Source organism: Pinus tabuliformis, chromosome 9, assembly GCF_031772625.1.
Source record: "Pinus tabuliformis cultivar Carrire ecotype Pingquan chromosome 9, CPIR1, whole genome shotgun sequence".
Lineage (NCBI taxonomy): Eukaryota > Viridiplantae > Streptophyta > Pinopsida > Pinales > Pinaceae > Pinus > Pinus tabuliformis.
The window spans coordinates 1,806,922,347-1,806,994,435 of NC_142307.1; the positions used below are offsets into that span (position 1 = coordinate 1,806,922,347).

At 33.6% G+C, this 72,089-nt stretch overlaps 2 pseudogenes; one reads left to right on the forward strand and one right to left on the reverse strand.

Moving 5' to 3' along the window:
• Positions 1-2,958: 2,958 nt before the first annotated feature.
• Positions 2,959-4,894, reverse strand: LOC149155993 (putative L-type lectin-domain containing receptor kinase S.5 pseudogene; annotated as a pseudogene).
• A 21,897-nt stretch (positions 4,895-26,791) lies between these two features.
• LOC149155994 (DNA damage-binding protein 1a-like) lies at positions 26,792-48,218 on the forward strand (annotated as a pseudogene).
• The last annotated feature ends 23,871 nt before the right edge of the window (positions 48,219-72,089 follow it).

Genomic DNA, 72,089 nt, shown 5'->3' on the forward strand with positions numbered 1-72,089 from the left:
GTAAACATGCCTGAAACGCTGAATGGAAATCACAGTAAACATGCTTGAAATGTCGAATGGAAATCACTTGAAATCTCTTTGTCTTCGCAACCCTTGGGATGTAGGGAGTCTATTATAAATTCCTTTGGTCTAAGATAGCTCATAATTTGAATTTCCTTTTATCAATTCCTTTGGTCTAAGATATCTTTATTATGATATAAGACGCATAATTTAAATTGTCGTTTATCTTATTGGAACTGAAAGCCTCTAAATTCCTGCCATCTAAGATGTTGTTTACTACGAATAATGTAAATTATTTATTAGTGTGGAGTGAAGAACATGAAGAAATTGATGCAATGCAAGGGGAAATTTATCGAACTTGGAAACATGGAAAATAACCAAGTGGAGCATTTGTTGAATAGCGAAAGAAATTAAGGGAAAGAAAAGTGTTTGAATTGGCATCGAATCCCAATTGGCATGGTGGCAACTCCAAAAGATAATCTAGTTCTTTGCATAACAAATACCATTTATATTAAAAGGAGTGTGATAGAATCATGGAATAATTGTAATATAATTAATAGCCGTGTAACATGGACACTTAAGGTGTGCACCACCTTATATGGTTGGAAAGTATGGTGGTTTCATTGAGGATATTGGGAGTATTTATTTCTAGGCCACATGTGGATTCAATGTGGATGTTACATGTGAAACTTATAAGTTAACTTGGGGTAAGGATGTAATTTTGGTTGTGACTCAAATTTTTTTGGTGAAAATGGTTATTTTTTGGTTCTCCTATAAAATTGATTATTGGGCTTTAAAAATTGTGATTGGTGTATTTGATGTCTTTCTGTCTTTTGGTTTTCGATGTCAGCTTTCTGTTCCAGTCACGGATGGAAGAATAAATGCTTGAGTGTCGGTTACCGATCGATACAGAACACAAGGGACAGCTACTCAATTGGGATACTCCATGGGACTACAGGTCACAGGGGACTAATCCACAGGGAGGAGCAGAGCTACGGGGTGTAATAGGATCAACTTGGTAGAGTTATTACCAAGATGTTTTAGTGTAGCTCATTTTCTATGTGGTGTCCCATTATTCTTCTTCTATTAATGGTTGAGAAAAGGTCAAATTATAAAAATGTATAGTATTGGTTAGGCTTTTGCAGCTCATTATATTTTCAATATGCTTGTTAGCATGAAGGTATTTTATAGAAATATTGGTGTTTAGCTTGAAGGTATTTCATCTAAATATTGAGCTTAACATGTTAGTCGACTAATTTCATTATATACACAATAGTAAAAAAAGACTTGATAAAGAATTTGAGAGATGATTTGTTTTAAGTATAAAAGTCATTGATGTATAAAAAAAGTCCCCTCCTTTATACATCTGTAATGCCCCACTCAAATCTTATCCTACAAATTTTGTTAATGTTTACATTATCTAAAAATATTGAGAAATATTGGTGTAATATAAAATTCATGATTTCCATTATTCAAATTCCCCACTTACCTTCTCAAATTGAATATTAGGTAGGATATGGTCTCCTTCCATTATTTCAAAATATATGTATTCATTTCACATTACCCAATGTACCTTCACATTTACTAAGGAGAAGACATGGTCCTCTCCATGTAATTACATCTCACATTCTCCAATGTACCCTCACATTTACTTGGGAGAAGACATAGTCTTCTCCATCTTATTATCAATATATATATTCATTTCACATTCCCCAATGTACCCTCACATTTACTAAGGAGAAGACATGGTCCTCTCCATGTAATTACATCTCACATTCCCCAATGTACCCTCACATTTACTTGGGAGAAGGCATAGTTCTCTCCATCTTATTATCAATATATATATTCATTTCACATTCTCCAATGTACCCTCACATTTACTAAGGAGAAGACATGGTCCTCTCCATGTAATTACATCTCACATTCCCCAATGTACCCTCACATTTACTTGGGAGAAGACATGATCCTTTCCCATTAAATTCTCAATTTTATATTCATGTCACATTTCCAAATGTACCCCTAGCTTACTTGGGAGAAGAGAAGTCAATTGTAAGGATGGAAGAGAAGTTAATGACATTAATGAGAGGTGGTTGAGATGGAGAAGGGAAGGAGGGTATAAAAAGGGAAGGGGGAAGGAAGAAAAGGGGGTTGGAGTCTTGCTTAGGATTGTGGGGGTTGGTTGTGATTGTTTGGCCTTGTCATGATTTTGGGAGACCTTGGAAACCTGTGGAGGTTTCTTGGGTTTGAGAGGAGGAAAGTATCATTATCTAGTTTTGCACATTCTTCTTGAGGACACACTATATCTGGTTGGACTTGGGCACGGAGGGCTAGGGAACCTGTGGAGGTTTCCTGGGCTAGGAATTTATTTCCTAGTTGGCTGGGAGGTAAATCCGGTTGGGTCGGTGAGAAGGAGCGTTCAGCGGGAACTATAAGACAAAGGTATCATCATCAACCGCCGGGACAGATATTTTCCATGGACCACTCTTGTTAAGTTGATATCAATGGAATGCTCACCTTAATTTATGTTGCTTATGATAAAGTGATAAGATGTTAAATGTTTAAATCTATGTAAGAAGGTCAACAAGTTCTTTTTTTTTACTTTTAAAACAGTAGGAAAATAGATCTGTTAGTGTATAATAGATTGAGACTCTAATAATAGGAATCAGGCCCCTACAACATCTTACTAAAAATAAAATCAAAATATCTATCAATTATTGCAACATGTATTATTTTTTTCTCTAAAAAAAATCCTTATATTTCATATAGAAATTTATGTTGTGTTGACTCTTAGGTCCTAAAAAAAAAGAAAACTACTTCATTGGACCATATAATTAGGAAATCAAAACATACTCCGCTACTATTAGAGTATGGTTGTATGCTATATCGAAACAAATAAACCTCATACTGTGTTATATCAAAAGTATGGTTGTATGTTATATCGAAACAAATAAACCTCATACTGTGTTATATCAAAAGTATGGTTGTATGCTATATCGAAACACATGCGAATTTAGGAAAAAATAAGGCACTCTTTTAGGGAGATTAATAAAACTTGAAATGCAAGAGTAGTTGACTTGTGGGTAGAACGGAAAATGAAGGGGATGAAAAATGCAAAAACATCATCAAATTTTCATTTAACGGAAATAGGGGATTTGAAATTCAGGCTGGGTGAAACTGCTTCCGAGACTGTTGTCGTGGGACCAGACGAACGACGGCCTGGAGAAAGGTACCAACGGTGGAGGCATAGTCCGAGCCAGTATCTGCGTAACCTCCCTCATGCTTGGACGGACCTCCGGATTCGGATGGGAGCACGCCAGTCCCAACACCAGCAAACGTTTGATGTCCTCCTCGTTAATGCTTCCGCTTCCAAGCGTAGCCGGACGACTGTCAGCCGCTTCCAAGAGTTTGTTCTCACGATACAGCTTCCACACCTGACCGACCAGATCTGGCTGGTCTGGGGTGCTAGATTTTGGAGGCCTTCCGCAGGAGACCTCAAGGGCGAGGGCGCCAAAACTAAACACATCGGATTCTGCCGTGGCGCGCCCTGTGTGAAAGCACTCTGGTGCGATGTAGCCTAGGGTTCCCGCTACAGCAGTGGTTGTGAAGGATCTCCGGTCGAGTTCAATCAGACGCGCGAGACCGAAGTCGCCGAGACGGGCCTTGTATACGGAATCGAGCATGATGTTGCTGGCTTTCACGTCCCGGTGGATTACCTGCTGCTCGCATTCCTCGTGGAGATACAGCAGAGCCGAGGCGACGCCGGAGACAATATTGTATCTCCGCTCCCAGTTCAGAAATCCGCCTGCAGCATCATCGTTAAAAATATGTTTATCCAGGCTACCGTTGGGCATGTATTCATAAACCATAATCAGCTCCCCATTCTTATGGCACCACCCAGCAGCGGCACCAGATTTTTATGGCGGAGGCGGTTGATGACGCTGATTTCTGAGATAAATTCCTCTTTCCCTCGCCTAGATTCCTTGGTCACGCGTTTTACTGCAACCGTGTTTTTCCCCTTTGGCAGAACTCCTTTGTAAACGGTTCCGAAGCCGCCTCTTCCAAGAAGAGCTGCGTGGCTGAAGTTATTGGTGGCGATCTTCAGGTCTTTGTATTTGAATTCCTTCAGCCTGCCTGGAATTTTATCTAACTCGTCGAGTAACTTGCTCTCCTCCTCTGCCTTAGCCTTACGGTACTTGAGGAGCACTATAATCCCTCCGGCGGCAACAATTGCTGCAACAGGAAGGCAGACTGAAAGAGCAATAGTTAATGCCTTGTCCGGCCAGCTCAGCCATTCAATTGTGAAATTCCATGATTTCACGCAGTTGAGGTCTGTTGCCACACCCGTTGACGCGGAAAAGCCGAAATAAGCCTTCTCGTCGAGGATGTCAGAGAGATGGACGATAGATGTCACATGGGGCTGCGATGGCATCGGATCAGACTTGTTTGCCACGTATACGTCCAGCTTCTTCGTATTGCCATCGTACTGAATCCACGCCTGGATGTCGTAATGGCCCTTCAAATTAATCTGCTTCTCGTCCAGAGACGTCAAATTTATAGAATTTATGCCATTAACATTGATCCCTACATGGTTGCCATCGGGATCGTTAGTCTCTGGGCTTTTGCTTGTATCGAACTCGACTGCTAACACCTTACTACTTCTACTGCCATTAGTGGAGGCGTTGAACAGTCCCAACCAATAGCCATAGCTATGATTATGGGAAGTTATTATAAAAGCCAGACCTTCGCCGCCGCTTCCATTCTCAGGTCGAATATTGAAAACAAATGACGTATTGAAAGATGCAGTCTCATTTCGTCCGTACACTCTGAACTTTGTACGAAATAACGCCCTTGCGGATTTATTTGATATGAAGAACTGCTGATTGATTGTCGGGTGTCAGCTCCAAGGCTTGGGCATTGGGCGCTACTGTGGCGTTAAGCATCAAGAATCTACTAGCATCTCTATCGATTTCAAAAGAAAAAAATCAATCTCTTCGCCAGCAACAGTTGCCCCCAGAAAAATCGACGTAATAACTGCAACGGTTATTGCTGCAAAGGCACCTATTTTATACCAGTAGGGTTTCTCAGATTCTACATAACACATAGTTGATTTGCAGTCAGAGGCTGGAAGAAGTAGCTCGTAAGTTCTACTTTCATAGAATCCGGGATGACTTAAACGCAAGACCCAATTGTAAGAAGTGAAGACGAAGACTAACCAGAGGAGACAGAAATGAACAGCTCCATGGAAACACAAATCCCTGCTTTGAGATTTACAGATAAGAGACGTAGGTGGGTTTTCTTCTTCCACGCAGCTTGATTTTTCCCCTTCTATGGCTGGTCAAGAAACACTCAGCACCGCATCTTAATTTTCTTTTAATAGAAAATTAAACTTCCAAGAAAAATCCTTACACTCCAATCAATTCCTATAGTTGGTGAAGCACTGAGCACCACATCTTAATTTTTTTTAAAGGAATATAAAGTAAAATTTAATTTGAGAAAAAATCTTTATCCTGAATCAATCCCTTGCAACTTGATTAAGGATTTCGAAATATATGAACTAAAACGAAGGGTTTCGGAATATATAAACCAGAACAAAGTCAATTAGATGGTTTCTTTTTTAACCACCAAATTTTAGCTATATTCCAAAATATCTCTCTAAAAAAATTGTCCAATTTTATATTTTTTACAAGATTATATATTCACGATATCCAATATATTAATTCAATCAAGGCAAGAAATTAAACCAATAATTTTATATAAAAAAAATCTTAACAAAACACCCATTCTATCCAAAATTCCATAAACATTTAATCCAATATTTTACCTAAATAATAATATTTCTTTTTAAAATATATTGTAATTTTAATATAAAAATAAATTCAATTCAACATTTTAAAACATTTAAATTATATACCTTTAATATTTTAATATTAGGAAATAATAATAAAATTAAAATAACGACTCAAATAAAATAAATTAAAAACTCATGGAATTTATGTTTGGGAAAATCTGGTACGACCAACCGCTCAAATAATGGCTGTTGATATATCTCCCTTAACCTTTTTTTTCAATCCATTCAATTAAGATCAACGTTATTTTCAGTATCACTTTTAACGTTATTTTCTATATTTTCAATTACTATCAATGTTATTTTCAATGTCTCGTTTAAATTTATTTTCTATCTTTTCAATTTATAACAACGTTATTTTTTAAAAATGAATAGCAGATATTATCCATTTTTCAATTAATTCTGACTTATCTTCCAGCGTTGAGTGAATGGCCAATATTTTTTCAATAATATAATGATATAAACAATATAATAATAATTAGTTGTAGTCTAATCATATTTCTTTTTCCAGAAAATTATGGGAATTTTTTTAAGATTTTGATTAAATTTGGTTGAGATTTTTGTAAATCTAAATTATAATTATCAAACTTCAAGATTTTAAATTTTTAATAGTGCTTAATCTATTGTTACTATGAAAAACATGATTCAAAAACTAACAAAAATATCTTAAATTTTTTTTATTACCATTATAAAAAACAATATTAACACACACCACAAGAAATAATGTACAATGCATCGGAATGAATCTACATTTCATAATTTATTTGCAATGGTCCAAAAAACTTGATTTTTATTTTTCACATCAATAAAATAGTGAATTACATTAACTAAAATTTGCTTAATCATAAAAATATAAAACCATAATGGAAGTAAATAACTAATAATAATATTAATCATTCACTCTTTAACATGTTAAAGAGACTAAATAGATTTAAACTCAGAGTTATGAAGAACGTTAATTAATTTAAATATATTTTATAAAATTTAGTATATATACATAATATATATACTAAATATATTTTAAATATATTTAGTATATATACATAATATATATATATATATAGTTACATATACTAAATATATTTAGTATATGTAACATCTTTTAAAAAAAAGCTCAATGTAAAATCATTTATGAAATAGTAATTTTAGAAGTTACCAAATAATTACAAAACTAATTATTGATATTCGTAAAAACTGAATGGGGATGAAATCAAGAAAGGCGGGCAATCTGAGGGCGCTCGGGGTTATCGACGAGTTTCTGACAGATATTTCGATTTTCTCCATGGCTATCAGCCATATACCGGAATATGGCAATGCAATAAGTATGTGGGTGTGTCACTGGTGGGGAAGACACTAAGGTTGGATCAGAAGTTGCTCGGCCTGCAAAGGGGCTGGGGATGCATGTTATTGCACATGACTCATATGATGTTACTGAACGAGCATGTGCTGTAGGTGTGGATCTAGTATCATTAGATGGCGCCATATCTGTTGCCAATTTTATTTCTCTCTATATGCTGCTGACTCCCAGGACAGATAAGGTTTTTAATGATGTGTTTGCTTATTGTGTCAGATTGATGATGTTGAATCTTTAATGATATTGATTCCTTATTTGATGTGATAATCATAATGTCAAGTATGTGATTAATTAATATGGTTAAGGGAATCATAAAATGGATGCAAGATTCATGAGACAATTTATGTTAATATACTACAACAGTTGGTTATGCAACTTACTGCCTTTTATTGCAATTTACTTTATGTACTAATGAACATTATATCTAATGATTAATGAGGAATGTGGAGTGGTGTTTTTGGATAACTACTTGTGGATAATCTGTGTAAAAAATTCTAACTCCCAGCTTTTACATGTGAGATTAACAAAGTATGTTACAATATATCAAATAAAATTAAATGATAAAAAATTTACACATTAAAAAGCTCAATTTTAATAAAAAAATTGACATATTAAAAAGTACAATTTTAATATTGAATAGATTTTACATCAATGAAAATTGATTCCGTAATTTCCCATTAATAAAGTGCTAGGATTTTCCAATATTTAATATATATATATATATATAGATATATCTATATATATATATATATATATATATATAATTGATATTATAAATTATTTATTTACTAAATATTATTTTAAATATATAATTTAAAATGATCCATAAATACCAATAACTCTAATGTCAAGAATTTATCCATTATTCACTTCCTACGAAACTACTTTTCAAAAACCACATTTTTCCATATCTTTTAACACCCCATTTTTCCATATCTTAAAAATCATTATCTAACATTTATGTTTATAGAGATAGGCCAAAACTAACAAAATAAACCATTACCAATAAAATGACATAATGAAATGACATTTGTACTATAAATTTGTTGAGGAGAAACTATAATTCTAATGCCACAGCCAGATCAATGACTCTCTCTTTTAAGTATTTTAAGTTTTATAAAAATATATATTTATTTTTTAGTAAAATTATAAATAAACCATTAAAATAAATTTATATTTATTTATAATATATTATTCTTTTAAAAAAGAGTAAGACATATAAATAGCTAACAACTAGTTTAGCTATATAAATTAAGTGATTAGTAAATGTTGATAGCAAAAAAAACCATAAAAATAAACATATCTATACCTTAAAAAAATATGTGACAAACATTTTAACTATAGAGATTGAGCCCCATTGTATCATGGAAATTATTAACATATAAATAGGCTTTGTTACAACACCATGGGTTGTTGATACCCCATGCTCAAAAAACCATAACAAATTTGAAAAGGTACAACTTTTTTGAAAAGAAAAAAGGGAATAACTATCTTTGAGATAAATCTCAAACTTCTATCCTAAGTACTATTTTTTTTTTTTTTTTTGTAGATATTCTATGTAGGTTAAATCCCTTGTAATTTTATTCAAAAATAAAATCACTTTGTGCATGTGTTTAACACACACATAGCGAACCTACTTTCACTCAAAACATGCACAAAAATCTCAAACACATTTAGCCAGATAAATTGAGCTTCTCTTTTTTACTTTTCTTCTTTTGAATTTTTTTCCAACCCCTAGAAAATAAAATTACTTTGTGCATGTGTTTAACACACATAGCGTACCTAATTGCACTCAAAACATGCAAAAAAATCTCAAACACATTTAGCTAGATAAATTAAGCTTCTCTTTTTTACTTTTCTTCTTTTGAATTTTTTTGCAACCCCTACAATTGAAGTTCACAATTACTATTTCCATTTCTTCTCCTTTAAATTTTAAGGACATCTCTTTGTCCAAATCTGAACTCTCAAAAATATGTGTTCATTTTGCTCAATTCACTCCTTGAGAGCTACATGTTTCCACATGTTGTTTTTATATAACCTAGATCATTGCTAAATTAGTAGCATCTCTCTGTGTGTCTTTCGATATCATTCTGCTTCTTTTCACCCTCCTCCATTTGGGAACCTTGTTGATTATTTTCTTCCATTGTTTGTTAAAACTCATTAATTTCTTAGTCTTCATCTTTTGAAAGTTAAGGATGAGGAAACTGACACCATTTTGACTTTTGAGATATTTTCTTTATCATTTTTTCCTTGTGGTAAAACTCATCAATTTCTTAGTCTTCATCATTTGAAAGTTAAGGATGAGGAAACTCAAACCCATTTGAGTTTCGAGATCTTTTCTTTATCACTTTTTCCTTGTTACCTATTTGAAGACAGATCTGACATCTAAATGTTGTATTGTCAAAATCTAACAATTGAGCCCACTTAAAATCTTTGTGAACGAGATGGATGTGATCTGGTATACCTTTACCAAGGTCCATTTCTATGCAAATCATAGCAAAGGTAAAAATACCTATTTCCATTCTTTCTTGGTCTATCTTCAGAAACCTCCCCAATGTGTTTCCAATGCCTTCTAAAACTTTGGTGTTTCTAGAAAGGGAGATGGAGGTTGTGAAGTCTCACCCATACTAACATCTTCGTAATCGTCATTGTTGTGGCATCAAAAAATGAAAACCATGGATTTATGAAGAGGCACACTCTTCTTAAAAACCATGGTCCCTCATTTAAAAAAATAAATCCAGATCTCCTCGAATATCAAACTGTTCCACAAAACCCCCTTGAAACATCAGTAAATATCACATTTATTACTCCAATTAGGGAATACCCATTGATGTAGATCTTCATACTTGGGCCAAAAGCCATTAAATTTGCAAATAACACGGGGTCTTCATTCAACGAATCTCTGACATATCACATGCGTTCATGACATACTAGACAATACCCTTAATTTGAGTACATATTCGAAAATACCTCTAAAATCACACTATTTAACCCCCTACGAATACGAACTCAATACAACTTCCCAACTTAAAAAACTCCGACTTTCACTAGATATTGTAGGCATTCATTTTTTCATTAACATTTTTTAAACCTTTTTATATTTTTTCATTAACTTTGAGCTCCATTTTGTGTCCCTACCAATATAAAAACTCTTTACCCCCTATTATATGCTCAATATATTATGTCATTTTTTCCTCAATATATATCCCCAAATATGAACCCACGTGGTATGATATTGGTCCCCAGTGATGTCCCCATGGCAAATAAGAGATCTAGCTTAAAGGAATATGAAAAAACCACTTACTTCTAAAAAATTTACTAATAGATCCGGTGCTTTTTCCATTTTTTCAATGAGGTAAGGATCTGGGATTGACATATTTTTGGATTGTCCGTCTATTGTAGAAACTTTCTCTTTTACAACATCCTTGAAATGAGTTGGACCCATTAGATTTCTGGATGGCGAGACTGATCTAGTTGTGTTGCTTATTCCTGGAGCTCCACCTTCCAATCTCAATTTTATGATAATTGTGGAATTTCATTCAATGCCATAGTGTCTCACCTAGATGACATATTGTAATGATTTTCCTTCATAAATCAGATTATGTAGGTTTTTCAGTATACCCAAATTATACAAGGGCTTATTCTTTATATATTTGACTAGATCCATGGGATGAACCCTTAAAATGAATGATTTCCCATTGAGAGTTTTCACAAAACCTTGAAAGGGCTCCTCCCCATCCAAAACTGTATTCTGAAGAAAATTCCTTTGAACATGGAAAGGAAGGTTCCATATCTCATATCTAGACCAAAACTAGATAAAAAATCTTCGTCCCAGTTCATCATCTGATTACAAATTATGATGAAATGGATCCAAATATTTAGAGGTGAAAATAAAAAAAAAATCATACCCTCCACATCTATGTGACACCAAAAAGGTAGTCATATATCCAAGGTGGCACGAAAGGTATTCTGCACATATTTTCTGGAGATCCATAAAAAACATTATATATATGTATATTTGTTGTATTTTCTTATCAGATTTGTGGGGAAAAAGAGCATATCTATGACCAGTGAACCTTCACTCACTACAGGATGTCATTTCTTTATGATCCGCAAAAATCTCGATGCCCTCTCTACATCCAAAATGAATGAAAAGGTTTTAGATATTAGTGGTCTTGAAAGAGGTCGAGACTGCTTAAAGAGATTACTAGCATGACCATTTCCATAACTAGCCTTACACCAATACAACACCTCTCCATAATCTTGGTTGTCGAGAGCCTCATGTATGGTCTGAAGTCAGATGACAACAACTTTGGATACTATACCTGTGAAAATCCTAGTGCTCGTCATCCTGTCTTCTCCAAACTTTATAAAAAAAAAACATCCACTTATTGTTGGGTTGTGTTATATTCTTTCCATGACTATCCACCCTAGTTAATCAAGGGGATAGAGGAGGGGGGGGGGAGGAGTCCCCTCTATACGGGGGTTTGACAACCCCCTCTATATGGTCGGGGGCAGTGCCCTGGGGAAATTTTTTTGGGACCCTATATTAGGTGGGTGAACCTACCTATGGTTTCGTGCATGGTTTTCGCACATAGTTTTGGGCACGATGGTTTTCGGTCCATGGTATTGGATGTTTTGGTATGTATATATATGTATTGTAACATTGAAAGGAACATAATGAAAAATCAATTTGGTAGTCCCAGTTTTGTGATCGAAGGGAAAATTTCTATGTATATGTGTTTTATGTGTTATGCTCTCACATTGTTTATTTTCTGTGTTTTAGTAGGTAATTTCTATGTGGGGTTAATTTCTACAATGTTATATAAATAATTAAAAAATAATAATGTTTGAAAACATGTGAGTAATAGAACATATGAAGTCTTATCACTTGCGTAATTTTCACGAAAATAAAATTAAGCCTTTAGAAAATATGAATAATGACAAGAAATTATGAAGCCTTTTCACTTGCATGAGAAGAAGGTGGAGTAGCTTTTGGCAACTACCAATTTACATTCCTTGTTGAAATTTCGTTGGAATAAAATTTGATTGATAAATTGTGTTAAATTTCCATAAGGAAATCTATATTGTCTTTAATCAAATAATGTTACAAATAAATATATGAAGTGTTGTTTCAAGATAGGGAAACTATCTTGGACACACAATCACTTGGTTGAGAGAATATCTCAACCACACACCAATCTAGGAAACAACTCCTAACTAATAGGAACAGACTCCTTTACATAACAAGAATCACAACTGAGACAAGTAGGAATAACATTTTCCAACACACCCCTTTAATGACTACTTGCCTCGATATCAATCTACAAAGTCTAGTTGTGGTCAAACATAAAAAGATAATATGTCAACGTCCATATAAAGGAACAACCATCCACCAGAATGCATGGGTGCTCAGCCGTTGCAGCGGCCAATTTAGTGGGATGTCCTTCACATACATGGTTATGTTAGCCATTATAACTGTACGCATGTACCTGTACCTGTAAATCCCCATCCAACATCATCATTATGGGTTTTATCGGATTACCCATAACCATGTTGTGGGTTTTATCGAATTAGCCTCAACCATGCCAATAAGAGCTCTCAACCACCAAGGCTCAACTCAGCCACTGAGGCTCAACTATGCCACCAAGGCACTCAATTTGGCCACGTAAACTCAACACATACACAAAGGCTCAACTCTTCCACCAAGGCACTCAATTCAACCACACATGCTCAAATATGTGACAAAGGCACTCAATTAAGCCACCCATGCTTACGACAAACCCAACTTAACCAGGCCCAGGGTTTTCTCGGCTCACCCTCAACCATGCCAAGGGTGTTGTCGACTGACCCTTAACCATGGCTACAGAATCCCTATCCACTTCACTCTTGCACGTGGTTACAAACCAACATTGCAATCACAAACTGGTTTTAATATTACCGCAAAGTTTATGGGGGTACACATGCCTCATCGGGCTTACATTTCACACTTAAATTGTTGGAGTTACCAGGTACATACTTTACAAGACCACTACAAAACACCCTAAACTTGCTTACTAATAAATGTATGTGACACGCTATCATCATGAGTCTATTCCAAAAACTCACACAAACTTGATTATCCATAATCCTCCCATCTCTGATGTAGCTCCAATTACTATCCTTTGATTCCATCTTCACTGTCATATCTTCATCATATCTGGTAGTTAATCATTTCTGCAAATAAATTTGTCTATTTTTGAAATGGCCAGTTCCAACAGAGACTCAAACATGTGACAATAGTTGGTCAAACTAAATGCCACTATATTTTTTCAACCATAATTATATCAATGACATAACATTTTCTAAAAAACTTTATCAATGTATTGAGAAATACCAGTCATACTACTGAGACATATGTCATCATTTGTTTATAGATCTTTCTCGTAGTAATTAAAAAACTTGATAGAATGATGCTTCTCACAATTCTATAAGAGGACCTTTTAGATCTTTCACATCAACGTTGGGAATTTGACCACTCCATGTCCACGAAATAAGGCAATAGATAGGATATTCGTTTCCAAGGATAATTCCCACATTGATTCTCCCGACCCTTCAGAAGAAGGCCATTTCCATTGCGATCTCAATAACGATGGTGCCATGAGATCGGGATCATGAGACCATCGTTGGCTTTGGCATCTTCCATCACTATGCTCACTCCCATCATTAGTGATGCAGCGGAGATGAGACCATCTTTGGCTCTGCAAACTTGATATTTTCTACTACATTCCCACATATTTCACGTATAATTGATCTTTCGTTAGGCCATTATTCCTATGATTTATGGTGGTTTATTGGCCATAGATCAGTCATTGAGTAAGATTGATTAGGGCGATCTTGGTGTCAAAGGATCTCTTCCAATGAAGCCAATGTCTACCAGTTGTGTCAATGATCCTTGAAACAGATCGATCAAGCAATTTTTTTTCTGTTGCTTCCTCGATATTTGTTGAGTCCTCAATGAAGGATCTTGGCGTCCTCGAAAAATATGCTATCACTATTATCTGCTACGCTAGGAACACGACTAAGACCATGCTACCAATGTGGCCTCGCTACCATTGTAGCCTCGCTTCTATGCTTACTCTGCCTCCTACGTGAAGGCACCAATTGATCCACCAATCGACCTGGATCTGCAAATCGATCCACCAATCAGCCACTGTTTACCGCTGTAACCACAAGTAATCTACGAGCTCCATGATCGAGTTCACTTTGGGTTCATAACGCATAGAAAAATTGCGTATGAACAAAAAACAGGCTGGCTCGTATCTTCATGGATCACCATTTTATAATTATACAACAGAGCCGATGGAGCTGATCACACAGCTTATACTGCGGGGTGCACCTATATGGTGGTGCTCGTACTCACCAACTGCAGGTCTGGGTCTGGGTCTGGGTCTGAAGGTTCTGTGGCTGACTGAGGGCGATGATGTCTCAACTCAAATGACCAATAGCTCCTCATCTCCCACGAAGCAACACTAAATTAATCAACCTTCCCACTAGATATAGAAAGGGTCTAGTTGACAGCAAGGCCCCGAGCTGTGAATATCCTCGATGACTTCCTTGCAAATTGAATGTTGCAGATCTATCTCAATTCGATCGGCACACACAAAGATCAGAACTCTCCTAATGTCATCCACAATTCGCCAAACTCTCTACCCGAATGAATGGACAAACCTAAAAAAAGTGAACTGATAAAAAACATTCACTAAACTCTTTTATTTCCCTCAACCCATAAGGGGCCAAGGCCTAGGCCTATATGGGCTCTGATATTATGTTAAATTTCCATAAGGAAATCTATATTGTCTTTAATCAAATAATGTTACAAATAAATATATGAAGTGTTGTCTCAAGATAGAGAAACTATCTTGGAAACTCAATCACTTGGTTGAAAGAATATCTGAACCACACACCAATCTAGAAAACAACTCCTAACTAATAAGAACAAACTCCTTTTCATAGCAAGAATCACAAACTAATAAGAACAAACTCTTTTACATAGCAAGAATCACACAATGAAACTAATAAAAATTACATTTTCCAATCAATTTCTAATCATAAGGTAATTTGTTTACACATTAAAATATTTTCAATTAAAAAATAAAAACAAATTATAAAATTGTTAAAATAATTATATCCCACCAATTTTATTATTTTAAAATTCTTATTTTAATTTCATCGATATTACATTTATAAATAAAATTTAAAATTATATGAATAATTGATATTTTTCTTCTTTGTCACTCCTACAAAATAGAGTCAATTTTATTTTTATCTTTTCAATTAATTTTCCTTCAAATTATATCCTAATTAGAGTCGATTTGATTATTATATATTCAACCAGAATGATATCGTAAAATGATTTTGATGTCCCTCAATACTTACCCAATTAGAAAATGAATCGGTGGTCGTGTTGGTCATATCGTGTCCGAGTTTTTGTTACGTAAATATTATTTTCGTTTAATTCGACGTTGCTAATATCAATGCATTTGATTATAATGTATTTAATTAAATCTGATTTTAACTTTAAAAAATTTAGCTACAAAATCGATAGTTTATCTATGGGATTTTTCTTATTATTTTTAACCTTTTACTTTTGGCTGACTGAGAGCATTATCTTCCTGACCCTGGCTACACCAGAGGGCGGATGTCCCTTTATAAACAATCTCTGCATGTATATTGGGGTCTGAAGCGTTTGCTTGCCAAGTCCATGGAACAAGTAGCAGCGGAAATGGTGGAGATCGCCCAAGAGAACCTGAAAAAAGAACTGAAGAATCTACAAATTACTCTCATGATGCAGGACAGGAGGATGGACAAGCTGGTCCAACTGATCAAAGATGGTGGCATCGTTAAGGTGGAACCTGATATCCAGCCAGACGCCATGAAGCAGTAGCGTGTCACGGTTTTTATCTCACTCGTTTTTGTAGTTTCGCTATCATAGAGGGCTTTCATTTAAGTTAAGTCTTTGCAGCTTTGCATAGTATGTTAAGGTCGAATAGTAGGTCTTTCTATCGTGTTTAGACAACTTGAACATATACTTCCTTTTGGCTGGACATGAGTTATTTTTGAAGCCCACCTGGTTTCCCTTCGGGGCGGGTGGCGGCATTTATATGTACATAGTTTTCTTATTTTTATATTAATAGAATCATACCTCAGCTTACAAAAAAAACCTTTTACTTTTGGAATGTCAAATGTATAACTTATATTAAAGTGCTCATACACTTTTTGATCTCCAAACCCTGAATTGTCTCTAATACTTGCAGACAATCCACTCTTTTACAGAATAGATCAATACACTAATTCATCATTACTCTAAAATTTTACAAAAGTAATGATATATATATATTTTTTTTTAATTTTGGATTTTCCACCTGCTAAATTATTTTATTATAAATGTTGAAATTTTTCTAATTTTGGATTTTCCACATGCTAGAATTATTTTATTACAAATGTTGAAACTCTTTTAATTTTAGATTTTCCATATACTAAACTTAGTTATTCTCTAAAATTTTTCATGTTTTAGTAAAAAGATTTTCTTTTAATATATCAACAAAATTTTACCTATAAACAAAATTTTACCTATAGAGACAATTTCTAAACACATAATTCGTTCACTTAAATTTCTTAAAATAAATCAATTCAATATAATATTTACATAGAAGAATATGAATTCTTCTCAAAATGTTATAAAACTTTGTCTTCCAAAAACTTGATAGTTTAGAAACTCCAATACTTCTACACCTCCTAAATTTACAATTAAAAAACTTAGTTATACAATTTAATAAAAACATAATTTGATACCAAATAAAGTTTTTATTCGTGAAGATACCTCTTTATCATTTCTACATCAATTTCACTTTACATTTATTATTTTTATTGTAATATAGTTACATAGAAGAATATAAATTCTTCGTTACTTGATAGTTTAAAAACTCTAATACTTCTATACCATTTAAATTTACAATTAGAAAACTTAGTTATATAATTTAATAAAAACATAATTTGATTCCATATAAAGTTCTTATTTACAGAAATACCTCTTTATCAGTTCTGCATCAATTTGACTTTGTATTTATTATTTTTATTGTAATTTTATAACTAAATCTCACTGGAATTTCATAAGTTTATTTCACTAGAATGTTGTTGTTATTACATTGTTGTTTATTTTATTTTATTGTAATATAAGTTTTATTTATTTATTTATTTATGGAATTGTAATTTTTGTTATTTAAAATTAATAAAAATAAATTAAAATTACAATTTGTTATATTATTTATTATTTTTTTTTGTTGTAAAGTTTGGTAGGGCTTTCTGTTTTCTATTTTTAAAAGACAAGTTTACACCACATACATGAGATAGGTGGCCTCAACTTGCCCAGTGGAAAACAAAGTTTGTTGGCAACCTATCCTCGTTATACGCCATCCAAAAATAATATAATTTAAGGCGATCTACCCAAGTTATATATACATCTATATCATGATAAGAGTATGAGTTTCTGTCTATCATAACCATACATTAATAAAAGTAAATGCCATCCGCTAAAAACCAAAAAATATTGAGGAACCTGACTATACCTTTTGATCCTCTGAGGCTGAGTCAACCGGGGCCAAGTCTTCAGCTAAGTCTCCTAGTGCTACTGCCAGCTCGATAATACAAGGGATATGCATTTGAATACGATCTAGGTGAATGTCCTGCTTGCACAATTGGAACTAGATGGCCTGCAGGTCTTTCTTGTAGTTTGGCATGTCCTGGAGGGTCATTGCCATCCCCATTGATAGCTACTTCATTGCCTTCCCCATGAGGCTCTTCATGAGCCAATACAAGTATAGAGTCTGCTTGAATTGTGTGAATCTCCCCCTAGTGTTCCTTGGGTCCGAGATTACCTCACGCCTGGCCTCCATTTCCTCTTCTGAATCTGCCTCCTCTTTTATCTGTGCCTTTCAATCTTCTAAGATCTTCTTGATGCATGCATTCATCCCTACCCTGTACGTTATTTCCGCTTCATTGATAAGCCTTTCTACTGGCTTTCTTCCATGTCTGGGATCCGAGGTGCCTGGGTTGGCTACACGAGGTAGCTCCCTTCCCCTTCTACCTCATCCTCTTCCATGGGCTGGTCTTGCCATTTCTCCTGTTGTGCGAACCTGTTCACATACATTTCAGATTAGAGCACATGCATTAAGTTACGAACTTTCCACAATGTTGTCACTTCCCCTCTCCTTGCCTTTCCTGCCACACTCGTCTCTGCCCCAGTGACCCTCTGCCCATGGCTGCAATGCCTCTCCTCTGCCAGGATTATCAGCACCTCTCCCTTGCCAAGCAATAGCCTCTCCGCATCTTTGGTGTTTTCCTCTTTCTTCTCTGCACCCAGGGGTAGTGGCCTGATGCCCAATTTGAGTGAAACTTTCGGCACTGACTGCCCTCGCTCGAACTAGATAGCCACTACAACCATCCGCTCCTCTCTGCCACTCCCAATTACCCTCCCTCGCACCTGCTTATCTACCTGCTCTCCTTCCTCACTGGTTATTGAGCATGCCAACTTAATTGCGGGTGATTCCTCATGGTCCCGCCCTTGATGGTCTCTCTCCTTAGCACTTACAGGTTCGACCCCAATCCCCTTCCTTCCCAGCATGCCCAGGTCTCTCCCACCTATTTCTTGACACCCCTCTCTGGTCATATCCCTCATTCCCCCTCCATGGAAACTCACAGAAAACATTGCAAAAGACGAGTAGAGACAGATAACATAACCGATGTCGCTTCGAAGGTGTCATTGCAGGTCTCTGGGTTGATATTCCTTGTCGTTTCTCCGTCTCTCCTCCACAGCTATCCTCTCCACATCACCCTTCATTCCTTCATAATCCCCTTCCTTCCCTCTCCGTCCCATCCATCCTCCTATCCTATCCTTCCCACCTTTGTCATTACCTTGGCAGTGGCTGCCACTTCTCCATGCCCCTCTGTACATTATCATGTGGGAGGCCACCGCACCAATCGTCATGAGCGTGTGGGCTGCAGTGGGTTGTACCCAACATTCAATTATCCTCACAACCATATCTATCCTGCATCCTCGGGCACTCACCCCGATCGTGGGTAATTTTATTTTAATTAATATTACGTGTAATTTAATTTAATAATTTAAATGTATAATATATCCAAATTCGCTAACAAATTTGACTATATTCAAAAGGGAAAATTAAACATTTATAATAAGTTTTCTATACACAAAGTAATGATGAATTTGTGATATACAAGAAAGGAGTACTCTTACCATGAAATTTTTTATCTTTTAAATTTTTGGGTCAAATTTTGGTGATGATTTGTTTGACATATGTTTTTTTGAGAGATCGTAGATTTCACGAGGCTTTTCTCAATGAGCCTCTAACATATCACATGCGTTCATGGCATACTAAACAATATTTCTAATTTGACTATATATTGGAAAATACCTCTAAAAGTCATATTATTTAACCCTCTACCAATACGAACCCAATACACCTTCCCAATTTAAAAAACCCTAATTTCACTAGATATTGTAGGTATCCATTTTTTCATTAACATTTTTTACACCCCTTTTTTTCATTAATTTTGAGCTCCATTTTTTATACCTGGCAATATAAAAACCTTCTATCCCCTATATATCTTCCAATATATTATGTCATTTTTTCCTCAATATATATCCCCTAATATGAACCCATGTGGTATGGTATTTCTCCCCAGTGAAACCCCTGCGGTGGTTAAGCTTATTATATGCTTATAATTACTATTTTAAATCATATCTTTACTGTTCAAATTGTGGCTTGTGCATATTATAGGCTTATAATTACTATTTTAAATCATATCTTTACTATTGTGGTTTGTGCATATTATAGTTTTATAATTGCTATTTTAAAATATATCTCTTTCAGATTTCAAAAAAAATTGACCAAAAATATTAATAATAAAAGTAAAAAACTATATCCATGAGAAAACCATATATTATTTGTTTTAGAGCATTTTTTAGAATATTTTCAGATTGAATTTGTCCAAAATATTATAGGGATTTGTTGGAATCACAAGTTTGAGTTCTGAACTCTCCATAATTGGAGTGCCTCCTCAGTGTTTTAGGGTGTGAAATTCATAATCGTGGTCAGAAACCCTTTTTAAACAACAAAAAATCACTATTTAATAAAAAATGATTTCACTAAACTCCGACCAGAAAAATTCTAAAATCTAAAATAGTTAAACGATACAGAGAAAAAGGTTACAAAGTCAAAGTCATCATTGGCACAAAGGTTACAAAGTCAAAGTCATCGTTCAAGTAATCGTGACAAATTCAAAGTCGTCATTGAAGTAGCGGTGACCGAGAAAAGTCATAATTGAAGTGGGATGGCCCGTGCCTCGACATCTCGTCCAAAGCTACCACAACAGATCCAACGACTTTTAGTGTTAAATGCATTTTTCCTAGTTAATGAGAAAGGTTACAAAGTCAAAGTCATTGTTGAAGTAGTTGTCACAAATTCAAAATCGTCATTGAAGTAGTGGTGACAGAGAAAAGTCATAATTGAACTGGGATTGGCCGTGCCTCAACATCTCGTCCAAAACCACCGCAACAGATCGAACGAGTTTTAAGTGTTAAATGGATTTTTCCTTGTTAATTGGTTGTTTATATCCATAAAATTATTAATAATTTTAAATTAAATTAAATTTTATGGTTAATCTATGTTATATATCAAATTAGTGTATGCTATTTATTAGGTAGGATAATGTTTTGTTTAACTATTTAATTAATTAAGTATACGAAGGTGTAGTTTAGGGTTTAGTTGGGAATTGTGGGTTGTTGTTTTTCTACTGAATTGTAATGAGATTAGAAGTGTATACAACCTTTATAAAAATACATTTACATTCCAGTATACCTCATGATACCTTAGCTCTATTAAATCATATATAGTTTTGCTACATGTTGGTTTGTAAATTATTAACATTAAAAGTTACTGATTGCTCTAAATCCTGATTGCTCTAAATCTTATAAGAAAAGTTTATATATATTCTATACCATTAAATTGGAATCTATAATTTTTTCAAAAGAAACATATAAAATCAATTTTAATAATTAAATAATTTAAATCTTTTCAAAATCATTTTTAATAATCAAAATAATTTAAGATTTATTTTATTTAATATTTGAAATGGAGAACGATTGTTTCTTTAAATGACATTGAAGAGGCTAAAATATTATTTACTTGTTGTCTCTTAGTGGGAGATATAATTTCCTCCTTTTGGTATTTATGGCACATGTAGTATTTAGGTTTGATTTTTAGTTTTGGCTATGTTTCAACCATCAAAGGAGTTTTTAACATTTATCTTCTTTACATGGAAATTGGTTTTTTATTTTATTTTTTAATTGATGTTGGATAAGTATAAGTTAAAAATGGTATCTCATGGTACATTAATAATAATATAAATTTAAAAAGACATCAATATTACTCAAAATAAATCAATCTCTTTTAAAATTTTTATCATATTTTTAATATAAAAATAAATTCAATTTAAAATTTTAAAATATTTAAATTATATATATTTAATAGCTTAATATTTTAATTTTAAAAATTAAAATTAAATATAAAAATAACGACTCAAATAAAATAAATTAAAACTCAACCGAGTTGATATATCACTCTTAACCCATTTTTTCCATCCATTCAATTAAGATCAACGTTATTTTCCGTGTCACTTTTAACGTTATTTTCTTTCTTTTCAATTACTATCAATGTTATTTTACTTTTCTCGTTTAACTTTATTTTCTATCTTTTCGATTAATAGCAACGTTATTTTCTAAAAATGCCTAACAGATATTATCCGTTTTTCAATTAATATTGACTTATTTTTCTAGCGTTAGAGTGAATGGGCAATACTTTTTTAATAATATAATAATGTGAACCATTCAATAATTATTATTACCATTATAAAAAACAATATTACCACCAATCACAGGAAATATTGGACCATGCATCGGAATGAATCTACATTTCATAGTTTGTTTGCAATTGTCGAAAGAATTTATACATCACCTTTTATGTATTTAGAAATTTCTAATTTTCAATTCAACAAGATAGTGAATTACTTAATCATAAAATTATAAAACCATAATTGAAATAAATAATTAATAATAGCATTAATCTTTCTCTCCTTTTGCAATTGTCGAAAGAACTTGTATGCATCAAGTTCTATGTATTTAGAAATTTTTATGTTTAGTTCAATGAGATAGTGAATTACTTAATCATAAAATTAGCAATTGTCTTTAAAGGTGCAAAGATACACCGAAGGTATACAAGATTTGGGAAGATTTGTTTTTGATTGATGTGCTTGAAATAACAAGTTTGTCTTGTGGTTATGTATACAACATCTTGAATGAATTATCACCAAAATATGTGAATTGTGAGTGGAGTTGTAGCAATTGTCTCAAATTTAAGGATTGGGAGTTTAGTATGCAAAAAATATGCTACCACAATTTAAGGATTGGGAGTGTGGTATGCAAAAAATATGCTACTGCACATTTTAACCACGACCATGTAAGGCCTGCAGATAATCCTACTAATGCAATATCAACACCGGATCATAAGTTTGAAAGCCATGCTAATCATGTAACTATTGGAAATCAACTGCTAATGCAATATCAACACCAGATCATAAGGCTGAAATAGGTATGTTTATTGTGACTTGGCTCAATGTGGTGATTCCCCTTAAATGGTCCCAGTAGAGAGTGTTGTTTGTTTGTCATAATCTGAGTCAATTTATCTTAGCTATGCCATGAATTTGAAAATATCTAAGTAAATATTTCCAAGCTAAGAAAAATCCAAAAGTTGATACTTACAATTTTCTTAAGATAAACATAATAGCGAGCCTTTACAAGTTGTACTTGAACTCGTTGATTGAAGGCTTTCACTTTGTGGAGTTTATTTCTACTTCTTGTTTGGCTTTCAGTTGTGAGGTTTATTTCTACTTATTTTATGGCTTACAGTTTTTGGGGAAATGGTGTAATTACTGGTGTTGTTTCTTGCGCCATATGACAATTCCATGTTACTGGTTTGGATCGGAAATGGTTTTTCCACCCTAGTGTGGTGAATCTAGTAACAGAGTTGATCACATCTATGGTTGTGCAAGTGATTATTAAATCTCTCACAATTTTTGTCTGTGTTTCTTTTGATTTTTAGGGACTCCATCAGAACAATTATTGCATAGACTAAGAAGAGGCAAATGGTAATCAAATACAATATCTATTGTGTATGCTTTCTCATGTATGTTTGAACATCAAAGAAACCCATTACAAAACAGGAAGGTTGTTGTCTTTATATTCATATGGTTTTATTGGCTTTAATGTCCAATTGAAATTGTATTCAGTTTGTGCATGTAGAACATCTTAAAACCATATATAAGGATGAAGTTAATATCATTGTGCATTGTTATTTTGCGTCGTATAACTTTACATTGATGGTAATTTGGTCACCATATGTAGTAAAAACCATAGAGGGCGTATTTTGAGGGCATCCCTCAAGGAGTATTCAAGCTTTCGATGTTTTAGAACCAGAATGGGTGACTGTGCTACCAAATATTGATGCCATCATTCTATCCTTTGGCCAATGGTTTCTTATATCAAGTGTCTACACTATGAAATATGAGGTAGTGGGTTGTCACAAGTGTCAAGAAATTGAAGAGGCTAAGAAAAAAAAGGTATAATATATTATTTCCTCATCTATTTTTTAAGGAATTTGACAGGATCCCTTGGCACTTATTAACTCATAGGATTAAGGTATCTTTGGGTCTTGCACCCTTGGTGGTATTGCATGTAATGACACTTCACAAGCCCATAGTATGCAAAGTACATCATGAACATTAGTGAGATAAATGAGATCCATTGTACTATAAGAGCTAAACAAGGCTATCGACCCCCCCTACACTTCTTGGACCTTAAATTGATGAGTTATATGCAATCACATTAGATTCATTGAGTACCTCAAATAGTTTCTTACTATTTCATTAGTCTTTTCCTATTTGTAGTTATCCTCATGTCCCACTTGATGAAGGATCTTTAGAGACACGCTAACATCCTAGCTCATGTTGTGACACTCATTAGCTTCAAGTTGATTTTTTGAAAACAAAACTCATGGTCATTAAGACCCCTAAAAAAAAACATACATCGTTATTATTATTTACATAGGTGGCCTTGTCATATGTATATTTGAGGGCCCTCTTCTCCATATTTTTTTTATCATGACTCTAGTGATAGATGTTAAATGAAGAAAGGGATAAGTTACTCTCACCACTCTTGCAAAACAATGTTTTGATCTTCCATTTCATGACATTCAATTGAAGATCCACTTATTTCACTCATTGGTCACACTTACCCTCTTGTACGGGTGTGAGTTATGGAGATTATAAGTGTGGATCAAAACATGATAGAGAGAGACTTTTTATTACAATGTTACCCAAATATCATGCCATGAGATTAGTGATCCACGATATCATTCTTGCATAGTTTGGCACAACCCCACTCATTGTTTCAATGATATTTCATGTGTTGAAAATGATATACAAGTTTAGATGGATGGGAAACACATAGACTGGTCACACTTAGATATTTGTATCGTGCTCCCAAATCCTTTATAGAGTAAGAAAAATATGAGCTTGATTCAATTTGGTGAGAGCCTTTTCATTGCTTCAACTCATTAACCTTGAAATTAACAAACCATCATAACTTAGATTTTTAATTGATGATTATGATATCTCTAAGGGTGATTTGACTTCTTAAAGCCTAAAATTGAGTGTCACTTTATATTTCCATATTTTCCCTATTATGAGATTAGAAGATGATTTTTTTAACTCTTCAAAGATTAACTTGGTTATCTCTTGACATTCCTAACTTTTAAATGTCGAAGATGCTTAGCCTTCTTCCTCCAAGAGATGTGTGGCTTTCACTAATGACTGACTTGAGGCTATCTCCTCAAATCAACATCTACCAAATTGATTTCCACTTACTTCCAACCCCTTAGCACTAGTAGGAAGAGAGCCCATGACCAATTTACAAGCTCACAGGAGAGACTTGTGAGGTGTCATACACATAATTATTACCATGGCCTCATGCCCATTGCGTTTCTTTGTGCCCATGAATAATAAAAGTGTTTCTCTAAAAAAACATATCTTCACTATAAAAATGTCCTTCACAAACTTCTTTATTGGATCATGATTTCTTAATTATTTATTTATTAATTTTTTCTTTTTCTTCCCTTTAAAAAGCATTTCTATCCTTTTTTTTATGATTTTCACATACTATTTTCTTCATAAACCAACTTTAATATTAAATAGAAAAAATAAAATAATATTATTAAAAAATAAATCTTCTCAATTGTATACCTTATATTTTATCCAACTTTCTTAGCCAAGTTTAGTTTATATTTTTCTTTCCACTTTTACAATTAAATTGTATGCAACAAAGATTCTCATATTCTATGCTTAATGAAAAGTACCTTTGTTTTTCCAATATTTTCTTTATAATTAAGTTTTATGCACTAAATTTACAAAAAAAAAAAATAATATATATATATATATATAAAATAAAAAATGGAAACAAATATGTGTGTTTTTTCACTTTCCCTCCATCAACCAAAAACGAACATATTTTTTTAAATTAATTATGTAACAAAAATAATATTATATTAAAAAAACAAATTTCAGCTAATAATTATCTCACAACTATTGCAAATATATATTATTTTTTAATATAAAAATTTAAATTATATATTAATAAAATAGTTTCTTATATATATAAATATAAAATACTTTCTCTTATATATATATGAGAGAAAGTATTTTATAAATATATATATATATATATATATATATAGTTTCTCAAATATTTTCAATAAAAAATGAAGTATTTTAATTAAATTTAGATCATAAAATATTTATTAAGATTATAATGTTAAATTATTTAAAAATTTATTTTTAATATAATATCGATTTTCATTAAACAATTTTATTTTAATCTCTAGTTCCGAATGGCACAAAAATCCCGAGATGAAGCTTTGGAAGTTTGGCAGGGAAATCCCCCAACTGCCCCTCATCTCCTTGAGCTCAAAATTGTAAGATTAGCATCCCAGCTCAAATTCTTCCAAACCACATTATAATCAAATCAACCACAATTTTATATTCAATGTGAGTGGATATTTTATGTGAAAAAATATAAAAATGGTTTCAAGACCCTAGTGGTGTTAATTCCAATTCGAGATCAGAATTGGGATTGGCTTGATATTGTAGCACTACTGTAATTTTTGCTGAAAAATGCATAGTAATCTAAATAGGTTTGGATTATTGATTGCATGCAATTAGGAATGATACTGAACGAATCACTAAGACTGTACATGCCAGCATCGTTGCTGCCAAGACAGGCATTCAAGAACGTGATGGTGGGTGATATGAATTTTCGGAAGGGCATGCCTGTGTGGATTCTGGTACTCGCCATTCATCACAACAATGAACTATGGGGGAGAAGATTCCAACGACTTCAATCCAAAATGGCGTGAAAGCATAAGATGGGATTCCCATCGTTCTCCTCTGGACACTATGTGAACTACATAACCCCTCTGAGCGTCGTGTGGATCGACCAGAAGTGTAGCCATCATGTTCTTGAACTGATTCACACGTCTCGTTGCCAGCACATTTTGCTGCAATTGTAAGATGACAGGACATGACAAGACGTTGTGGAGTGGAGATGATCCCCTGTAACTTGTGGAACCATGTGCCCCCATTTTCTTCACAAGCTCAACAAGTTACTATTGGTGGCAAGTAACAGATGCTTGTTTCTTGAATTCTGCATCCCTGATGACCAGGAGCTCATCAAGAGCTGCATATTATGGACGGAAAACTTTAACAAGTCTTACACCGAGCACACAACCCAAGAGCGAAATTTATGAAGATGAAGTATGGTCAACATGGTGCGGTAACCTGCCTTAACCAATTGAATGGTGGAAAATATTACAGATGTTTTTTGGAATCAACAGTGGAAAACAAAAAAGTAGACAATGGTTGGTGGTGAACCAATTCAAAAAGAAACACCTTCGATGTAATTATAAAACCATAATTGAAATAAATAATTAATAATAGAATTAGTCTTTCACTCCTTAACATATTAAAGAGACTAAATATATTTAAACTCGAGTTATGAATGTAAATTTTTTAAAATATCAAATAGAATTAAATAATTAAAAATTTACATATTAAATATTTGATTCTAATAATTGATAGATTTTTTTTGAGAAAATATTTAGGCAGATCCATATAAAAGGATTACATGGTGTTGACTTATTAGTAGGGGTTCATCTCAAATTCCACTTGATAGGATCACATGGTGTTGACTTATTACTAGGGGTGCATTTCAAATTCCACTTGATAGGATCACATGGCGTTGACTTATTAGTAGGGGTTGATTCCAATACGGATCACATGGTGTTCACTTATTAATAGGGGTTCATTTCAAATTCCACTTGATAGGATCACATGATGTTGACTTATTAGTAGGGGTTGATTCCAATACGGATCACATGGTGTTCACTTATTAGTAGGGGTTGATTCCAATACTTATTAGTAGCAGTTGATTCCAATATTTGATAGATTTTTTTGAGAGGTAAATTGATCACATGGTGTTGGCTTATTAGTAGAGCCTAATACCAAGGGAGACGTCAAAGAGCATCGATTCTGTGACCTCCTATTAGGGAAAGGTGCTTTAGCTATGGGAACTCGACCAATTTAGCTAATGTTAAAGACTTTCCCAATATTTAATACATGTATATGTGAATGCATTTCTATTTAAATACACATACTGAATATAAATATTATCCTAACTTATTAATTTATTAAATACTATTCTAGGTATATAATTCTCAATATTTGATAGATGTATATGTGAATGTATATCTATTTAAATACACATACTCAATATAAATATTATCATAACTTAGTAATTTATTAAATACTATTGTAGGTATATAATTTCCAATATTTGATAGATGTATATGTGAATGTATATCTATTTAAACACGCATACTCAATATAAATATTATCATAACTTATTTATTTATTAAATACTATTCTAGACATATAATTTAAATGGTCAATAAATACCAATAGGTCTAAAGTCAAGCAAATACCAACATTCACTTCCAAAATAACCACTTTTCAAAAAACACATTTTGAGTGGAAACTAGAATTCTAATGCCACCACAAGATCAATGACCCTCTTTTGAGTATTTTAAATTTTGTAAAAATAAATATCTATTTTTTTTAGCAAAATTACAAATAAATAATTAAAATAAATTTATATTTAACTATAAGATATTATTTTTTTAGAAAAGAGTAAGACATACAAATATCTAACAACTAGCCTAATCATATAAATTAAATGGTTGGTAAATATTGATGGGCATCAATCCATAATAAATATCACTTACATACATCTTACATTTCCAATATTAAAAAAACTATAAAAATAAACATATATATACCTTAAAAAACATGTGACAAAATTCTTAACCATGGAGATTCATCCCCATTATGGTGGAAATTATTAACATATAAATAGGCTTTGTTACAATACCATGAGTTCTATGCTCAAAAAACCATAATTTATTTTAAAAGATATAACTATTTTTGAAAAGCAAAAAGGCTATAATTATTTTTGAGATAAACCTCAACCTTTTATCCTAAATAATACTAAAAACGTTTTGTAGATAATATATATAAACATTTTAAATTTTGAAACGGGAACTGATACAATTACCAGTTTCGTAGAGGTAACAAAAAAGTGACCGGATTTTGAAAAGTGGTGATGCAGAATAAACATTTTTTTTTTTTGCATAGATTTTTATACTTTAAATTTTTTTATGTACATTAGCTTTTAAAATGTTAGTGATTTGCATGTTGATTTTAAAAAATGTTGATTCTGCATCAGGTCCTTTTTTTAAAAGACTTATTTTTTTACTTTAAAATTTCTTATGTATTAAATGTGAATAATTATTTTCTAAATTTAACAATTTCTGAAGTGGTCTTCTTATTCATATTTTCATGTTTTTATTTCATTTATTTATTTTTAGTTTTTTGTAGTGAAGTTTTTATTTTTTTGCATAGTTAAAGAAGAAGGTCGATATTTTAAAGTTTTGATATTCTACATATTTATATATCGTTAATTATTTTATCAATGCACATCAAATAATTGTCTCTATAAAAAAAAAAAATTTTAACAATTGACATAAAAATAACCATTTTTAACATAAATATAACTAAAAAATTACACATTTTGATAATTTTTTGCTAGAAATGACATGTCAAAATTACGATTTTTTATAGGAAAAATTTAAAAAAAATGGTTAAATAATAGTTTTTTTTAATAAATTTCATGTCAAAACATAATAATAATCACTTTTTTTTTTCAAAAAATAATGATTCATATAAAAATTAAAGTGAAAATCACATAATACAAATATTGAACACATAACAACATTAATTGAATGTTTATTGTTCTCATAAAATGTCAAACTAAAAAACATTACAAGTATAACTAATTAATTGTTACAAAAAATGAGTTCGATTTCCAAGCATAACTTAAATTTAATCAACAATATCACGTAATCCAAACTCTTCATCCTCTAGAGTTTCATCATCGCCTTCTCCCACAATATTTCCAGTTTCATTTTTCTCGTTTTCCTCTTTTAATGGATCTATAGTGTCTGCAAATATCCCAATATGTTCCTTTCCAATCATTCCATGTAATGGTGGTTGAGGTTCCTTTACCTTTTTTGACACACGTTTTTCACTAAAATCCCCTTTCTTCAACCCAACTTCTTGCATTGCATCTGGAAGAAATTGAAGAGCATTAATTATTTGCAGAATAAATTTGCACTATAGTGGATCTTTTTCAATGACAATGTATTCATTTTTGTAGGCAACATGGTAGTTTTGTACCTAATTATTGAGCACAAAACAAATAATGAATTAAATTAGTATAATGACATATAAATTAAGAAATAAGATATTGAAATTCAATTCTATATAACAAAACTTACTTGAGCCATAAAATAAATCCAGAACCCAATCTCCTTCATTTGAACATATGTCTATAAGATAGTTAATCAATGACTGTGGTTTTTGATAAATGTTAACTATCTCTCCTTTTGCTTCTTTGTATTCATATGTTAGTTTTTTCACAACACCATCATAAACCAATACTTGGCTATGCATCTTTCCATCTACCCAATTAAAAAGCATAGACATATAGCTATCATCTTTTGCCCAACTATCAATATGGATGAACTCACAATCATTTATAAATAGTTGATCTTCATGGTTAAGAAGATTTGACTTTTCCCTGTAACATGAAATATTAAAAGTTCAATTAACTTGTATATAAATGAATTTTTTAAAATTAATCAAACATAAATTTTCAACATCTTACCATGTAAGCTGCATCCTTGAATTTTTTCCCCCTTGAAGGTTGACAATAACATTGCCAATTGTGTGTCTGAATGAAATGTCACAAATCTCCATAATGGTGATGATGTGACTTCTACAAATCCCGCAACCACTTTATGAAGAGCTTGATAAGTATAAGGTTCACTATCATAGTCAATGTTTGAGATATTAAAACCATGGGGAATATCTACAATAACTAGGGAATAATCCCTTTTAGGTATGAGTTTAGCAATGTATTCATAGTCGCCTTGTATTACTTGATATTGAATAGTTTCAAGCCCATTCCAAATGAAATGAGTAAGAGTTGGATCAAGTTCAACATTCTTAAGATGGTGCTTCTTCAGTCTTTTGATCTTAATTTTTCAATAAAGGTTCTGAAACTATTTGGTGCTCCATTTGCATCCCTAATCATCTTTAATAAAATAAAAAAATATATGTATAAGTTATAAAATAAAAATAGTATACAGATGAATAAAAATAAATGTATAAATCAACATACCTTTTTAAATGCAAGATACAAATCTTTTAGTGTTAATATAGAACTTGAATCTGGATAGTTGCATACAACATCATTCCAACTATCTTCATTCAACAATTTAACCATTTCTTCTTATATTTTCATGTAAAATTTGTGACTGAATAGATAAAGTAAAAAAAAGTTAATATAATGATATGTATAGAAAATACTACCAAGAACAACATGTTATATTTAAAAGAAAATTATAATCTAGATATAAGTAAAAATAATTCAACAAATTTACTTTTGAAATTCCTCAGACATTTCCTCCAATGATAATTCCACTAACCTCACACGACATAATATTGCTTTGAAAGGTTTTTCATCCTTCACTCCTTACATTTCTCTCCAAGGCGTGATAGTCATATCTTCTAGAAGCTGCTTCATTTCAGGACCTCATGTACTGTTGCTACATATCAATGGTTTAGTCCTTTTGACCTTTTGGTTTTTAATGCCAATGTTCTCCCACATACTAAAAATCTCACTAATCAATTCCCATATCTCTCCAGTTCTAAGTGCCAACTGGAAAATGTTATTAATACCTCTGAATATATGAGTATTTATTATGCTTCCTTTTGAATTTATTTTCTCCTCAATTTGATAGCCTATTTCCATACAACATTCCTTTCGGAAATCTACAGTAACATTTATCTTATCCCCACCACATTTTTCTACAAATTCACTATGAATTAGTCTAACCCTTTGGATGAAAGTCATATACATCCTATATTCATTATCTGAATTATGATCCCATGTCAATAACTTTGCTTCTGTATCTCATAAACCATCATATATAATACATTTCATTGTTTCAAAACATGGGTTATTGTGACATTCCTCCATCAACTTCCTTTGAGATTCTACAAAATGGTTCCCTCTAAGCACATAATAATTGTATTCAAAACATTTTGACTTATCAAATGCTTTTTTGTTGGGAACTTGAACTGGATCAACAAGACGAACATAATTAACCACATGAGCATATGGATTGTACCTCATCAATGTCTTCAAGTTGTGAACATGCAGGTGGTGTGGCTTTCTGATTTGAAATTTACATTGTCCTTCCCTTGTCTTATAGATTTGTCTCACATTAAGCTAAAATGTATGACCACCCTAAACTAAGTTTTTATTTGTCAAGTTCTGTTGAATGGAGTTTTGTTTTATAATTTCGTCCTCTAAATCATCTCCTACTGTAGTGATTTCCCTGCTTTGTTTTGAAGTTTCACTAGGATATTCACTGTTGGTAATGACTACTTGAGAATGTTCAACTTTACTTTTCTTCCTCCTAACATTCTCATCATTAACTAGAACATAGACATTCCTAGGCATTGTTACTTTTGGTCTTTTATGGCTCTTTTCCCTTCTAACATCATTTCCAATGTCATCCTCTGTAATGACAACATATTCTTCAGTGTCAGTTTCAACTTCCTCATCTTCAAAAGTAACTTGTCTACCTTTTCTAGATTTATCCACTAGAGGGATTTTTTTCTGATCCCTTGGATGTAGTTTTGTAGCATCATGAATTACTACTTTTTGCTTGTTTTCCATATCTTCTTCTGACCCTGAGTAAAAACTGCTGACAACATTCATAATATCTTTCTCTATGAAATGAATGCCTCCCAACATAATTGAAAGACTTTGAACAAAAGAATTTCAAACAAAATATCATATGCCAATAAAAACTAAGTTATAAAACTATAATAAGATAGTTACAATAACACAAAACACAAATATAAATAACAATACTTATGATATCTTGTGCAATCTCATTTACGATTTGTTTAGACAACTTTGTAGATACCTCTCTCATGTCATACAATGAATATGATAACTGATATTTAATCTTGTCATGTGACTTGGGTGGTTTTGTAAGTATATAAACAACTTTAGTGTCCGGTATCAAACACATGTCTATGACCTTTCCCAACACCTTATAAATTCCACTCTCTTTAGGTATATCAACATATAGATATATCTGGACATCTTCACCTTCTCTTTCTTTCACATACCATACATTCGCTGGAAGTTTCACATATTTTAATTTGTTCCAGTATGAAATTTTCTTCTTATCGTTTGAGGCACTTGATAGATTTGTAGCTATCAGCTCAAGTTTGGCTCATTCAATAGTGTTTTTTGAGGATCCACCTTTAGTTTTAGTAGTCTTTGGTCCAGAATGCTTCATAGAAATCTTCCTTGATGCCATTTTCCTACAAAAAAATACACATATATATAATCAGTAAATTAAAAAAAACAATAGCTTAAATTAACAAACAAAACGATAAACGATAAATAATTTTGTAGAACATAACCATTTAAATTTTTAATTTTTTTTTAAATAAGAACCTAAAAAAATGCAGCCCCCTGCCGCCCCACCCCGACAACCCCAATCGTGCAGCCCCATCCTGCCCCACCCCCGCAGCTCAATGACTTTCTAGAGTTGGTGGGTTGATTGTGCCCAGATGCCCATCCCCGCCACCCCGGCCAACCTTTGGGCCACTAGGGTGGGGCGGGGAAGCTAGCACCCAGCCCCCTGTCCCACCCCAATGGCTCAACGGCAAGCCGGGGTGGCGGGCTGATTCACAGAATCAAGTCGCTGGGGTGGGGCGTCCCCACAGGCCCGTTGGGCTTCCAGTGAGCACGATCAGGCCCACCATGCCCACTGCAGACGTAATGGGTAAATCAGTCTCATCTAAATTTTTTATTTCAAAAAAAAATAAAATTTGTTAAACCTATTGAATTTTAAAACTTGCACACAACAAAACGGAAACTAACCTTTCAAATGCGATAATCTTCCATTGAATATGTTGTTGATAGCAATGTAGCTGGTCCACATATTCGCTCCAAGTCTTTTAACGAACCTCGAATTGACGTGATGTGAGGAATAGTGATAATGAAATTTATTTTATAGCGGAAATTACGGAATATTTTTACCGTACGGTTAATATGGGACTAATTTGTTTTTTATAAAAACTTTAACATGTAAATTTTGTTATGGAAATATAGGAAACTATGATAAAATGAACATTATGGAATTGTTTTACCGCATGCTGAATGTGGGATTAATTTGTTTTTATAAAGACTTTAACATATAATTCTTGTTATGGCAATATAGTAAATTATGATAAAGTGAATATTACAGAATTGTTTTACTACACGGTGAATGTGGGATTGATTTTTTTTATAAGATATAAAAAAAAAAAAAAAAAAAAAAACATTCAATTGTCTAGTTAATATTATATAGTTTAACTAAAAAATTAATTTAGGTAAAAGATTTTGTTTACAATTTTAAGTTAAAGATTTAGTTTAAAATATTTATTTCATAAGAAAATTTTAGTTAGAATTTTTCAATAAATTGTAGAAGAAAATTATGGAGTAAAATACATGAAACAAAATTTTTGGAGGTAAAAATTTCAGCAAAAATCTTTGGAGGGAAATTTTCATTATTTAAGTTATATATTATTATTAGGAGAGAGTGCATTTGTATCATTCAACCTCTTCTGTTTGAAAGGCATAGATTCTTCTGATAGTGAAGTTTCACTTTGTGAAGCATCAACATCTTCATCATGTAACAACTCTATTCATATTGATGAATATAACGTAAATTATTCCACTATGAATAGAGAGTCAAATCTTCCACTTAGTCATAATCCTAAGGACTATGAGAGCAACAGTGATGAAAGACATGATGAAGAATTTCAAATAAATAAAGAGTCACAGTTTCCACTTAGTCCTAATCCTATGCACTATGAGAGCAGCAGTGATGAAGAGCATGATGAATATTTTCAAATAAATAAAGAGTCGCAGTTTCCACTTAGTCTTAATCCTATGGACTATCAGAGTAGTAGTGATGAAGAGCATGATGAAGAATTTCAAATGAATAGAGTGTCACGATGTCCACTTAGTCCATTCCTATGGACTATGAGAGAAGCAGTGATGAAGAGCATGATGAAGAATTTCAAATGAATAGAGTGTCACAGTGTCCACTTAATCCTAATCTTATGGGATATGAGAGCAGTAGTGATGAAGAACATGATGAAGAATTTCAAATGAATAGAGTGTCACAATGTCCACTTAGTCCTAATCCTATGGACTATGAGAGCATCAGTGATGAAGAACATGGTGAATCATTTCAAATGAATAGAGTGTCACGGTGTCCACCTAGTCCTAATCCCATGGACTACGAGAGCATTAGTGATGAAGATCATGATGAATATTTTCAAATAAATAAAGAGTCGCGGTTTCCACTTAGTCCTAATCCCATGGAATATGAGAGCAGCAGTGATGAGGGCTAGGATGAAGAATTTCCAATAAATTGAGTCGCATTTTCCACGTAGTCGTAATGATAAGGACTATGAGAGAAATAGTGATGAAGGACAGGATGAAGCACTTAGTCCTAATCCTAAGGACTATGAGAGCAACAGTAATGAAGGGTAGGATGAAGAATTTTTAGTAAGTACGGAGTCACATTTTTGATGTAGTCCTAATCCTATGGACTATGAGAGTAGCAATGGCAACGCACATGATGAATAATATCCAATAAACTTTGAGTCAAATTTTCCATTTAGTCCTAATTCTAAGGACTATGAGAGTAGCACTAAAGAAGGGAAAGATGAAGAATGTCCTCGAAGTCAATATTTCAAAAGCACATATGATCATAGTGAGGATAAGATTCCTCATAATGATGATGAAAATGCTTATACAAATGATGATACAATGATGGAGATGTTGCCAGGAAGTATTATATCGAGGTGTAGGAGCAGACCTTTTCGTATCAATCCAAGATGTTCTAGTTATACAAGGGGTAGAGCAGAATATCTGATGAGAAGAAGTTCTATCAACGCTCTCATTTCAAGTGAATGTTGTCAAAAAGAATTTTGGAAACATATGGATTTTAAGTTTGCATTAGAGAAAAGGAAGGGATATTTGTCAATGAATAAAAACATGCAAAATTCATATTTAGTGGGGTGCATGCAATCTACATTGTTAGGTTATGATTATCATATTGGGTCTTTATTTATCTGTAGAAAGGCTTTCAAAATGTTTCATTCAATGGGTAATTTTCGTCTGTCAAGAATCTAAGAAAAATTGGAAAAGGATCCCACATTTTATTCATAAGTACGTCATAAATGACAATTTGGGCCATTATCAAATACTGCAATGTCATGGATGAAAGATTTATTTTCAAATCATGGAGAGTGTATGCCAAATAGAGAGACAATACATATTCCAGATAATTTCTCAAGACGTGAAATATACAACTTACACAAAGAATATGCAGAAGGTGCTCAGGGATATGGTCAATTTATTACATACCAACATTTTGTGAAGATATGGAAGAAATAATTCAACAATGTTTATATTCCTAAGAAGACAAGGATGGGGATTTGCAGTACATGTGCTTCTCTTAAATCAATAAGGGATAAATGTGAAGGGTTAGAAAGAGGTAAGCATTCATAACTTTAAATTTTAAAATTGTATAGTAATCAACTATGAAAATGTAATTCTTAATGACTTTCTTTAATGTTGTGTAGACTCCATTGTTAAAGCACTTTAAGAGCATCACAAACAACAAAAAAGTGAAAGGAAAAAGTTGTATAAGCATCGAAAGAAGTGTTATGATAATCCAAATAAATATTTGGGTTTGATAATTGATGGTATGGACCAGAAGAAAACACTTCTACCACATTTTGTTCAAACACCCAAAAATTTACAGGAGGAAAATTTTATTCAGTATCACTTGGTTGGTTGTATGGTATTCAATGCGAAAATGTTGCGAAGGGTATACTTCACTTCTCCAAATATTCATAATGATGCAAATATGAAAATAACCATAATTCATGATGTGCTTTCTCATTGGTCTAGTAATCTTCCGGAAGTTTTGTATCTACAATTGGACAACACTTGTCGTGAAAACATAAATCAGATTGTTTTTGGATATTTAAACGTGCTTGTTGAATTGAGAACTTTTTAGAAGGTAAAGGATGGTTTCCTTCTTGTTGGGCACACTTATGACCATATTGATTAGATGTTCAGTCGTTTTTCAGTCACAATGAGGAGGAAGGATGTTGGGAGCTTGCCATCATTAATTGAATGTATTAATAAATCATACATTACAGAGCCTAATTTTGATGTGTTGGAAGAAACTGTTGACATGCAAAGGTTTATTCTGGGATCACATGGTGAGGAGAAATACATTGAACAACTTAATGACATTAGCTTCCAATATCAATTTCGTATCAAAAAAATTGATGGGAAAACACTAATATAGGGCAAGAAGTATTCAACTACTGCAGAATGGGCACTGTCATCAGGTTTGCATTTTTTAAGTTCATTCGAGATCATCCAATATTTGCATCAAATACATTGTTATTACAATCAATTGTTGAAATTCATAATGCATGTAGACATAATAGAGATATAAATTATTCTGATTGCCTAGGAGAAATAAAAAAATGTATTAGATATACATATGAATATTTTGATATTGTTGATTCAGATTGGTGGCATTACTTTTTCAATAATCAAAGTGATATCATTTCAAGAACCACAAATGAAGGTATACCTTTGAAAAATCCATTTATTGGGCCACAAAATGTTTCAAATGAACATGAGGAAAGCAACATTTTTGAACAACAACAATCTCAAGGTATTATTAATTCTTCACAGGATTCTCTTTTCCTTTCAATAGAAAAATATAAATTCTGCATTCTTCAATGGGACACGCAGGCTGGTGAAATTATTAGCAGGGCATTGGGAGATGTCTCAAATCGTATTGAGCGTCCCACAGAATATGGGCAGATGCGTAGCATTGATCCAGACTGTAGGCTCATAGCACTCCACCTATATGTTGCCGCATTAAACGTTATGCCATTGGACAACAAGGGACAACTTGAAGAGTCTTTCAACATCAGTCCAGAGGAACTTCAAGTTTTAGATGTCAAGTTCTTATATGGTTGTCCAGACCCTACAATTGTTGTGTTATATGAAGATTATATAGGGAGAAGGCACCTCAAGACATATGTGGTGGATCTAAGAAACAGGGATTTGAAATTGGGGCCTTGGTTAAAGGTAAATTTGGATAGTAGTGCCGGTATGTTGATACCAGTTCCAATGCCTTTAGGTGGTGTTCTTGTCATTGGTGAGGAGACAATTTGTTATTGCAGTCCCTCTGTATACACACAAATCCCTGCCAGACTCAACTCTATGACTATCACTAATGCTTATGGTAGAGTTGATCCGGATGGTTCTCGATACCTTCTAGGTGATCTCTCAGGGTTTCTTCATTTGCTTGTCATCATACGTGAAGGGAGAAGGGTTACTAGTCTCAGGCTAGAACTTTTAGGAGAGACATCTGTTGCTTCAACAATTTCTTGTTTAGATAGTGGACATGTGTATATAGGGTCGAGATATGGAGATTCACAAATTATTAAATTGCATCAGCATCCAGATGTTTGAGGCTCACATCTAGATGTTTTGGAAAGATTTGTAAACATTGGTCCTATAACAAACTTCTGTGTTGTAGATGTGGGTCAAGCACACGGCCAAATTTTTACCTGTTCTAGAGCATTTAAGGATGGTTCCCTTCATATAATCTGTAGTGGGATTGGAATCAACAACCACGCATCAGTAAAGCTTCAGGGCATAAAGGGATTTTGGTCATACTTTTCTGGTTGTCAGCTTCGTTACTGAGACTCGTATACTTGAAATGAATTGATCGGAGTATGAGCTGGAAGAAACATATATTGAAGGATTGATCTCTAATGCTCACTCCTTATTTTGCCAATATTCTATTCATGACCAACTTGTTCAGGTGACGGACAGTTCTGTGAGGTTAGTGGGAGCACTGTCTCGAAAGCTATTGACTGAATGGAGAGTACCCCTGGATTTTCTACAATTGTAGCCACAGCTAATGCTACTCAGGTTATTTTGGCCACTAGAACGGGTGATCTTGTCTACCTGGAAACTGGAGAGGGCTCCCTTACAGAGGTGAAACATTTGGCCATTGAGTTTGATGTATCATGCCTCAATATAAGTCCTATTGGTGATGATCCTTTGCATACTGAATGGGCAGTTGTTGGTCTTTGGAAAGACTCTAGCATTAGGGTTTACTCTCTACCCCATCTGAAATTGATTACAAGATTGAAGGTTGGATAAAATGTGCACCCTCGGTCTAGTCTTCTCTGTAGATTGGAAGGGATTTGTTACTTGCTATGTGGTCTTGGGGATGGGCACTTATTTAACTTTATATTAGATATGAGCATTGGGGAATTATCTGATAAAAAGAAGATTTAGTTGGGTACTAAAGCTATCAATCTTCACACTTTTTGTTCTAAGAATTCAACGCATGTTTTTGCAGCATCAGATAGGGCCACAGTGATTTACAATAACAAGAGGAAATTGCTCTACACAAATGTGAATCAGAATGAAGTTAATCACATGTGTTCATTCAGTTCAGAGGCATTTCCTAGTGGCCTTGCCGTTGCAAATGAAGAGATGATTACTATTGGGTCAATAGATGAGATTTAGAAACTTCACATTCATACAATTTGTTTGAAGTTTGACAATTAATTATGTAAATTTGGGTAAAATGTAATAGTTATTAACAAGTTAGTTTTATACCGAAACATCGGTTATGTAACTGAGGAGGCTCATATAAAACTGATGAATGCCCTAACTATTGGATGGAGAATCATTTTATTGATTGAATAAAGATATTCCAATCCCTTGCCCTGTGGATGTTTCTTTGACACTCTGTTAGGGTTTAACCATGTAAATTATGAGTTATTTCTTGTGAAGTTGTATTCATTTTCTTATTAGTTACATTTCTTTCTTGGTTAAATTAACCTATTTAAGCTACAAATGGTATCGGAGCGAGATTAGTTGAGTTGAATGTCTTGGAGAAGTCGGAGCTGTGAGTGTTGTGTGTTAAAAGACTAGAACCTCTTCCAGATCACATTGCTTTATATTGCCAAAGGCTGAGGAAGAGGAGCGTGGAACGATGAGGAGTCTGGAACGGTATGAAAGGAATCTACATGTGATGACCAAAGCCGTCTTCTCTCTGCATGGACCAGAGCAATTTGCGTTGGACTAGAGGTGAAGTCCACAGCTATTTGCGTGAATACCACACCCTCTACCCTCTGTCTGTATTCTCCACATGAGGAGGAAGCCGTGGAGCTTTTGTTGGCTTGGAGGGTTGCGTGCTTGAGAATACCTCTGCGTGCAAGAGCTGTTGAAATCTTTGCGTGCTAGAGCAAAGAGGAAGAACCGTTGAAGTGCGCGCTGCCATGAAGTGTGCGGGTTGTCTCTGTGTGGACTGTGCCAGAGCCTACAAGGAAGTGTGTTGCCTTTGTATGCTGTCAGAGTAGTCAAGGAGGCGCTCCAGAGCCTGGCTTGCTTGTTTCCAGAGGATTTTGATCAACAGATATGGATCCGGGTATTTTTTTTAAATAATTTGAGAGAAATTTTTTTCCAGGAATTTTTTTCGAGAAATTTGTTCAAATTTGGAGGAAGAAAAACAAAGGGATTTGTTCAAATTTGGAGGAAATAAAATCATAGGGTTTTTCATTAAAATTTGAAGGAAAGAAACACAAAGGATTTTTATTAATTTGAAGGAAATAATTAAAAAAAAATAGTTGAAGAGTTTCTTTGTTTGAGAAAACAGGGATTTCTTTTTCCAAATTTTTTTTTGAAGAAAGGGAAACAAAAAAAATAAACCCTAGTTTAAATACTGAAACCCTAGGAGGAAAAAAATGGCCAAGATGTCAAATGAAAAATTCGAGGTGGATAAATTCACCGGCAAGAGAAATTTTGCTCTTTGGAAACTGAAATTTAGGGATTTACTGGTGCAACAAGGGTTGCACAAGGCATTGGACGGGGTAAGTAAGAAACCTCCAAGAATGACTGATTTGGACTAGGAGGACTTGGATGCCCGAGCTCTCAGTACGATTAGGTTATGCCTGGCGGATGAATTTCTCTTCAACATTGTTGAAGAGAGTACAACTTCAGGTTTATGGGAAAAACTGGAAAAACTATATATGACAAAGTCGTTAACCAATAGAATTTATCTGAAGTTGTTGAATGAAGGAGGGTTCAAAGTTGCAGAAAATTTGAATGTTTTTAGTACACTTATATGCCAATTAATAGATATAGAAGTTAAAATTCAGGAAGAAGACAAAGCTATAACCTTGTTGTGTTCTCTACCCGAATCATGGGATCACTTTGTAACTTCAATCAGCGTGAGTACCATTGATTATTTGAAATTTTATTCAGTTGTGGGAGCTCTCTTGTCTAAAGAAGTACGAAGAAAATCCAGTAATTCAATAGCTGCATCATAAGACATGATAGCTAGAGGATGGTCAAAGGAAAGAGGAGAAAAAACAAGTGGGTCTTCCAGGTCTAAATCAAAGGGAAATAAGTCTAAGGCAAAATGTTGGCACTACAATAAAATTGGACACCTGAAGAAAGACTGTTGGAAATGACAAGAGTTTGATAACTCGAAGAAGGAAGAGAATCAGGTTGATTCGAGTATGATAGACGAAGTTTTATCTGCTGAAGAATTATGTATCATAGATGAAACTTCATGTAATGTCTCTGAGGGTGTTGAAAGCTAGCTGTTAGACTTTGGTGCTTCTCATCACATGTGTCCACAAAAAAATTGGTTTACTTCATATGAAAATGTAAATGGTAGTTCTGTGTTTATGGGTAATAATGTATCATGTCAGATTGTTGGGATGGGAAATATCAGGAGTGAAATGTATGATAACGTAGTTAGAACATTAACTAGTGTTAGACATGTACCTTATTTGAAGAAAAAATTGATTTCTTTGGGAGTGTTGGATTCGGATGGTTATAAGTTTACAGGTCAGAATGGCGTGCTGAAAGTATTTAAAGGTGCCCTAATTGTTATGAAAGCATGAAAGGTTGGAAATCTTTACAGACTCAAAGCAAGTACTCAGATTAGTGAAGCAATGATTGTGTCAGAAAAAGAAGAAGTAGGTACTCACCTATGGCATCAATGATTGGGTCACATGAGCGAGATAGGTCTTCAGATATTGATGAAGCATAAATCCCTTCCTAATCTGAAATCTTTGAGGTTGGATTTCTATAAACATTGTGTGTATGGAAAACAGTGTAAATAGAGATTTAAAACTGGAAATCGTAATAGTAAAGATATTTTAGACTATATTCACTCTGATCTATGGGGACCATCTCTTGTTGTATCATATGGAGGTGCTCTATATTTTTTAATGTTTATTGATGATTTCTCCCATAAAGTTTGGGTCTTTATGCTAAAAAAGAAAGCTGATGTATTCAATGTCTTTAAACAATTTAAAGCAATGGTAGAGAAAAGAATGGGAAAATCAATTAAATGTTTAAGAACTGACAATGGTGGTGAATTTACTTCAATAGAATTTGAACAATACTATAAGGTTGAAAGAATTGTTAGACACAAAACTGCTGTTTATACTCACCAAAATGGTGTTGTTGAACGTATGAATCCGACTCTTATGGAAAGAGCCAGAAGTATGATTAGCAATGCTAACTTGCAAAAGGAGTTGTGGGCAGATGCAATATCCACTGCTTGTTATTTAGTTAATAGATCACCTTTAGTAGCCATTAATTGTAAAATTCCTGAAGAGGTTTGGATAGTTCAGTCTTGTGGTTATTCACATATAAGGATATTTTGGATCCAAAATTGAAATGTTATGTCTTTGTTGGGTATGACTATGCAGTGAAAGGATACAGGTTGTGGGATCCTAAAGTGCGGAAGATAGTCATTAGTAGAGATGTAACATTTGATGAATCTTCTTTTTTAAAATCAAATGTTGAAAGAATTGAACAGGAACAGGTATCGCCAAATCAACAAGTTCAGTTGGAGGCTAGATTTTTTGGTGACAGTCAAAAGGAAGAAGGAGCTTTTGGAGAAAAGGGTGTTGAAGATATAAAGAAAACTGTTGAAGTTTCTGAACCAGTTCAGCAACTAGTAACTGTAAGAAGGTCTACAAGGGAAGAAAAACTCCCAAAAGGTATGACTATTCTGCTTCATGTTTTGCTTTGATTACTGAAGATGGGGAACCTTCTCGTTATCAGGAAGCAGTTGATGATACAAATAGCAAAAAATGGAAAACGACTATGGAAGAAGAAATGGATTCCTTAGCCAAGAACAATACCTGGGATCTTGTAGAACTTCTTGAAGGGAGAAGATTTGTTGGATGCAAATGGGTCTTCAAACTGAAATGGAAAGTTGATGGAAGTATCGAAAGGTATAAGGCGAGACTGGTAGCAAAAGGGTATTCTCAGGTTGAAAGTATCGACTTTCATGAGATTTTTTCACCAGTTGTAAAACTTATTTTTTATTTGCACTGTGTTGGCACTAACTGCATTACTTAACCTTGAGTTAGAATAGTTAGATGTTAAAACAACTTTTCTACATCGTGATTTAAATGAAGAGTTATATATGGAACAACCAGAAGGTTTTGTACAAGGTCGCAACAGAAGATTAGTTTGCAAGCTTCAGGAATCATTGTATGGTCTGAGGCAGTCTCCCAGACAATGGTACAAGAAGTTTGATTCCTTCATGGTGAGCCATAACTTTATAAGAAGTGAGTATGGTCATTGTGTATAGTTCAAGAGTTTCAAGGGCATATTCATTATCTTATCTTTGTATGTTGACGATATGCTTATTGCAAGAAAAAGCATGGAAGATATCAACAGGTTAAAGGCTCATCTTTCTAGGACATTTGATATGAAGGATCTTGGAGCAGCAAAACATATCTTAGGCATGGAAATACACAGAGACAAAGAAAAATTGTAAGCTTTGGTTATCATAGCAGAAGTATGTGGAGAAAGTACTTGAAAAGTTTTGTATGAATAATGTGAAACCTGATAATGTTCCATTAGCTTCCCATTTTAAGCTTTCTTCAGTTTTGAGTCCTAGAACTGATGAAGAAAAGCAGTATATGTCTCATGTACCATATGCAAATGTTGTAGGCAACTTAATGTATGCAATGTTATCTACAAGACCTGACATTTCACACGCAGTTGGAGTTGTCAGCAAGTTCATGGCAAATCCAGGTGAAGAACATTGACGAGCAGTGAAATGGGTGCTTCGATATTTTAGAGGCACATGTGATCATTGCATCATCTTTAATGGTAGTGAAGGATCAGTCTGCGGATATGTAGATGCTGATTATGCAGGTGATTTGGACAAAAGAAGATCTACTACAGGTTATATCTTTACTCTTGCAGGTGGAGCAGTTAGTTGGATGTCAAAGCTTCAAGAAATAGTTGTGTTGTCCACTACCGAAGCAGAATATATAACTGCTTCAGATGCTAGTAAAGAAGAAATATGGTTAAAGGGTCTACTTGATGAGATTGGAAGGACGCAGGAGAAAGTGAATATAATTTATGACAGTCAAAGTGCTATTCACTTGGCTACAAATCCTGCTTATCACAGTAGAACCAAGCACATTGATGTAAGGTATCATTTTTTGAGACATGTGATCGATGGCAGAAAAGTAGCTCTTAAAAAGGTCCACACGTGAGAGAATTTTGCAGACATATTCACAAAGCCAGTTACAGTAGAGAAGCTACGATGGTGTTTAGCTTCTCTTGGCTTGCAGAAAAGATGATGAATGGGCATGGGAAAAGGATTAGGAAATTGTTGTCAAGGTGGAGTTTGTTGGAAGTTTAATTATGTAAATTTGGGTAAAATGTATTAGTTATTAACAAGTTATTTTTATACCGAAACATCGTTTAGGTAACTGAGGAGGCTCATATAAAACTGATGAATGCCCTAACTATTGGATGGAGAATCACTTATTGATTGAATAGAGAGATTCCAATCCCTTGCCTCATGGATGTTTCCTTGACACTCTGTCAGGGTTTTACCACGTAAATCCTGAGTTATTTCTTGTGAGGTTGTATTCAGTTTCCTGTTAGCTACATTTCTTTCTTGGTTAAATTAACCTATTTAAACTACACAATTTCACATGGAGAACATCCTCGTCGAATTTGGCATCAGGAGTAGTCTCGCACATTTGCAGTGTGAAATATTCTGTTGATTCAGATATGCATTTTGTGCGACTATAAGATGATCAAACATTTGATATTATTTCATCATTCCCACTTGAAGTTTATGAACATGTGACTGAGGAAAACCCTTCTATTACCCACAGTATGCATATTGAAATGCATAAACCATTTTTCCCTAGGAATTAATATGACCTACCGGGTCAAATCTTCATTAGATAATGGTTAAGGTCCCTTTTATTAATTCTCGATGGAATGATTTATCAACCACTGGAAACAATTCCATAAACTAACTACATTTCATGCCCTTCATCAATCCTTTCAATTGGGACTTTGTTTAACCCTCATAACCTTCGCAAATAACTTTAATGAACGCATTGTTAAACCTTAATTCCTGCACATATAAATAAACCCCATAAACCTTTATTAACTTTGGGTCATACACAGGCTTAACCCACAAATCAACTATTAGTGCTTTAATACTATTATAAACCTTTTATAATAGAATCCACATAAAACATATATAAACCATACATTTTCTTGATTCCTCTTCCTTAGCACGTTTCTCAGGACTTAGCTTTATCGCAATCACAATCTCGTAGATCCACTAACATTCCTTCCTCCTTTATACCCGATATGCGATAACACAACCCGGATTCCAAATATCGTAAATTGCATCCATACTTTCTTGGGTCCTCTCACATTGCATATCGCAATACCACTCATAGCAGTTGCTAAGGGCCCAATACATTACCATGGGATATTTGCGATGTGATCAAATCTTCAATCACATCGGATATCGCATATCGCACATCCTTGTGGCCCAAGGTTCATTCCTCATAATCAAAACATTGCGATGCGATATTTAACAAAAGTCCTCCACCATTGATTTGAGCACCCAATCCAATGATTAACAATAAGATCACATTTCACAATCGCAACTCGCTTGCGGCCGGGTTTTGCCCACTAGTATAATATGTTGTGATGTGACACAACTTCCTCCCTTTGCTGCGACTTAATTCTGGGCATTGATCTTCCAAATCTGATGACTCCTGTACACTAACACTTCATTTCTTTGTTCATCTCTTTATTTGGGTTATATGCCATTCTTCAATCGTTCACTGTGGTTTCGGTTATTTCAATGGTTCCTGTCCTTCCACTGTTTCACTGCGCAACTCCTCCTGAGCTTAACTCTATGTGTTTCTTTGATCAAGATTGCTCCAAACCATTACTTGGGTTCTTCGAATGGATTCAACGATCCATTACGTTCCACTTTATTATTCTTCTCCTTTGTGTATTCGCCTGGACTTTGCCTACACACATATGTTATACAGAATACTCTGATTCATACATAACTTTAACATTTCATATTCAAATCACACATTTACACACTTTGGAATTAAACCTCTGTATATGTACATACAACCAATAATTACATAATAGTACTCTCTGTCCCTCTTTGGCCTCATCTTCTAATTACATTGCCTCTAATTTACAAGCTTCCTGTAGGCTTACAGTCACACTCTAGTTATCTAACTTGTTATCTATCTAACCTATCTAACCAACCTCTGTGTATGCCTTTTTGGCTTACATTTATACAAAAGGATTCTAAAACCATTTCCTGGTTTAGATCTATAAGCTTCTCAACAAAATCCTAAAATCTCTTCCTTATCCCTAAGGATTCTCTCCAATCCAAAAAATCATGAACTAACTCCTAATCTAAGTTTTACAATTAATTCTCAAATCCTTCAATCTCTCAACTATCCTAAATCTCTCATATTCTCCTATATTTGAGAATATTTACAAATATGCCTCACTATTTTCAATTAAATCCTATTCTAGCTTCTCTCATTAAAATCACTCAAAATTCTTAATAATTACGTTAACTCAATAATTAGGAAACCAACTTCCGTGAAACACAAGACCCCATATGTCTACTAAAATACAATGATAATGTTGAGCTGAATGCTCCTGCATCAAAATGGATGCTCAATAGTAAGTTGTTCATTTACAAATGACAAAAATGTCTACTATTGTGTGGGGACAACTTATGTGTTGCTTGAGGAGTCTGAATCTAGCAAAGGCCGAATTCTGGTCCTTTTGGTTGAAGATGGGAAATTGAAACTTGTGACTAGGAGGGAAACAAAGGGAGTTGTATATAATTTGAATGCATTTAATGGAAAGTTGCTTGCTAGTGTCAACTAGAAGATTCAGTTGTATAAATGGATGCCCATTGATGATTCTTCACAAGGGTTGCAGTGTGAATGTGAATATCTTGTTCATATAGTTGCACTCTATGTTCAGACTCGTGGAGATTTTATCATTGTCAGGGATTTGATAAAATCCATTTCTTTGTTGTTATACATGCCGAGGAACGAGCTATCGAAGAGAGGGTTCGTGATTTCAATCCAAATTGGATGACCTCTGTTACAATTCTAGATAACGATATATAACTAGGAGCAGAGCATAATTTCAATCTTTTTACAGTGATGAGAAAGAGTGATGCTACAAGTGAAATAGAGGGGGAAAAATTGGAAGTTGTCGGGGAATACCACCTCGGGGATATTGTTAACCGATTTAGGCGTGGATCTCTTGTCATGTGTGTACCAGATTATAAATCCAACAAGATCCCTACAGTTATATTTGCAACAGTAAATGGGGCTATTGGTGTGATCACATCTCTACCTGAGGAGCAATACCAATTTCTTGAGAAGTTGCAAATGAATCTTGTGAAGGTGATCAAAGGAGTAGGGGGCTTCAACCACGAGGAATGGCGGTCATTTACCAACAAAATGAGGAATACTAATGCAAGAAGGTTCTTGTATGGTGATCTGATTGATTCATTCCTTGATATCAAATGAAATAGGATGGAGGAAATTGGAGCTGCAATGGGTGTTACAGTAGAGGAGCTATGTGATAGGGTGGAAGAGCTGAACAAGTTACATTGATACAAAGATAATTTACGAACATCGTGGCATCTAGTTTTGTTTGGGTATATTGTATAGTGCTCACAGGTGAAAATTTAAAAGTATATATTGCATTATAATTTATTGAAACATTAAACAAGGTCACATAACTAGCTTTTCTTGTCGCTTAGTTTAATTATTGAACTTTGAAATGTATGAACCAAATACCACATTTGAACAAGGGCTACATTGCTCGTAATAATTGAAAAGGCTTATTATATATGTCTAGCATTCAATTTTTTTAGTTGTCTATTATAGTTTAACAATAGTAGTTAAATTTTATTATTTTTTATTATATATAAATATATTTATTAAAAGTCTAATTGGTTAAGTTCAACAAACTATATGAGCTAGTATACAAATCTCTTTTATTGGACTTGAATTTGAGAAAAAAATACTAAAATTCACCATATCACAACCTGAAGCCCTAAAAATGCATTGTGTACTATGGTTGCCTGGTCAAAACTACATTGGACATGGGAGAAGTCGCCATGAAGATATGAAAGGATATCAAAGACCTAGTTTTTAGGAAAAGGAAAAGTATTAAAAAAGAGCATTTATTGTATGGTTTGATTAGGCAAAATCTAAATCTCTCGTCAATTTTATAGAAACACATAACAACAATTTCTGATAAAAGTTTTCGGATTTGCATTACTCAAACCTGGCCATTAATGGAAATGGGGAAAACTAGTGTCACAGCCACTTATTATTATTTAATTTGGTTAAATGAGAACGTAATCATTTATTATAAACAATAAGAGTTTTTTAACTAAAAACCGAAAGTGCTACTGCAAGACGAAGACTTGTCTGAAAATTCTACATTTGTATTAGCGAGGTGGATCGACTTTAATTTTTCATATAAACAAATTTGCACATTCATTTTTATTATAAAGAAAAATGACTCATAATTAAAGAAATATTCAAAAAAAACCTATGCCTAATTTTTAAAGCACAATGTCTCACAAATAATAGTGTTTCAAGAATATGAAATTTACCATTTTGGAAGCGAGCCCGCGCCAATCACTCTAAGAGACATATATCTACAATCACATGTACGATTCTTGTATGTCATTTCTAAGAGGGGAGCCTCTCAAAAAAATATATATATATATATGCTGCTAAAAGTTAATAGAGAAGACGCTCTGACCACTGAATCAACCTAAGCCGAACATATTTACACCTGGCAATCCGGCCATTATATGTTGTTTCAGAAGGGAAAATACATGTATGGTTTATGGCTGTCATTTTCAAAAGGGGAACTCATGCCGAATATGAGAAGCTTAAAAAAAGGCATATACTGATAAAAGTATTTTTTATATCGATAAAATTTAACCGAGAAGGAGATTTGACCAGTAAATCAATCTGAACGGAACATATTTACAGCTGGTACTCTCCGTTTGGAAATAATAAAGGAATATGAATAGTTGACATGTTAATGAATTTCACGAGCTCAGATGCTCGGATGACATAAGAAACTGTTCACACTGAATCTCACATCGACTGAAGAAGGGGCTATAAATTAGCCCAGCACTCAAAGAATTCAGAGTAGTACGCCAGCTTGACGCGCTGCGCGTTGGGGAGGCGATTAGGTCACTGTAGCTCCAGTCAACCGTACGCCTACAAAGTACAATGTAATCATGATTTAATAAGAGGAGGCTTGACACAACCAATCATCGTTTAAAAAAAATGAATTTAAAATAATTCAATAAAATAAATTATTTTTAAATATAAAGTTAACATTATACCTACTATTGAAATTTTTTGGTCAAAGTATAAAAATTAACAGTCAATGCATTTGTGAATGCGTTATATCCTGCCACGACAAGAATGATAAGTGAACTGAGTTACACTGAGAGGAACCACAAATAGCTGACACTTCTAAAATTTTCTGTAATGTAAAGTCATTTTGATAGAAATGTGACATTTCTATCTATGAGTGTATATCAACCACATTAAATTATATGGTTGTGTTAGTTGATAATTGATGTGTGTGGTCGATTTGTTGACTATGGTTGAAGAAGGTTGACTATTTGTTTTTTATGGTTGACAAGGTTGATTGAAGCTAAAAAGGGCTAGGAAAAGTTGACCATGGTCAACCATCAATGTAAGAATGTATTAATGTTGATGCTACATTAATGTTAATGTCAATATTACATTAGTTGATAATTGTTTACCATTGTTTACCATGGTTGATATTACATTAATCTTAGTGCTAACATTGATATTACATGAATGGTTAAAGTGGGTTGACGATGTTGACCATGGTTGGCCCTAGTTGACCATGATTACTAATAATTATGATGGTTGACCTTAGTTGATCATGAATAAAATTATTACCATGGTTAACCAAATATTAAGGGGAAGATTATGGTTGATCTTGATTCACCATGGTTGACTAATGGTAGAAATTGTTGATTGTGGATGAAAATGGTTGACTGAGTTTGACCATCGTCAACCATAAATATAACAATGTATTTATGATACATTAGTCTAACAATGTAACATTAATGTATTCAATTGCTATGTTATTACATTACTTTTGACCATGGTTGGTGTTACATTAATTTTACAAAACAGGTTTCACTAATGGTTGAAGAGGGTTGATGAGGTTGACCATTGTTGAAGAGGGTTGACCAACTACATTGTTGTTGACTTTGTTGTTTTTCATTTACTATGGTTAACCATGGATGGATATGTTAAACAATTTTGGAGAATATGATTGACCTACTTAAATATGGTTGACCAAGATAACTATAGTTCACAAGCACTATCATTGGTTTTGATTGTCATATTGCAACATGGATGTTCAATGCATTGTAATGTCACTATTTTGGTTTATTAAAATAGTGACATCAACATTTGTTTGTCACATTATGATGTCAATGTTTTTATCGCCATATTGTAATAAATACATTTCCTTGATGCAGTGTAATATAATTTTTTTGGTTTCTCAAAATAAAATATTAATTTTTGTTCATCAAATTGCAACATCGATTTACATTCAACACATAGTGACAACAACATTTGTTTGTCACTTATAACGTCAATGTCTTTATTGTTACATTGTAGCATATCATTTTATTTGTGACATTGTGATGTCAAATTTTAGTTTTTGTCATTAGTGTTAAAGTATCTATCTATCTATCTATCTATCTATCTATCTATATATATATATATATATATATATATATATTACTTTATTTCAACATTGAACTTTATTAATTACTTAATGTTATTTGGGCAATTATTTAACTAAGATTGCTATGTTTAACCATGTTTATTGTGGTTAATGTTTTTTTACCATAGCTAAACAAGTTTGAAGATGGGAGAACATGACTGGTTTACTAGATTATGTTTGACTAGGGTTGACCAAAAATGACTACTCAATTTGTGTTTGTTATATTGTGATATTGATTTATATTTGGCACACAATGACATCATGATCCTTTGTCACTAAATTAAAGTTTCTATTTTCCATTTTATTAATGTATATTCCTTTCTATTTTATTTAGTTTTGAATTGTAATATCAACGTTGGTTTCTCACATAAATAATTAAAAAACACATAAATAATTAAAAAAACACATTTATATTTATTTCAATTTTTATTCTTTAAACACCAAATTTGTATATCTAAATATTTAACTTTATAACATGACTGAACTTAGATAATGATTATTTTATTTATATATATATATATATATATATATATATATATATATATAAAACATTTTTAGACTCTATTAAAATTTAATTATACAAAACTTACTATTATTAAATTTATTATCAACATAAACTTATAAAATATTATAAATACAACAAAAACACATTTATATTTTGTAGTTATTTAATAATTATTCAAAATTTATAAATAAAAGGAACACATTTAAATTGTGTAGTTATTCCATAATTATTTAAAGTTCACAATGAAAATATATGAATTATTTTAATTTTAAATTATTACATATTTTGTTAATATTATTACTTTGCAATCTAAACCGTCAATCTCAATCATAATGATATATCATTAATTAAATTAATTAATTAATTAAAAAAAATTATACAATTATTTTATTAAAAAAATTGTAATATAAAATTGATTTACTATGAAATACATGCATAACAACTTCAATGTAAAGTTATGCAATAATAATCTTAATGCAATATTAACTCATATAAATGCATCCCTGTTTATAAAAACATTTAAATATGGTCTTTTCGCATATTTAAATTCATAATAGAAATATAACATAATCATATATAAAATTAACTCATCAATTTAATATAACTGAAACACATTTCCTCTCATCATAGGTTTTTTAATCACCTATTCATTGACTCGGTATGGTTACCTGAAATTTTAGTAATCATAGTGGAATTCTCGTTTGGAATATGAAGTATAGAGCATAACAAGTTTGGTTCTTCTCATGTGATGAGTTTCTTATGGAAAAAGTGAGCATAGTAGATGCATAGAGGCATCTTTGCATATAGAAATATATTACAATTATAAGATGTGAATACAAATGCGTCCTATAATTACCATTATAGCTTTATTTGTATGCTTTAAATCCATTATATCCTTCTGGGTGTTGTTGGTTTGTTTCTAAATTTAATGCTGTCATCCTTTTTATTGTGATCTTTGTGAAAAACAAGTATGCGAATATCATTGTTTAAAACTTAAGCAAACTAAATTTTTGTATGATTACTTTTATTGGTGTCACCTTCCAAAAATATAGAAGAATAATCCCTTCAGTATTTTCTGAGTTAGAGTTCAAAGGAATATGCTAATTGCTTTTCAATATGTTCTCCACCCAGCATTAACCAAATCCTTCTTTGTCATTATTTTACCTACAGCCTTGATAGTTTATAAAACTCCGTTAGCAAATTAATCATATATATGTATGTGTTTGAGATTCGAAATTCAGATGGTGTATAATTCGTTTTTTTTCATTTTTTTTTTTTTTACAATCTTGATAGTAGAAAATTTTCTTAGTTACTTTATTTTTTAATTTAAAATTAAGGTTTTTTAGGTTGATATTAGAAATTACAAAGTATTTTGATTTTATAATTTATTTATAGATAATATTAAATTTTTTATTAAATAGTAATTGAAAGGAATTCATTTTAATTCTCGTTAATTCTATCGTTAAACTTTTACTATTAACTTTAATTATAAATACAATTTAAATTCACTTGAATCTAATAACTAAATATCAAATTTTCTTATCAATATTTCAAAAAAAAATTAAAATAATTAATTTTAATATTTTTATTATAATAAACAATTTCCTATCCATAACCAAACCACAATATCAAACCATACCACGATATCAAACCATAAAATGACTATAAATACAAACACAATAATCAAAATCAATTCACTTCCACAAACATAAAAACTAAAAACATTATATTGAAATATATAAAAACCAAAACCAAATTATAAATGCAAACAGAAATCTTAAACTATACAATAACTGCAAATACAAACACAATCAAATACTTAAATCAATAAAAAATTCCAAAACAAAAAATAAATATACTTAAAAAATAGGTTTGCGAAAATCAATTCAGTTCCACAGACATAAAAATAAAAAACATTACATTGAAATATGTAAAAGTCAAAACTATAAATACAAACATATTAAATAAATGTGCTAAAAAATTCTCACTATGTGAATTCACTAAGGAGAGGTATTCCACCAGGAAAACCAGAGGGCCTTAATGTATTCTATAAAGGGCCAACTCATAGGTCGAGGGTTTTTCATCTCCTAGTGATCCATTGGTTTTGATGGAAACCTCCAGGTGACTTAGGGGAAGAATAGCCAAGAAACCTTACAAGAAAGTAGTTGGATTAGATGGGTGGATTGCTTCATAAGTAATTTAGCTAGAGTTCATTTGGTTATAAAATATAATGAGAAATTTATAATATTAATTAATATTTTATTTTTTTTAATGGTTAATATTATTTAATTTATTGTTTTAAATTTTCAACATTAAAATTTATTTTAATTTAGTTGTCAAACTTATAATGGGATAGTTATTGTTGGTTTCTATTTGTGAATGTATGTTGACTCTTCAATATTATTTAAGAAAAACTATATTAGGTGTAATTACCTACTAGTAATTTGTAAGGGTATAATTTCGCTCTTGCTACATACCTCTATGTCTTAGGTTGTTAACACATTTTCTTATCTTCGAAAAACATGAAATCTTAATCAAACAGGAGCAGTTTTAAGACATATTCTAAACCCATTTCAACCTTATTTCAACTCTAACAATTAAGTCATAAACCTTATCAAAACAATTAAATTTAATTAATTATTTCATTTTAAAATTTGAGCTTGAACAATTACATCATAAACCTTCATAGATACTTGTACGTGATATCTATTTCCAATTAGTGATACCATCATTTACTCTAGTAGCATCCTCTAAAATCACCATGTGATATGAATAAGCCCATCGTGATCGACCAAAACAATAAAAAAATCCTGATAATAAAATCTAATGTGGTTCTATACAAAATTCAAGGAAAATACCTACTATAACATACAATTCAATAATGATAAGGAGGATGAAATGATTAAAAATATTAAGAGCATCAGTTTCATCTTTTCAATCTTTTGGTGTTTTTTTCTAATAATTTTTCAAATGAAATTGCAATATTTTGTTATTTAAAATGTTTTCTTAAATGTATAAATGGATTGTAGCGTTAAAATTATGCATATTTTATAAATTAAATTTGTGATTCTAATTAATCTTACTAAAATTTGAAAGAAATTAACTAAAACATCTACCCATGAAAAAAATCAAATCATAAATAATTTAACATATAAAAATCTTAAATTCAATTTAATAATAATAATAAAAACAATTATTTTATTGTTGAAATAAAATGTTAAAATTAATTCTTTTCCTTTTTAATGTAATTTAATCCTCATATTATTATGAAAATTATCAACAATAATTCTTTTCTCCTCTACAAATTCTATGGTTTCTTCTACGCAACTTTCTATGCTTGGCTTTACAAGAGGGGGCTTTACCCATTCCTTTAGCTATATTAATTGAGGAGTTCATCATGCGTGTGGATCTACTGGTATTCCCATCAACCTCCTTATCTTCGACATCCTTTTCATAGAGTAACTAGAGGAAGTCTGGTTTTTGGTTTCATAGCAAACTCTCTATTGGTTCATCGTGGCAAGCTACAAATCCAAGGTGTTTCCTACCAAAATTAGTGAAAGATCCAAAACATGAGGTTAAATCTAGTAATATCATAAAATATATCCAATATATGCATGATCACACTTTGATCTACAAATTTATTGGGTTATGACCGTCTGAAAAGCCTTTGCTTGGGTGGATCGAGATAAATGGAATCCCCAACTTCAAATAAAAATGGAGTTAGGGGCTAGGGGTTTTATTATAGTCATTTTCTCCAACTTGGTGGATAGATCGAGGGTTTTTGAATGAGGGCCATATTTTTTCAACAATGCATAGTTCTTTGGGTAATTCTAGGAGCAATATAATCCATAGAAGGAGTATTTCCTTGCAACCCTAGTGTGGATTCATCTTTTTTCTCTTCCTAAGGAATATTATTAGGAGGAAGTCATTGAAGGAATCAACAAGTCCATAAGATACTTTTTCAAAGTATTAAAGGTTACCAAGAGAGAGAGGTACACTTCATAATGCATGTATTTGTGTTTACATGAATATCTCACAACCTCTTCTAGCCTCCATCAATATTCACTATCAAAATAAAGTTGCGAAGTAGTCTCTAGATTATGAAAAAGTCTCCTTTAGATGTTGATGTCGTCACGAAATTGAGCATATTATTAGGGACTCTACAATGAATACTACGAAATTGTTTAAATTAAATCCTTCTCAATAAGAGTAATTTGATTTAAGAAAAATCCCTCACAAAAGAAGAAATTTGAGTCCCTAGAATACCTCAAATATTGACTAGATCCATAGATCTGAAAATGGCTTTGAGTCTATCACCTCTCTATAGGAGTCTCGAGAGAAATTTAAAATTTCAACCAAGCATGTAATTAATAGAATAAAAACACCATAATCCTACAAAGGTTGTGAAAAATTCTCTTAAAGATCACCAAAAAAATCCATTACCACATGAATTATTACCTGTCCTCTGGAAGAATTTTACGTAGAAGCCCTACCAGAGGATGTAGATCTAGATGACGCATGAATCATTTCCCTTGTGGTGTAATGACATGAAAAATATGTGATACACACGCTATATCAAGAGCCAGGGGTTCTGTATAAGGCCTATCTTTGAAGCAAGCAAATGGGCTCAAGTTCCTTAGGCTAGTCTTGGGGTTCAAAAAATGGATTTCGAGGTGGTGTCCAGGTAAGGAAAATAAACCAAAAAAAGAGATTGAAAGAGTAATAAGGCACAAAACCTAGCAGATTTTGAATAATTAATCAACTTAGGGATTGTCATGTAAATGTCTGAGGCATTCCCACCTTGAAATCTTGAATGCTAAAGGAGTTTTTTATGTCATTATGATTAGCATAGTCATTTTCTAAATGTTTGTTATTGGTAGGAAGCATGTTCTTTTCAAGTATCAATTGTATTTTAGGTCTCTTTTAGAAATTCAAGCTATATGCAATTTTTTCTGATTAATGAAAGGATCCATTTACCCAAAAAAGAATCCATTTCTAAAAAATTAACAAATGAAAATTAATTTGAATAAAAATAATAATTAAAATGATTAGGTATTTCAATTTTATATCTTTTAAATATAAAAATATTGCATTTCAATTCTTAATTATTATTTAAAAACAAAATTTATTTATTTATATCATCATAACTAGAATACTCTTATTCTAGCATAGCCATGTAAACATGAATATGCATCAAAAAACCAACCTCATGGTACATCCCACATTGTGAATATTAAAAAAATCATTAAATAAACTAAATTATATTTTATTTTAAATTATTATTATTTCATCAAGAGACGCTCTACAACCCAATAAATGCCATAGGTTTAGGCATAGTGTAAGTAAGTAATATGTCAACGTTTTTTAAATGTAAAATGTAATGTAGAATGTAAGGCACAAATCTACCAATTTGATCAAAAGAAATCAATCTATCTATAATGTAAATTTAACATACTATTGTTTCTTTAATAGTTTATCTTTTTATATATTATTATTGGTAAAACAATAAATAATATTAATGATTATTACTCAAATACATTATAATAGTAATCATATCCATTATAAGTATTATTATATTATATCTTACATATGTTATTCATTACATTGAGTGACAATTCTTGATCATATGGATGGAGGGGGAGAGAGGGGAAAAGAGAGAGGCATAGAGAGAGAGAGAGGGATGGGGTAGAGAGGTAACGGGAGAGAGAGACGTATAGAGGGAGTGAGATAGACACAAATATGGAGGGGGGAGAGAGCGGGAGGGAGAGAAGGAGAGAGGGAGGTAGATAACAACAAATTTGAGGGGAGAGAGAGAGATAGATGGGGGAAGAGACAGAGGGAGGTGGGAGAGAAAGGACTTGAGTGGGAGAAGCAGAGAAGAGGGAGAGGGAGATAATGGGAAGAGAGAGAGACACAGAGATGGAGGTGGGAGAGATATAAGGAGAGAGGGAGGGAGATAATGACATAGTTGGAGAGAGAGAGAGAGATGTAAGTTTTAACCATGTATAGAAATTAATTGCAAATGAATTCTTCAAACAGAAAAATAAACAATAGCGAGGACAAAAAATAAATATGCACATATATTTTCCCCTTGATCACAAAACCGAGACTACCAGATTGCTTTTTCATTATGTTACTTTCAATGTTATAATACACATATATACATGTTGAAGCATTAATAAACCCCAATCCATTAACCCTGGATTAGAACATAACCATAGTTACCTTCACTGGATCTACAAAATACCATGGGCAGAAAACCATCATGGCCTAAACCATGTGAAAAACCCATGCACAAGGCCATGGGTAGGTCCACCACCATCTTTGGGTTCGCCACCCATCCTTAGGTTTGCCCAACTATTATTGGACCCACTTCCACCTGCCCCTGTGACCCCCCTGCTGCACCCAACATGTGATACTAGCATGGAAACAATATAACACACACCCAGCAAGAGAGAGATGGGTGGGAGAGACAGAGGGAGTTGGAAGAGAAAGAGAGGGAGAGGAAGGAAGAGAGACTCAAGGACTTGAGAGATAGAAGAAAATAGGGAGGGAGAGAGAGATGGAGTTAGAGGGGGACAGAGAGGGAGGGAAGAATAATTACATAGAGAGAGAAAGGTTGAGAGAGAGAGGGAGTGACAAGGAATAGATGGAGAAAGAGTGGGACAGAGATGAGAGCAGGAGGGAAGAGAGAAAAAACAAGAGAGAGAGAGATAGAGAGTATGTTTGAGGGGTGAGATAAAGAGATAAATAAGGATAGATGAAGGGAGATATAGATATATATGAAGGGGGAGAGTGGGCATAAGAGAGAGATAGAGAGAGGGAGGGAGGGAGATGTTGAGAAATCTATAGTGCAATGATTAGAGTGATTTGTCTTTCTTTGATAACTTCCTGTGATGTATTTTTACTTATCTTACTTATTAAATTCTCTTATTATTATTATTATTATTATTATCTTTTTGTATCATCAAACAACTACAAAAACAAGAAGAAAAATAACACAAAATGTAGGTTGCAATCCAGGGCCAAAACCTCTCCACTTGAGAGGAGAACCCCCAAATCTCTTCTCTTCCTTATAGATTCTTCAATTGACGAATTCCAAGACCTTTATACCAAGGCCAATACAATCCAAGACCAATTCCAATTTGTACGGATGATGTGCTTTAATTTTCCATGTCAAACCCAGTCAAATATCTTCTAGTAGCACAATTTCAACCTCGAGCTACAGAATTTCGGCCTCCACTGTAGGCCTGAAATTTGTGGCCCTCTAGTAGTTATTTTTGCCACACATGTAAGGTTCTTTTAGCCTCACATAACTTCCTTATACGTTCGCTTGGCTTTCTCTTACTTATGGATCTTGAGGATGGCTTCTTGTGACCTTTGCTTGACCTTATTTCCTTCTCTCCTTCAAGATCAAACTTGTAGAGGAAAACCCTAGATCTGTTGTAGAAACCCGAGCCTTCCTTCGCACATGTGAGAGAGAAATAGCCCAAAACCAAGTCTTCTTTGTCCTCTTACTTCTTTTTTACCTTCTTCCTCTTCTTCCTTCACTTGAATGAGTGAGAGATGAATGTGCTTCAAGGAGTTTGAGTTTGCTCCTTTATATAGTCTCCTCAAGGTGGACATGGCTCCTCATTTTAGGTTGACTTGGTCTTGAAGGGTGCTTTTACACTTTTAATCACATAAATATTTTTATTTACAAGTTACAATGTGCCCGAAGTGGTCTTCAACTTATTACAATGACTCTTTTGACTTCTTCACATAAGAAAAATGATAGAAGCACTCAATATGTTCTTGACCTATAAAATAAGATACCTTGAGCATGAAACCCATGCTCTAATAATAAAAATGTTTTTCTTTCAAGAATCAAAATTACATTTCATATTTATGAAGACCGAACCTAGTTACACATTTTTCCGCACTCCATATTAACTAGGGAGGTATTCATAAATGGTACATAGACATTCTCAATATGAATATATCTCATAAGAAGAATTATATTGGTAACCCATATGTATAACATCATATCATCCAACATCATCACATATAAAGGCCTTGAATAACCACTCTATCTCTCCACAAGGTCATAGAACAATGTTGCTGGGACAAATGATTTATAGACGCCATCATCATTGTCTCTTAAGGTGCATACCCCCCCCAAGTTTTCATAGATTATGACCTTCGTTGGACTATTCTTATCTTGGATAGCTAGTCCTCAAAGAATATCAGTCCAAGACTACTCTTATCATGGATTCCATACCTCATCCTCAAAGTGTATCTGATGCCAAAGGCTTACCCAATCCTTCATTTTTTCTTCCCAAGTGAAGACAAGAATGATGTGCCTATCTCTTCCTCTCAACTACGGAGGATACATCAACTAAACTAAGCTTGTTTTTCAAGTACACAAGCTTCTTATTAGGAATATATTTTTTCAATATGTCAACTACCTACTCATCACTGGAGATATATTGTAGCTGCAACACACCATCTCGTACTAGCTTCCGAATGTAGTAATACTTGTTATTGATATTCTTCGTCTTCCAATGAAGCAATGGGTCTTCAGACATTCTTATAAAACTGGATTTATCACAATGTATCACTATAGGGTCCATTGGTCCTTCAAATAGGTTGGATAGTAGCTTTCTCAACCAGATTGCTTCTCTGCTTACTTCACAGGTTGCAATATACTCAACCTCAGCACTAAAAGTAATTTTTTTTTTTTTTTTCTCATCCATGAGATCATGGAGGATCCCAAACTAAAGAATCCTCTTGTAGTTCTCCTTCCATCCTGTTCACTGCATCCCCAACCAGTATTTGTATATCCAATCAAAGTGGACATCATTCCTTCTATCATATTTCATGCAGTAGTGGATAGTTCCTTGCAATTATCTCAATATATGTTTTTTTGTTATCCAGTGATCATGCTTGGGCTCCACTTGGAATTGAATGAGAAAATTTATTGCAAAACATATGTTTGGCAAAGTATTCACCAAGTACATAAGTGAGCCAGTCAATTGTATATACTTGGAAGGATCCACTAGGCTTGATTTAGAAATCCTTAGTTTTTTTAAGTTTGTGATCATCAGGGTTGTCATTGGTTTGTAATTCATCATGTCGAACTTATTCAACATCCTGATCACATACTTCCCTTGACCTAGGTAGATCTCATCAAGTCCCTGCCATACTTCCAATCTCAAATGTTAATGCATCAACCATATATACTTCATGTCAAATTTTGTTGCTAGTTACTTCTTACATTCTTCAATTCGACCATCCACACATATCAAGAGAAGGTCATCCACATACAGAAGAATGGTTACTAACTCTCCCTTCACCACATTAATATAAATGTTTGGATTAGTAGAAATCTTTGTGAAGCCTAATCTCTAAAGCTATGCATCCATCCTATAATACCATGTAGTTGGTGCTTACATGAGGCCATATAAAGCCTTCTTCAATCTACACACATATGCCTTTCAATATTTAAATTCAAATCCCAAGGGTTGTTTTATGTAGACTTCCTCACCAATTGTGCCATTTAATTTCCTTGAAATCCATTTTGTTGATGCTCCATCCCATCGATGTTTCCAAAGAGACCAATGAATGTAGCATTGCTTTTACACTTTCTTCAATGGGTGGGTTTTTTGTTCTGTAACTCCATTTTTTTCGGGATTATATGGGACTATTGACTCCCTCTTAATCCTAGACTCCTTACAAAAAGCTATAAGTCCTTTTGAAGTATTTTCTCCTCCATTATTAGATCGCAATATCTTGATTTTCCTTTTTGTAAGGTTCTCTACTGCAACTTTGACTTCTTGAAATTTGGTGATGACTTAATACTTGGATTTCATTGAGTAAACCCAAGTTTTCCTTGAATGGTCATCTATGAATGTGACATAGTAAAGATGACCTCCAAAAGTTTTAGGAGTCTATTGATAGTGTTGGACCTGGAAACATTCAGGGGGTCTCCCCGATATGAATTCCCAATTAGACCTAACATCATTTGGTGTAGGAGACCCATCTGGTATAAATACCCAATTGTCAAATCCTTAAAGATTTTCCTTGGCTCTAACTATCAACAAGAGAGAGGGATGCAATTGTGCCTTCAAAAATAAATAAGGTGTACCTAGTGTGTGTTTAGTTGTAAATGTGTGAAGATTCTTCTCCTATGGAGAGGGGAGAAAATTAGGCCTCTAAGTGAGAGTTAGTATTACCACCCAATAAGAGACAAACATGAACAAGAAGGATTAGTCTAACATCCAACAAAATAGTCCATATAGGGTGTAATGGTCGTTACAACCAAGAACTGAAGAAATATTTGTCTAATATCCTATGGAATAGTCCAAAAGGATGGGACAACAATAACAAGCATTACAACACATTATCAATAAGATAAGTACTAAAACAACTGAAATAATTCAACTATATTAGCACATGTGAAAGCAATCATGTAATACAAACATTCGAAGAATAATCTTACAAACATTCATAATCCATGCATGAAGAATGTGTTGGCCTTGAAGGCTTATGTTATTAAGTAAAAGTTCCAAGACACATGTTTACAATGTACATCACTAGCTCCATTAGTGGAGCATTGGAGCCACTCCTTACTCCTCAAAGAACTAGGTTATCTCTCTAATTCTTTGCGAGAGGAGCCAAGGTAAAAAGTCCTTTGCTCATACAATGAGGGAGTATATATAGCCAAAGCTGACTCTTTGAATACCCTCGTGATTGTTTTACTTCTTATGAATTTTCAACTTACATGACTCTTTACATTCCATGTGTGTCATTTGGAATTCCACTTTACAATACATTTTCAATACAATATAAATGATCCATAATATTGATGTGGCATATGACCGCTCATGAAATGACACTGCTGACATGGACTACTTGATGGTTTTGCAATGTAAAGCCACTGTTGTTGCTAAGTGTTGAGAATATTCTTCTTCTTTTCACCTCCGTATGACTTGGTGATAAGGAATATTCAATGATCTCAAGTCATGAGTTGAATTCACAAACTTATGTCCCTTATGCTTCTCTTAATTGATTAGCTTGCATGTTCAACTACAAGTGTGTCTTTCGATAAGCTTCCCTCCTTTATCTCCTTCTTCATCCTCTTTCCATGGTTTGATAGAATACCTTCATTTGCAGTTCACTCATGACGAGATGCCATCAGTATAAAAACCCCCTAGTCTAAGATAATTAATTTTGATCAATTAATTGAGTCAAAACCAGGTGAAAGGTTGAAAGAGACGGCTCAGTGACTACACAATGTGTAGTTCCAGTAGCCAGGGGAAAATCTTGAGCCCTGATACTGCACAATGCGCAGTTCAGGCAGGGGTGAGGGACAAGACTACACAATTTTTTAAGACAGTGGGACAGGTTGAAGGGATGGGCATTGGGATAGCTCACTACGCAGTTCTGGGAGTCAAGGAAGGGTAGGATACTACGGATCTGCACAGTTCAAGGGCCGAAAGGATGATTTTTAGGCTTGAGGTTGCGAAGTGCAAATTTTAAGTCAGGTTGTTGGAGATGATTGTGCAATTCTAGAGGTCAAGGTCAGGGCTTGGGCACAGAAACTATGCAGTGCAACAATCCCAGGAGGATGGAACTGCACATTGTGCAGTGCTAAGTAGTAGGGTCACATCTAGAGCACTGATACTGTGTAGTGCGTAACTCAAGGGAGGCTTAGTGAAGCTAGGTTGCTCGATCAGGAAGTTTTTCCGAAAATGGCTAAGTGTGGGAACAAAGAGATCAGTGTGAAAGGTGATGAACTTTGATTGTGATCATACACTTAGAATATTTTGAAGACATGGAAACATAGATCATCCAAAAACTTGAACAAAGCATTTCCCTCCATGCAACAACATTACAACAAGTTATGGTGTGACACCGAAGATGTACTTTACAACGACCGTGACGACACTTGTGCAAAAAACTTCAAAACTTTGGAAATGAGTGCGACAGGTACTTACAAGGTTATAAAAACTCATTTACACAAAGATGACCTCTTGGAAACACCAGAATGGGCTTATACACATGATGCGACAACCAACAAGCTAAAAGGTGACACTTTTCCCATCATGCAAAAGGGAACAAAATACTTCAAGAAAGCTCATGAAATAAGCTTCGATGTTTGCAAAAACATTTTTCAAGACCAAGGAAGGCTTCGAAATTGAGAGCTAAAATTTGGAGGGTGTTTTAGTAGCTACAACACTTGGCAACATACTAGTTGAATTCCAAATTCTCTTTCTTAGTTAACTTCTTCTGTGAAGGGCCTTGGTTCTTCAGAGAGTATTGATTCGTCGTGTAGATTACTTTGGTGTTCCCAGTTACCCCATGAATAGACATGCTCCCATTTATTCCTTCTCGGTTGAACAAAGAAAAAGATTTAGCGATATCACAATGTTTTGAGTTGGGAAGGGTAGGGCAGTTCACGAGCATAAGATTTTCAGAGCATAATTTTTCATCTCCAGTGTTGCTATGTTACTAGCAGCCCTAGACACCCTTCGCTTTTAACCTTTCTTCTTGTAGCTTGCGAAGGGTGTCCATCCTACGCTACACTAACAAACATGGCTTGCCTTGGGATTCTTGTGAGAGTTGGAGGGAAAGGAAATAGATGTTAGCTTAGAGGATGGCTTCTTTTCCGTATACTAGGAAGTAATATGAGTTTTTCAGGGAAGGCTTTGATATGACTTAGTTAGCCCATAAGGCATTTACCAGAGTAGAGCGTCAGTTCCTCTGTTAAGAGAATATGTTCTTCTTAATGATATAGATTAAGTTCTTGTTCGTAGATTCAATAATACCATTTCCCTGAGGATAATAATTAGTAGTGTGTTTCAATAAAGTTCGACTTTCCAATGCAAATTCATAGTTTTAACAATGAAAAGTATGTTTCATTATTGAAAACAAGCGAAGTAGGAATGTCTAACCTGGAACCAATGCTCTGCTGCAGAAAGATAATGACTTCCTGATCATTCACCTATTTGAGCGGAACTTATTCTATCCACCGCGTGAAGTAATATGTGGTAGTAAGAATGTAGTGGTGTTGCTTTGATAAGTGTTTAAATATTTCTCCAATAATATCGAAGCCCCACTATTGAAATGCTTATTCCACTGGAATAGGCTGCAATGGGGCAGCTGACTTATTATTTCTACCAGCACACCTTTGACAAACTAGACATTTGTGAGCATAACCATGATCATCATTAGTTAGTGTAGGAAAACAAAAACTACCTGCATGACCTTATGCGCCATTGTGTTTCCCGCAAAGTTTCCTCTTGCGGTTCCATCGTGGAGATCATGCAATACCTTCTTTGAATCAGGTGCTTCCAAACACCTGAGAAGTACTCTGTTGTGGTTCTTTCTTAAAAGAACCCCATGCAACAAATGTTATGATAATTATTTAAGTATGAGTGCCCTCTTCTACCATGCAGAAAAGTGGGAGGTCACAGTACCCTGCTCAAGGTGTTGGTGCACATCAGTGTAACGAGTGTTTTTGCTAGTAGTGGGGGAGGCTTTCTCAATGTTGTACATTTCAATTTCTCAATCCCATCCTGAAAGATATTCTTCTTCCTTTGTGTTCATTACTTTTTCTGCAAGTCGAAAAAGACCATGGCCCTTGATTGTGTGAATTGGTTTGATCTCTAGATCATATTCTTGCAAACTAGTCATCCAGTTTGCTCTCCTTTCACCCAAATCTTGTTGAACAAGCAATGATCTGACTGTTGGGTGGGTAAAAAAGATAATGCAATAATTTTTCAATAGATAGGGTCAAAATTTCTTTACTGCATTGTATACTACATAATCGTGTTTATCCATGACGTGATAGTTGAGTTTGGGTCCTTGCAAACTCGCGCTCATGAAAGAAATAGGTCGCTCGTTGTTTAGATTATCCTTTTGTGTGAGTACAATGATGAGGGATGTATGGGCTATACAATGTGGGTTGTCTTGCAATAGCCTGTTTAATATAGGAAAAAGCATCCTTTTCCCTTTTATCCCATTTATAGATTGCATCCTTCTTCACCATCTCTTCTATCGGCTTAACAATCTGAGCGTAGTTGGAGACAAAATTGTGGAGGAAACTGATTTTCCTCAAGAGGGATTGCATGGCCTTCTTGTTCATTGGGAAGGGAATCTGCATGATTCCTTTGACCCCGTTTGGGTGTACCTTAATCCCGCTATTGGCCATAATGAGGCCTAAGAGATTACCCTCAGACACTGTGAAGATACTTTTCTTGGGATTTAAGGGTATCCCATACTTTCCAACATCACTTGAAAATTTTCTTTATGTGGTGTATGTGGTCTGACCTCTGCTTGGAAAATATTATTACACTGTTGGGATAGAACACTATGCTCTGTCCAATCATCCTGCAGAATGTGAAGTCCATAGAACGTTAAAATGTTGCACCAACATTGATTAACCCAAACGACATATTCTTAAATGTGAACGTGCCCCACTTCATGCTGAAGGTGGTTTTAAGTCTATCAACATCTGAAACAAGAACCTAGTTGTATCCTGAGTAACTGTCTAGCAAAGAAAAATTTCTAAGCATGATATTATTTGTAGTATTTATTCAATGGATGACATGGGGTATTTTTCCTTATATGAGGCGCGATTGCGATTTTGGAAATCGACACATAAGCGAATTTCCCCAGATTTATTTCTTAATAGGACCAAATTTGAAACCCAAGTTGAGTTCCACACTCTATATATGATCTGGGCATCCAACAGTTTTCTTAACTCCTTACGAATAAGAGGCTCAAGCGTTGGATGTACTTTTATCGTTTTTTATTAGAATGGCTTGGCCCCTGCTTTTATTGGTATCACATGTTGGATGAATCATGTGTCATTAGTTTTAAGCTCATCATACATCCATGTGAACACATATCGGTACTGCTTGAATTGGTAGACAAAGGCTTGTTTCTCTTATGGAGTACAACAAGTACGAAGATTCACATACATTGAATCCTTTTATGTTCCCAAGTTAATCTTCTCATGCGACAATGCGGAACTATGTGTTTTAGCATTAACAAGTCCCCAAAAGCGATTTTGTAGGTCATACAACTTCTCTAATGATACCACACCCTTTGGGATGAGATTTTCATTACTTCCACTAGTTGCACCCAATAGTTCCTTCTTGTGCTTGTCCTCACCGCTCACAGTGTCTTTGAACACATCAATGTTCGACATGAAGCACAATATCTATTAGTCATGATTAAAAACACGTAAATTAGTGATATTATCAGAGAAGGATGGCTTATAAAAAATTTAAACATAAAATTAGTCCCTTAATGGTGACAACCTAGCAGCAACATTTTCCAATGCATCTAAAACTACGTTATGTATTCTAGGAACAACAATGATATTAAACGCTTGGAATTGCGAAATAAAACACCACACCTCTTGTTGATAGCTTTTAAGATCATGTGACACACAATGTATGCTATCATGTACCTATTTCACAACAATTTTTGAGTCACCTACTTCTTTTAGGATCACAACAAGATAAGTGATTCGTATTCTACTGTGTTTTTCGTGCACTGAAATTCTAAGTGACTAGAGATTAAATGTTTTCTATGTAGCGGGTGTATTAAAATGCAACGATCTCCAGAGCTCTCTTATGTTTTGGAACCTGTTGTAGCATTTTTTGGTTTTTTTAAGTTAAAATAAATTAATCCAAAAAATGAAAATATTTTTCAAAAAAATGTTAAGCTAGGATATGGAAAATAAGAATACTGAATAAAAATGTTATGAAATATTTTGATAAATATGTCCATATCAAAGAAAATGGTAGAATAGATGCCCTAAAACATGAAGGCAAAAATAAAATGTTAGGTTAGAGAGAAAAGCAAAGCAATAAGCTCTGAAAGTGTTGCAAATCTAAATGCCACTACTTTTACTCTAATTCACTTTTGAAAATAATAGTTGTGTGCAGTTTGTTTAGATGCCACACTAGCTTATTTAATCCAAATATAAAGTTTAATCATAATTGGATTTGTTTTAAATTGATTCTTATAGGTAGAAAATGAAATTGGCTCAACAGTTTAATTTGAGCCAATGGAGAGAATAAGGTATAGAGGTAGATTATTCATGAAAAGAAATATTGGGTTGCTAGCTTAAATGCACTCTAAAAAATAAGTAAAAAATGTTAGGATAAGTAAAGGGTAGGTAGAAGAAAGGTTGCAGAAATATAAGGTTGTTGAAGCATAACCACGTTTATCATCCTTGATCCAATGTCTTAGTGTGCACGAGCAGTTATGAAAGTGAAAAGATGTTCACTAGCTGATTTGATTAACTTCCCCTCATTTCATTTCACACCCCCACTACATACTTACTAATTTCCCATTATCCCATCATTTCTTATGAAAATACCCTTTTCCCTTCATTTTCACCATTGCCCTTTGGTTTCACACATTTTCCTAGAAAATTACCCTCCAAACTCATTCCCCTACCCAAAAAACCCTTTCCCCTTGAAAAAATACCCCTTCCCCTCATTTTAACCATTTTTTCCTTAATTTTAACCCCTTCCCTAGACATTTCCCTTTGAAAATCATCCCCCACATTACTTAATTAACTCCGCCATACGCCTAAAAAACCCATAAAACCTCTATATTCTAAGTTTTGTGTCCCCCCTGCATTACATAACAAACCTCCACTATATTCACATTTTCTTGATATATAAAACCTTTTAACCCACCCCCTTGGTGCGGTTAACAAACCCTTCCACATTTAACCCTGATCCCACTCCATACACTCGTTCATTATATTTTTAACCCGCTTTATTCATTAATTAATTACAAATCCATTGCAATTATCACCCGGACCCCGTTAATCTCTGCTCAATTTCCCTCCGTGCGTTTCCACTGCGCAACAGTCGTTGGATCTTGCACCCCAGATTTGACGGCATGCATCCATATCAGGTTGATTTCTTCTCCGAGCTTTACCTACCTGAGAGCACACGAGATTTCTGGTTTTTCTCAGGCCCCTTTCAGTTACATGGCATATTTACGTGAACTCGCATGCTCTCATGGAAAAGCCGCCCGACTACCAAAAGCTGTTTGATGAACCTTAATATCGCCTCCCCACGCGGGCCAAAACCATCCATTGTTCATTATGAAATTCCATGCCAATTATAGCCGCTACCCATTAAAATGCCAAAGACCCTCATTTTCACTCTTTTCGCTTGTTTTTTCACTGAAATCTACCTAAGCCTTCCTGTGTCTCCCCGAGCATCTACAACCCAATTTCACCGTTGTTTACCTCCTGAACATGCTCTGAATTCCGTCCACAAACTTTCCTATTCCCTTAAACCATTATCACCTCCCTGCCAACCTATGTTTTTATTAATAAATGGTTTTATTTTGCAGTTGATTAGAAGGCCAGAAGCTTGGATAAATAGTTTTGATACTAGTTCCAAAATTTTTTTACTCCATGATTTGAAAATAAATCTACTCGAAAGGCTTTATTTAGAAGGAAAAGAAAACTATACACAGAGCAGAAGAAATCATTTACACAGAGGAAGTAACTATTAAAACAGAGATAAATCAGCAACAACATATCACATTTGCACATGAAGTCAAACAGGTCTTTAGTGAAATTCACTTTTACTAAAGACATAAATGTAGAATAAGAGTAAAAGATACCAGATGATGTGATTTACTGTGACTGGTAAAAGTAAAAGCGGGTGAGCATTCATGGTAAAAGACTAAACAGAGGAGACAGATAAAGAAATACAAGTCAAAGTGTATCAGATGAAAGTGTATCACATGAAAGGTCATCAGTAAATATGACATCTAGCATGAAAATCGAACAACATTCAACTTTTGTAGGAACAGTCAGCCATCTTCAAAAAATTTCATTTTTTTCAACGATAGTCACCAACAACGCAACATCAAAATAGTGCTAGATCAACTAGCAGTATTTATTTTGATTTTATAATAATCTAATTTTGTAAAAATAGTTTAGGATATTTTCTCAGTTCTACTATTGTATAAATAACTCTCTTCACCAGTTATTAAGGGTGGTACCCTTGAAGAAGCACTTCTAAACATTTCATGTACTTGAATTTTCTGCATCATTAATACAAAGCAAAGGGTTCTGAATTCTGTTTCACATAGTTTGTGTTTCCTGTAAGTTTTTCCAGTATTACTCATATGTCTTTCTTCATATTCTTATGTCTTACAAAGATAACTAGGTAGAAATAATTGGGTTTCAATCTATTCCTATAAGCTTCTCAAGTGATAATCTATAAAGAGAATGAATTAATGGACTGTTTGGTTAATTAATTCCCTCTTAATCAATAAATCATCAGCATCTTTTGTAAACTTAAACATATTCTCTTAAACCTTATGAACATAGTTGAAAGGTTTTCATACTTATGATTATCTATTTTTCAATTTGAAAACTGTGATAATCATACTATTTCTTTGTTTTTGCTCGCCACCATACAAGCTATATCATTGTGTGAAATTTTATAGCAGCCCTTTGCTTTCATATTAATATTATTCACAAGATTAGGCATTACAATGTTACATCTGTTTCATTAATTTGTCCTCCAAATTAAAACAAAACCCCCAAAAAAATTATCTTAGATGCTCTGGCATGACATTTGACCATTATCATCTCATAGATACAACATCAATATGGAGTTGTTGCTGGGGATTCGAATTTCATTAAGTTTTCCTAGGACAACGATATTCGTTCTATTCCTTTAAGGTGATTAAAGGTCTAGAAAGGTTACAATCCTTCACCTGGCGACTCCATTAGCCCAAATTGGGACCTTTTAAGCACACCAAATCTCATTCAGAATCTGACTTAGTTAATCCTTTGTCAGATCCTGAAGTTTTTTTGAGAAAATCCAATTCTAAAAGGAGACATCAACCATCTTCTTCTTCTTCTTCAGCCTTGCAGTATGAAGATTTAGTATCATTTTATCCTTTTAGTAATATTTCATTTGATCCTGATTAGACACAAATACCTCCCAGGGTTTTTGAACTATTAGATAGGGGATTTGATTTAGATTCAACTTTCCTCATTCATTCTTTTGAAATGAATCAAGAACCCCCACTACCACTAGGATCACCTAAAACTAAGTCTGACTTGGGTGTTCATTTACTTGAATACAAACCCACATATTTCATATCCCCTACCACTTATTCATTTCCTTCCACTTCTGAATGACCTGAAGCTTCTACTTCTGAACAACCTGAAGAGACCCTCTTTGTATATTCAAATCCACTCTTTGAAACAAAAGAGGGTATTCATTCACATGTCCCAAAGTTAGTTCTTAAGACTCCTTTAAATTTATTTAGGAGATCCCCTCCTTCTTCACCTCCACATAGTCACACACCCCCTCAATTACCTTCTTCTACCTCTTCTTCATCTTCTTCTTCTTCATCCACACAAACACCTCATACACCACCTTCTACTATGGCATTCTGACCTATTGTATAGGCTAGATATGCAGCTTTAGTCTTACCTTCTAACCTCGATGCATTCCCAGCTGGGTACTTGAAATACCTTCCCAGGTATAATGGAGAAACTGGTCCCTCAACGGACCTCAACAGAGGACCATCTTCAAGATTTTCTAGACTTTGCAGACAACATGAATATTGAACAAGAAAATGTTTACATGAGATTGTTTGTACAGTCACTTGAAGGAAATGTAAGAATCTGGTTTAGGCAGTTACCTGTAAATTCCATTAGAAATTGGGAAGAGCTTACAAACATATTTAAAAATAAATGGGGTGTAAAGAAAGATCCTCTTTACTTTCTGACTAAGTTTGAAGAACTTAAAAGAAAATTTGGTGAACTTGTATAAGATTTTATCAAAAGGTTCAATAAACTTTATCATAAGATGCTCTCTGATTGTAAACCCCCTATAACAGTAACTAAGTCTAGGTTTTCTAAAGCCTTTGACGATGATCTTGTTGTAATGCTAAGAGAGAGAACTTCCAGAACTCTTGAAGATATATAAACAACTGCTATAGAGGTGGAATAAAATAGGGCTGCTTTGACTTCTTTGAAAGCTAAGATTAAAAGGCCCAAAGAAAACTCAAATCTATTCAAGAGGCCTCTAGTTCCTCTAGTTCTTCTAAGACTAAAACAGAAGATTCTAAAATAGATGAAATAACTTCTCTTCTTATAAATCTATCTAATAGAATT